This window comes from Chiloscyllium punctatum, chromosome 27 (genome assembly GCF_047496795.1).
Source record: "Chiloscyllium punctatum isolate Juve2018m chromosome 27, sChiPun1.3, whole genome shotgun sequence".
In the NCBI taxonomy this organism is placed as follows: domain Eukaryota; kingdom Metazoa; phylum Chordata; class Chondrichthyes; order Orectolobiformes; family Hemiscylliidae; genus Chiloscyllium; species Chiloscyllium punctatum.
In genome coordinates this window covers 74,019,004-74,091,092 of record NC_092765.1, presented here as the reverse complement: position 1 = coordinate 74,091,092, position 72,089 = coordinate 74,019,004, and the positions used below count along the sequence as shown (strand labels likewise).

The 72,089-nt window shown below is 41.1% G+C and overlaps 1 long non-coding RNA gene and 1 gene segment (V, D, J or C); both read left to right on the top strand.

Annotated features, from left to right (window-relative positions):
• Positions 1-28,383: 28,383 nt before the first annotated feature.
• LOC140453336 (Ig heavy chain C region-like) lies at positions 28,384-47,193 on the top strand. The segment is given in 7 exon segments: positions 28,384-28,494; positions 28,622-28,990; positions 30,140-30,193; positions 40,371-40,676; positions 43,712-44,023; positions 45,981-46,289; positions 46,744-47,193. Coding segments are annotated over 7 exon segments (1,791 nt in total).
• A 2,693-nt stretch (positions 47,194-49,886) lies between these two features.
• On the top strand, positions 49,887-50,604 carry LOC140453317 (uncharacterized). Its single transcript, XR_011952354.1, has 2 exons — positions 49,887-50,009; positions 50,140-50,604. It is a non-coding gene; the product is annotated as an uncharacterized lncRNA (long non-coding RNA).
• Positions 50,605-72,089: the final 21,485 nt, after the last annotated feature.

Below are 72,089 nucleotides of genomic sequence, written 5' to 3'. Positions count from 1 at the left end.
CATTGAGTATGCTTCCCTTTGTTGGTCCGAGCATTGAGTATAGAAGTTGGGAGGTCATGTTGCGGCTATACAGGGCAATGGTTCGGCCACTATTAGCATATTGCGTACAATTCTGGTCTCCCTCCTAAAGGAAGGAAACTGTGAAACTTGAAAGGGTTCAGAAAGGATTGACAAGGATGTTGTCGGGGTTGGAGGGTTTGAACTACAAGGAAAGGCTGAAGAAGCTGCAGCTGTTTTCCCTGGAGCATCGGGGGCTGAGGGGTGACCTTATAGAGGTTTGTACAATCATGACGGGCATAGATAGGGTAAATGAGGTTTTCTTTGTTTAAAAGCAAATGTGACATTGATGTTCCAGGTGTGATGCAACTGGTTAAACCACTCTCCATTAAGCCAAACAGAATTCACTTAAACACTACGGTTGAAAAGAAAGTGGCATTAAGAATAACTAAACAATTGGAAAACATAACTGACTACTTGATACAGTAACTTACTCATTTCCTGATCCAATGCTGTAACATCTCATAAACACACCCCTTGGCAAAAAGGTAAATTCAAACTCATATTCTTACAGGCGGAGGGAACAACATCCAGAGAAATGTCCGAATGCTCAGTGAGGAATCATTTACTGAATCTTGCAACCTTCTGATACACAAAACATCTTGGGATTGCTGCAGCTAAACCAAAACTAGAAGAATCTGTACTGGAGAACTGGCCACTCCTTTTCCATTGTTAAACTGTTTTTAAGAAAAACCTTCAGGCACCCTTTAGCACCTCTGCTTTTACAACCTCTCTTAAAAAAAAACACAGGCCAAAGTAACTTTTTAAAGTGACAGCATACTCACACCACCACACACCCCACTCCCCTAACCCCCTGACACAGACACACAGACACACACACACATACACACACACACACACAGAGTCTCTCTCTCTCACACACAGACACACGCATGGTCTTTCTCTCTGTCACGCACAGACATGGACTTTGTTTGTCTGTCTGTCTCTCTCACTCTTTCTCTCTCTCACACAGGCATGATTTCTCTCTCTCTCTCTCTCTCTCACACACACACACACACACACACACACACAGTCTTTTTCTGTCTCTCTCTCTCTCACGCACACAGAGGCATTGTCTTTCTCTCTATTTCTCTCTTTCTCTCTCACTCATTCACTCACTTACACTCTCTCACACACACTCTCAGGCATAGTGTTTCTCTCATACACACACACACACACACACAGATATGGTCTTTCTCTCTGTCTCTCTCTCTCTCTCTCGATCTCTCTCTCACACACACACAATGAGCGATTATCTTTTATTCATTTTATGGGTTATGGGTGTCACTGGCTGGCCAGCATTTTATGCCTGTCCCTAGTTGTCATTAAGAAGGTGGGGGTGAGCTGCCGCCTTGAACTACTGTGGCCCACCTGCTGTGGGTTAACCCCCAATGCCATGAGGGAGGGAATTCCCGGACTTTGACCCAGTGACAGTGAAGGAACGGTGTTATATTTTCAAGTCAGGATGGAGCTTGACCTGGAAGGGAACTTGAAGGTAGTGGAATTCCCACCTATCTGCTGCCCTTGTTCTTCTAGATGGAAGTGGTTGTGGGTTTGGAAGGTGCTGTCTAAGGATCTTCGGTGAACTTCTGCAGTGCATCATGTAGATAGTAGCAGCAGTGTGTACTGAGCATGTGTGGTGGAGGGAGTGGACACTTGTGGATGTGGTGCCAATCAAGTGGGCTGCTTTTCCTGGATGGTGTCAAACCTCTTGAGTGTTGATGGGGCTGCACCCGTCCAGGCAAGTTGGGGGAATTCCATCACACTTCCAACTTGTACATTGTAGATGGGGGACAGGCTGCAGAATTCCTAGCTTCACTATTCCTAGCATCTGACCTGCTGTTGTAGCTACTGTGTTTGTGGTAAGTGCATTTGAGTGTCTGGTCAATGATAACTTACAGGATGTTGATACGATGGGATTTAGTGATGGTAAACCATTGAATGCCAAGGGGCAGTGGTTGGATTGTCTTTTATTTTTGATGGCAATGTTACTTGCCACTTGTCAGCCCATGCCTTGATATTGTCCAGATCTTGTAGCATTTGAACATGGACATCAGAATCTGAGGAGTTGTAAATGGTGCTGAACATAGTGTGATCATTGGCAAACATTCCCACTTCGGACCTTGTGATGGAGGGGAAGGTCATTGACGAAGCAGCTGAAGATGGTCGGGCCAAGGGCACTACCCTGATGGACTCCTGCAGAGACGTCCTGGATCTGAGGTGACTGACCACCAACAACCACGACCATCTTCCTATGTGTCAGGTATGACTCCACCCATCAGAGAGTTTGTACCCATTGATTCCAGTTTTCCTATGATTCCTTGAAGCCACATTCAATCGAGTGCAGCCTTGATGTCAAGGGCTGTCACTCTCACCTTCCCTCAAGCTTCCAGCTGTTTTGTCCATATTTGAAACAAGGCTGTAATGAAGTCGGGGGCTTACTGACCCTGGCAGGACCCAAACTGGGCATCACTGAGCAGCTTATTGCTGAGCAAGTGCTGCTTTATAGACATGCTCATGATACTTGCCATTACTTTACTGATGATCGAGAATAGAGTGGTGGGGCATTAATTAGCTGGATGGAATTTGTCCTTTTTTATGCACAGGATATCCCTGGGCAAGTTTCCGCATTGTTGGTTAGGTACCAGTTCTGTAATTGTACTGCAGCATTAATAAGAGTCAAAGATGATTTCAATTTAAAGCCCTTAGTCTAAAGCTATTATTACGTGACAATATACACACATTGCATTAACTGTAACCATGCATTCCTGCATCCTGTTTTAGTCCATTTACTCCTGCAACCAAATCCCTCCATTTTCCATTATCCAAGTTGTGACAACACATCAGCAATTACATTTTCTCCTCCTGCCACGTGTATCATTTTCAAATTGAACGGCTGCAGTAATAAGCTCCATGTAAACCATCTGGAAGTTCAGCCCTTGCATTTCTCCAAAAGCTTTAATGGATTATGATCAGGACGTATAATTGTGGCAATATAAATCTTGAAAGGTTGGAACACCAAGCTCTAGGTCTCCTTCTCAATCGTGGAATATTTCTGATGAATATTCAATTTACTGAAGAAGTACATAATGGGGCTTCCTATCTTCTCATTGTCGTCTTGTAAGAATACAGCACCAACACCCACATCACTCACATTAATAGCCATCTCAAGTAGCTTTGTATAATTAGGCGTAGCTAACACTGGGGCAATAGTTGACACAGCTTTCAGGTTGGCAAATGCCTTCTGACATTCTACTGTCCACTAAAATAACTGACACTTCTTCAGTTAGTCAGTCAGTGGAGCAACCACACTATTTCAATTTGGTACAAACTTCTGGTAAACCTGTTCACTGCCAGGAATCATATTCTTGCTGTCTTTGTCAATGGCATGGTTAGGGCCATCTGCCCATGCCTGGCAACTTGGCCCAGGGACATGACTCGGACTTTGGCGAATTCACACTTAGCCAAGTTTATTACCAGCCTGAGTCCCAAAGTTCAATGGAGTAGTTCCAATAAATGCTGCAAATATTCCTTCTGTGTGTGACTAAAAGATCACAAGGTTGTTGATGTACACCATACAATTGGATAACCCAAAAGTGACTTTATTGGTTAGTCTTTGAAATGTGGCTGGCACATTTTCCATACCAACTGGCATGACTTTAAGTTGGTAAAGTCCATTCAGTGTTATCAAAGCCAAAATACTCTTCATTCCTTCGGAAAAATGTACCTGCCGGTACCTTCTCAGCAAGTCCAAATTACAAATATAAGTTGCTTGTTCTACATTTTCAATGCAGTCTTCTCAATGTGGAATCATATGTGAATCAGACTCTGCAACTGCATTCACTTTGCAATAGTCTGCACACAATCATCTGGCTTTGACACCATTACTTTGACTGTGCTCCAGTTGCTGCAACTCACTTTGATGCTGTTGTTCTTGGAACATGCATTCAGTCTGTGTTTGAATAGACGCCAACTTTCTTTGGCATAAGTCTAAAAGGATATTGCTTAATTGGAGCCAACTCCCCTGCTCAATTTAATCATTCCCTAAACTTTGACACACAGTTCAAATATGTGGTAGCTGAACTCTGACTCAGTAATTTCTCCTTATTTATTTTCGGTGGTCCTCTCAGCTCATGACCCAACCGTCATTCAAATGGACTGAATGTGGTCGGTTCATTTAGTTCATCCCCACTGGAAAGATGAACAAATGGAATTCCTTTATCCAGTCGTTTGGATTGTCTTGATGCTAAGCCCTATATATGGTTTTCTCTTAGCTCACTAATGGTCTATAAAATTTAACGTAATCTTTCTCACATTCCCTTTCCATCCTTTTTGGTAAGCAGTGGATAAGCTACCCATAACTTCCATGCATATATTCGAAGTAAAGGTTGACCCTTGATCTGATTGTATCTCTGTGGGTGGTCTTTATTGAGTTAAACGTTGGTGTACCTCTTCTACAGTCCTTCTAGCAGTGGTATTGCACAAATAGAATGGCATCTGGATATCGAATGGACTCATCTATTACTGTTAACAAATACTGATTCCCTCTTTTTCTTTGTGTAGTGGTCCTACTCAATCAAGTAAGACCCTTGTGAAAGGTTCCTCAAATGCAGGGATGGGTATTCAAGTTCCTGGTTTTATTATTGCCTGAGGTTTTCCAGTTGCATGACACGTACGACATTTCTGGCAATTTTTAACTCCACCTAAATGCAGTTCAGGCCAGTAAAAATGTTTGTGTATTTTAGCGTGAGTCATTCTCTCTCCCACAATGACCCACAGGTGGCTGATGTGCTGCCTGCCACACCTCATTTCTATAAGTCACTGGTAGGGAATTTCTCCCACTTTTCCATCTGCCTGATTGTCTCATCAAGACATCATTTTATAGTTAGTAACATTTGGGAATACACTCAGATTCTTCTTCTGTATATACTTTTCAATGCAATTGTTTCAGGTTTTCATCTTTCTGTTGTCGCACAGTCAATTTTTCTGAACTATAAATATCAATTTGTTCTCCATCTGTTCTTGTTTTGTCTGAGCCATTCAATCAAATATGGTCTCTGATAATTCTGCTTTAACATGCTTTTCTGTACTCTTTGATTTCTTCTTCTGTTCCAACTGGTGACTTTATGACCTTGTTATCTCTCCGTTAATGTTTTCCAATTCTTTCATGATTCACATAACAATGATATTCATTGTATTTATTTAGAATATGAGATAATCCATCCACATGTATGTTGAATTATTTTGCTCTATAGAATGATGACTAAGTTATTGATTTTTACTGCCCAAATCCAACAGCAGACCTTGTCCCAACAATAGTGTTCACTTCTGACTGAAAGGTCGGTGTTCCGGGCAGGACATGCCATGGAAGGCTTATACCCGAAACGTTGACTCTCCACTCCTAAGATATACTACCTGACCTGCTGTGCTTTTCCAGCGCCACACTTTGTGACTCTGAGCTGCAGTCCTCACTTTCTCCTTTTCCCTCGGTTGTCTTGTCTGGTCTGAAGTAAGCTGAGAGGTACAGATGCACTTTCAAGGAGTTTTGTGGTCCTGGAACATGCAGAGGGAGGAGTGAAAAGGCTGTTGTATGGAGACTTGCAGGGGTTGTTGGGTTTAATTGAGATGTGGGCGAGGGTACCCCAGTTGGAATGCTCAGATTTGGAGGTGACATGACAAACTCTTGAATTCTGTGTCCTCTCAAATGGAGAATCCTTAAATCATCCAACAAGTGTGTCTTGGACATGTCAACAGAATGGAAGCATGTGACGTGTGAATTTACTTCCTGCATGGTGAGATTCCTACAGCCAGGCAGCTAGTGGTGGACCAAAGGGTCCGCTTCAGGAATGCTGAAGAATGGTATGACAGCCCTGAACATTGACTATACATGGAGAGAGTCCCTATTGGCTGAGAGAAATGAATGGGAAGATTTCCATTGGTTTGACATGAGCTATCAGGGTGACCAGACATCACCTTAGATGCTAAAACTAAAGACATAAAATGACACTCTGTAAGTGTTAGTGAGAAATCGGTGATAAAAGCTGTCTGTTATGAATTAGTATCTTCGTCAAGCAGGAAAGTTACATTGCATGGAGGCACGCAATCTGAAATACATTACAGCACCTTCCAGCAACTGGAGCATGCTGGTGGCCTCCAACAAAGAAAGTAGTTTCAAGGAAATATGATGTGCTTCACATGGCCACAGACACAAAAATGTACATCCGCATGCGCGTGACACACACACACACATATACACACACACACACACACACACACTCATACTCACACTCACACTCACCCACCTACACCGAGACAGACACATAGCCATGGATATGCACAGACATGCACACACACGCACTAATACACTTGCGCGCGCACACACACACAGAGAAATACAGACACACAGAAACAATCACAGAACAAAATGACATCTTGTGTTAAGAATGAACAAAGCTGCACCTCAACCATCACACCATGACTCTTGGGAGGAGCTATGTTATTGAAATTTGAGAGGTTACGTCTCCACATTATTTTTCGGGTCGGGTGATGAGTGATATTTTGAGGTAAATGGGAAAGCACTAATAATGCCAAGGTTTTCTCAGGGCAACATCCTCTTAAACATTGAAGGTCGGAGCAGGAGAAGGCCACTCAGCCCTTTGAGCCTGCTCTGCCATTCATCATAATCATGGCTCATCATCCAGCTCAATAGCCTCATCCTGTTTCCTCCCCATTACCTTTGAACCCATTTGCCCTAAATGCTACATGTCGCAGCGTCTTCAATACATTCAATGCTTTGGCATTAACAAGTTCCTGTGGTAATGAATTCTACAGGCTCATCACTCTTTAGGTGAAGAAATGTCTCCTCATCTCCATCCTACATGATCCACCCCAAATCCTCAGTCTGTGTCCCCTGATTCTGGACACCCCCACCATCAGGAGCATCCTCCCTGTATCTACCCTGTCTCATCCTGTTAGAATGAGATTCCCTCCCATTCGTTTAAACTCCAGCGAAAACAATCCTAAGCTAGACAACCTGTCCTCATATGTTAGTTCCACCATCCTCGGAATCAGTCAGGTAAGTGATGCCCTCCAGAGCAAGGGCATCCTTCCTCAGAAAAGCAGACCAAAACTGTACAAAGTGTTTGAGGTGTGGCCTCACCAAGGCCCTGTATAACTGTAACAACACATCCCTGCTCCTGTACTCGAAACATCTCTCAATGAAGGTCAATATAGCATTTGCCTTCTTTACTGCCTGCTGCACCTGCATGTGTACCTTCAGTGACTGGTGCACAAGGACATGTGGGCCCTGCAGCAGACTCCCCTCTCCCAATTTGCAGCCAGTCAGGTAGTAATCCACCACCTTCCTTTTGTTTCCAAAGTGAATAACCTGACATTTATCTAAAATAAACTGCATCTGCTATTGATTGGCCCGCTCACCCAATCTGTCCAGATCATGCCATAGGATCTCTGCATCCTCGTCACAGTTCACCCTCCCACCCAACTTGGTATCATCTGCAAACCTTGAGATGTTACATTTTATTCCTTCATCCAAATCATTAATATATATTGTTAATAGTTGGAGTCCCTGTGGCATCCCACTAGATACTGTCTGCCTATTTTACACGGGCCCCTTCAGCCCTCCTCTGTTTCTTCTCTGCCAATCAGTTTTCTATTTATCTCAGTCACTTACCCCAATCCCATGTGTTTTAATCCTGTACAGTGACCTCTTAAATGGGGCATTGTCAAACTCTTTCTGCAAGTACAAATACACCATATTGACCAGTTCCCCTTTATTGACTCTGATAGTTACATCTTCACAGAATTCCAATAGATTTGACAAGCATGATTTCCCCTCCATAAATCCATGCTGACTTTGTTTGATTTTGCCACGGCTTTCTCAATGCTCTGCCATAAAGGATGAAGGATTTGAGAATTTTCCCCACTACTGATCTGAAGCTCACTGGTCTATAATTCCATGGTTTCTCTGTATCTCTCTTTCTGAGTGTTGGAGTGGCAGTAGCTGCCCTCCAATCTGCAAGTACTGTACCAAAATCTAAAGAATCCTGACAACCAAAGCATTCAGTATTTCTAGAACCATTTCCTTAAGTACTCTGGGATGCAGATTTATCAGGCCCTGGGGATTTATCTGGTTCAATCCCCTCAATTTCCCAGCACCATTTCTCTACTAATATTGACCTCCCTCAGTTCTCCTCTCTCACTAAATATTGCATTCTCCAGGATTTCAGGGACTTGATTTGTATCTTCGAGTCAGAAAGTCCGAAAGCACAGGGACAGGTTGTTTGGCCCAAACTGATCCATACTGACCAAAATGTCCACCCATGCTAACCCCATTTCCCTGCATTTGGTCCACATCCTTCTAACCCCTTCCTATCCAGATATTTGTCAAAATGCCGTTAGATGTTGTTAACGTACCCACCTCAACCACTTCTGCTGGCAGCTCATTGCATCCGCGTGCCAGCCTCTGTATAATCAAATTGCCCCTCAGGTTCCCTTTTGTACTTTTCCCCTCTAACCTTAAACTAATGCCATCTAATCCTCGATTCCCCAACCCTGGCAAAAAAGACTGAGTGTATGCCTCTCATAATTTTGTACAGTTCTGTAAGATCCCCTCTCAATCTCTTAGACTGCCAAGAAAAGAAGTTCTAGCTTGTTACGCCTCTCCTTATAACTCACACCACTGAGTGCGAGCAACATCCGTATAAATTTCTTCTGCACACTTTCCAGTTTAATAACATCCTTCCTCAAGCAAGGTGACCAAAACAGAACATATGCTCCAACTGCAGCCTCACCAACCTCCTGTACAACTGTCGTTTTTTGTGAAGACAGAACTAAAGTATGCATTCAGTTGCTCAGCTTTTCCGTTGTCCTTTGTTATACATTTCCCCATTTCTATCTGTAGGCACCTACATTTGTCTTCACCAATCTCTTTCTCTTCACGTACTGTTGAACCTTGTCGTCTCAGTCTCCATGTTCCCTGTAATCTTACTTCCTTTTGTACTGTGTTTTCCCATCTTCATCAATCCCTTGGTCCTTCTTTGCTGAATTTGAAACTGCTCTCAAACATCAGACCTATTATTTTTCGTGGCCAATCTCTATGTTTCTTCCTTCAAACGGATACTATCTAATTTCCTTTATAAGCCATGGATTGGTCCTGTTACTCATTTTGCTTTTGTACCAGACAGGAATAAATAGTTGTTTCAGTTCCCCCATGATTTCCTTGAATATTTGCCAATGCATATCTACTGTCACACCTTTAAGCAACTTCCACTAATCTATCAATGCCAACTCATGCCTTATATATCATCATAGTTTCCTTTATTAAAATTCAGCACCCTAGTCTCCAAATCACCTGGCTCACTTTCCATCTTGATAAAAAAGTTGTATCATGTCATGGTTACACTTCCCCAAGGAGTCTCAGGCAGCTGGATTGGCAATGATTCCCTTCTCATTACACAGTACCCAGTCTAAGATGGCCTGCTCTCTAGATGGTTAATCCACATGTTGGTTAAGAAAACCATCCCATATGTAGGCCATGAATTCTCCCTAGTAGACATTGTGGCTAATTTGATTTGTCCAATCTGGATGCAGATTAAAATCACCCATGATCTCAGATGTCTCCATATCATGAGCTTGGCTAATTTCCTGTTTAAGGAGAGAGTGAGGACTGCAGATGCTGGAGATCAGAGCTGAAAATGTGTTGCTGGAAAAGCGCAGCAGGTCGGGCAGCATCCAAGGAGCAGGAGAATCGACGTTTCGGGCATGAGCCCTTCTTCAGGAATGAGGAAAGTATGTCCAGCAGGCTAAGATAAAAGGTAGGGAGGAGGGACTTGGGGGAGAGTCATTGGAAATGCGATAGGTGGAAGGAGGTCAAGGTGAGGCTGATAGGCCAGAGTGGGGGTGGGGGTGGAGAGGTCAGGAAGAAGATTGCAGGTTAGGAAGGCGTTGCTGATTTCGAATGTTGGGACTGAGACAAGGTGGGGGGAGGGGAAATGAGGAAACTGGAGAAATCTGAGTTCATCCCTTGTGGTTGGAGGGTTCCTAGGCGGAAGATGAGGCGCTCTTCCTCCTGCTGTCGAGTTGCTATGGTCTGGTGATGGAGGAGTCCAAGGACCTGCATGTCCTTGGAGTGGGAGGGGGAGTTGAAGTGTTGAGCTACGGGGTGGTTGGGTTGGTTGGTCCGGGTGTCCCAGAGGTGTTCTCTGAAACGTTCCGCAAGTAGGCGGCCAGTCTCCCCAATACAGAGGAAGCCACATCAGGTGCAGCGGATTCAGTAAATGATGTGTGCGGAGGTGCAGGTGAATTTGTGGCGGATATGGAAGGATCCCTTGGGGACTTGGAGGGAAGTAAGGGGGGTGGTGTGGGCGCAAGTTTTGCATTTCTTGCAGTTGCAGGGGAAGGTGCCAGGAGTGTAGGTTGGGTTGGTGGGGGGAGTGGACCTGACAAGGGAGTCACGGAGGGAGTCGCCTTTTCGGAACGCTGATAGGGGAGGGGAGGGAAATATATCCCTGGTGGTGGGGTCCGTTTGGAGGTGGCAGAAATGACGACGGATGATACGATGTATATGGAGGTTGGTGGAGTGGTAGGTGAGGACCAGTGGGGTTCTGTCATGGTGGCAATTGGTGGGGTGGGGCTCAAGGGCGGAGGAGCGGGAAGTGGAGTAGATGCGATGGAGGGTATCGTCGAATTTCCTGTTTAATACTATTCCAACATGACCACTGCAGTCTGGGGGTCTGTGTATGACACTCACTAATGTTTTTTGTCCCTTGGTATTTCACAGCTCCACCCACACAGACTCCACATTGTTGAAGCTAATGTCCTAAAAAGAGATGAACAAAAATACGTGACCAGGAATTGAGATATTTCTACTCAAATATTGATCTTGGTTTGATGCTAATTAGCCTTGTCGACTTTCAATGAATTACTTTGTAAAATCTGGGACCGCCAGAAGGTGATGAGCTGGAACATTTGTGGAATTGCTTTCTCAGTAAATGAACATAGATACATTTTGTTGAGTTTTTCACAGTAGATGACAGTGCTTCTCCAGCAGGTGGAAGTGAGGGCTGATAGTAGATCCTTCACCCAACCCCTTCACTCATAAAAAGTTAAGGCACACAAAAGATTGACTGAGGCTACTTAGTTTAACATCAGTTATTGAAAAAAATTGTGGAGGGTTTAAATAAGGATGTTACAGCAGAAAACTGAGAATGGCTTTACAAAATGGACATCTTGCCTGATAAAAGCATCGGAATTCTTGGAGAAAATGGAGGAAACCGTGATTGTAATATGTTTTGATTTTCTGAAGGTGTTTGATAGCACTCATGCATAAGATTACTGAATAAGATAGGAGCCTTGGCTTTGGAGGGACTGTATTAACATGGAGAGAGGATTTTTGAAAATGACTCAAAAATTGGAGCAGAGACAAGTGGTGAGTATGACCCAAAAAGAAGTTTGTGGAGGGATACAGATAGGACAAGAGAGTGAACAAGGGGCTTCGCATAATAATGTAATGTGGAGGGATACAGATAGGACAAGAGAGTGAACAAGGAGCTTCGCATAATAATGTAATGTGGATGAAATAAATGAGAACACACATAAACAGTGAAGTTATGCATTTTAACAGGCAAGATAGAGATTGAATTCAGAAATCTACAGGAAGTCCGCATCTCTGAACCACAGAAAGTTAGCTTTTAATTTCAACTGTCAATAAGGATGGCAAAAGTCATGTTGGGGTTTGTTTAAAATCTAATGGAATATTGAGATTAGGAACAGTCAGATAGAGCAGCTAATGTGTGGCTGAGGAGCTGCTGCAGAGGTTAGGATTCCCATTTTTCAATCATTGGGATCTCTTCAGGGAGAGAAATGACCTGTACAAGAGGGACCTGAATTGGAAGGGGACCGATATTCTTGTGAAGAAATTTGCTCGCAGTATGCCGAAGGTTGTAAACTAGTAAGGGGGATGGTGGGAAACAACAAGATAGTGAGAAAAGAGAAATGTTTGAGGTGAGATGTGGTGAACAATTCTAGGGGTCAAGGCAGACAACAGTTTGGCAAGAGCAAGGTAAGACTGCGAAACTGCATTTACTTTGATGCAAGAGGCCTGACATGTGAGACAGATGAACATAGGGCATAGATGGGAATGTGGGACAAGGATATCATTACCATTACAGAAATGTGGCTCAGGGATGAACAGGACTGACAGCTTAATGTTCCAGGATATAGATGCTATAGAATGTATAGACAGAGGAGCAAGAGAGGAGATGGAGTGGTGTTTTTGGTTAGAAAGAACATTACAGCTGGATGTAGAGAGGATATTTCTTGGAGACTGCCCAGTGAAGTTATATGGATGAAACTTAAAAATAAGAAAGAGGTGATGACCTTGCTGGGATTGTAAAATGGGCCTCTTTTTAGAGAGTGGGAGATTTACAAGCAATTATACTATCTGTAAGAAAAAAGGATAATGGTAGGGAATTTTAACTTTCCAAACAGTGTTAAGATCTTGGAATGTGGAGAAATTGGTGAAGTGTGGACAAGAAAACGTTGTTATTTAATATGTGGATGCACCTACTAGACAGTTCGCAATACTTGACCTTCTGTTGGGAACCAAGGCAGGGCAAGTGACAGAGGTGTCCACAGGGGCATGCTTCAGGGAAAGTGATCATAATTCTATTGGCTTAATAATAATGATGAGAAAGGATAAAATTGATTTAAAAATGAAAGTTTCAAATTAGAGTGTGGCCAGTTTCGATGGTATTAGACTTTGAGCAGTTGGTTGGGGGAGGTTATTCACAGGTAAAGGGACGGCTGACAAGTGGGAGGCCTTAAAGAATGAGACAATGAGAGTTCAGTGATGGTATGTTTCTGTTTGTGTGAAGGGCAAGGCATGGGAAAACCTCAATGATGAGGGAAATTGCAACTGCTGTCCAGAAAAAGAAGGGGGCATTCATCAGACATAGACAGCTGGGATTGAGTGATCCTGAGAAGGGTATAAGGGCAGTAGGAGTATACTTAAACAGGAAATCATGAGGGAAAAAAGGGGACATGAAATTGCTTTGGCAAATAGAATTAAGGAGAATCCGAAAAGATTCTAAAATTATTTTAAGGTTAAAAGAATAACTATGGAGAGAATACAGCCCTTAAAGATCAACATGGCTTTCCTGTATGGAACCACAGGGGATGGCAGAGACACTAAGCAAATATTTTGCATCAATATTTACAGTAGACAGGAGCACGGAAGCTAAGAAACTTGGGAAATAAATAATGTGATCTTAAAATTAGTTCGTTTTACAGAAAAGGAGGTGTTGGAGGTCTTAAAGTAGAAAAATGGAAATAAATCCTGGAGACCTGTATAGTATTTCCCAGAACTTTGTGGGAAGCTAGGGAAGAGATTCCTGGACCCCTTGCTGAGATATTTGTATCGTTGATAATCATAGATGAGATGCCAGAAGACTGGAGAGTGACTAATGGTGCATTTATCCCAATGTTTGCGTTTTGTTAGTTAACCATTCTTGTGTCCATGCTAATGCATTGCCTGTAACACTGTACATCTTTATCTTATGCAGCAGCCTTTTGTTCAGCACCTTGCTGAATGCCTTTTGGAAATCCAGATACACCACGTTCACCAGTTCCCCATTGTCTACCACGCTCGTTATAACCTCAAAGAATTCCAATAAATCAGTTAAAGATGACTTGCCCTTCATGAACCCATGCTTCATTAAATAAATGTAGGTGTTGCATTTTTGTAAGGCAAACCAGGTCAGGACTTATACAATTAATGGCTGGGCCTTGGTGAGTGTTGCTAAGCAAAGAAACCAAAGGGTGCAGATGCATCATTCCTTGAAAGTGGAGTTGCACGGAGACAGGGTGGGAAAAAGGTGTTTGGCATGCTTTCATTTATTGGTCATAACATTAAGTGTAAGAGTCGAGACGTCATGTCTCAGCTGTACAGAACATTTATGAGGCCACATTTCAAATTATTACAGACAAATCTGGCTGCCGGTTCTATGAAGGATTTTGTGAAACTTGAGAGGATGTAGAAAAGATTTCCAAGAATGATGCTGGAACTGGAGTGATTAAGGTAGAAGGTGAAGCTGAATAGGCTGGGGCTTTTCTTTTCCCTGCAGTGAGAGAAAAGGAGGCTAAGGAGTGGCTTGAACAAGACCTATAAAATCATGTGGGGCATTGATATGGTGAATAGCCAAGGCCTTTTTCCTCGAGCGGAAGAGTCCAAAACTAGAGGACAGCGGATTAAGGTGAGAGGAGAAACGTTTGAAAAGAACCTGAGGGGTAACCTTTTCACGTGTATGTATGGAAAATGCTGCCAGCGGTAGTGGTGGAGGACGGTTCAATAACTGCATTTAAAAGGCACCTGGATGGATGTATGAACAGGTAACATTTAGAGGAAGATGTGCCAAATGTTTAGCAAATGGTACTCAGTCAGATTGGGATATCCGGTCAGTGCAGTTGGACCGAAGGGTCTGTTTCTGTGCTGGATATCTGTATGACTATAATGTTTGTTAAAACTGAAAAGAAGCTCTATTCTTACCACAGCTGGAATACTGTGATCTGTTCTTGGGACACATATCACAAAGAAAGGGTACACTGGAATGTGAGACAATCCACATGATGTTTAGTCGACTGATCCTGAAGATGGAGGGACTGTCTTGAGAGGAGAGATTGAGTCGTTTGGGCCTATACTCATTGCAACATAGAAGGTTCAGTACTGAATTTCTGAAACATCTATTATTTTCAGGAAACTCGATGGTGTAAATGCAGAAATGTTGTTTCTCCTTGTGGGAGAGTTTCGGACCAGGGTGTAGAATCTCTGAATTAGAGGTCACAAATTTCTGGCAGAAGACAATTTTGTCTCCCAGAATGTCGAGAATTTGTGGAATTCTGTACCACAGAAGACTGTCGAGGTTGGGTCATTCAGTATTTCGAAGGCTGAAATGGACAGATTTTGATTTGGTTCTTGAATCAATGCTTACAGTTAAAACGCTGGAAAGTGGAGCTGTGGGTTATCAGTTCAGCCATGATGTCATTGTTTGGAAGACCAAACTCCATTGGCTGAACAGGATGCTTCTGGTTCCCGATCATTGACCTTTGCTCTAAGTTAGTCTTTTCAGAATTATATAGGCCTCATTTAAATTAACCTCCATTTCATGTTTGAAGCCCAGCTGCTTCAATCCCTCCTCATCATGAAAAAAGACAGGAATCGCCTTTCTCCCTGTTTGATGGCATTACATTCTGCCTCTAATGCAGTGACTGCATTTATAGTCCTCCAGTTCTGTTGAATATTTGTCAAGTACAACCACGGCTGTCACAGAAAAGATTAAAGACAGATGGAAACTGCATTTAAACTACCATATCAAACTCATTGTCGGCATGTGTTGCATGGAATACACACATTGCATTTTAAAGCTCTCTCTGCACTCATCCATTAAACACTGCAAGGGTTGTTCATGAATGATTTGCTTATGTGTTTATGTATGTCTGTGCCTGTAGATGACAATCTACTTATATAACAAAGTTTCGATGCATAGTGTGGTTCCCTTTTTATTCTGGTATCAAATATTTCAAAATCAGAAAGACAGTGGGTAGGAGTTCAAGCCCCTTTACATGGCTACATCAAATGTTTTCTGTGAATGTACAGCTCATGTAATGTGCTAGGTAAATCTCCCTCGATATTGTGCTGTCCAATGCAAACATGTCAAATACATTTTGGTTTAAGCACAGTGGAGAGCTTGCGTCCAGGGTTCCCAAAAAAATACCCTCCCAAAGCAGGTACAACACAGAGTCGACACAGAATAAATCACCCTCTACAATATTAAATATTCCATGAGATGTGCAGTAAAAGTTAATTATAGACTAAATATGCATTGCACTGAACCATTAAACATTCCTCAGCCAAGAATAATACTGCTGAGATACAATGAAAACACGATCACAGTAAAGTCTTTCAGCCTCATTCCGATCAAGCATTTCCAGATCACTCAATACTCAGACAGATTTTTGAGAAAATCTGGCTGTACTGATTCAAATCTCTCGAAAGAAATGGATGAATTTGGCTGAGAGCATATGTTGGTGAGGTTCATGTTATTAAGGAAAACATTGCCAGATTGTGGAGAGGCAAAACACGGCATCAGATGTAAAGAAAAATTGGGGGGAAGGCAGGAGGGGAAGAGTGAAAAAGAGAGACAGAAATATTAGCTGTGCCAATGTATCTCTTAATTATAGTTTTTGTTTTGACTAAACATGACAACTGATACCTCTGTCATTCAACAATCATACAACTTATGTATTAAAAAGTCCGAACATCAATTAGTATTGGAATCCATTGAGTTATTTGCATTTTTTCCACAATTCGTGCACTGTGCTTGGGGGGAAATATAAATTGGGGTTTTGTGGTTCTGTAATTGATTCTGAGAATTCTATTTCTGTGTTTATTTACATAAATGCTTAATTGGTTTCAAGGAAGTGATGGTGACAGCAAAGCCAGATGAAAGAAGTGATTTGTTGGTAAGATTCAAATCGAAACAAGTTTATTATAAGAACGTTGACCATTTTCAGAAGTGAATATAAATTTATGAAGATGAATTGCAACAACTTTTATTTATTTCTGGACGATAAACACAATCTAAAATTTTTATTTAGGTTAAAAATTCAGTGCTGAAAATTCTGCAATTAAACTTCAATGTTGAACTGGATCGACTCTGAATGTCCCACTGATTTATATTGTAATCCGTTTAGACGGTGCAGCATCACTCAAAGTGCATTTTAGAATATTCACGTGAAATACTTGTAATGACATCAGGAACTGCCGCAACAATTACATTTAATTGATATAGTTGTTGTGAGGTTTTGTTACATGTATTACTTTCTGGTTAGAGTCAGCAATGAGTCCCTATCCCCAATTGCCCATTGAATAGCTTGCTAAAGCCACTTCAAACACAGTCAATTACTTCCCAGTGAGTCTGGAATCATGTCGGCCAGACCATGGAAAGGTGACAGATGCCTTGTCATTCGTGAACTAGCTGTTTTTGTATTTTTTCCATTGACTCGGGTTACATGGTCACCATTTGGCTTTCTTTCCGATTCCAGGCTTTCTTCGAATTCAAATTTCACCCTGGGCAAACAATGGTATTCCAAATCCCCGTCCATTCAGCATCAAACTGGAGTTTGGGAATACTGGTGTCATGATATCACCACTGTGATCCTAATATTGGAAATGCACAGAAAGCGGTCACAAACAGAAATGCAATAAATCTGACACTTTACATCATGAACAAATATTGGAGTGCAACACTGAAAAGAACTCTCTTGCTGTTCACAGCAACATCACAGGAGACTTTGCATCCAATCATCAATCTTCAATGTGTACCGGACTCTGTCTGAAGAACCTGACTCACCGTCATTTGCATTTTTTGAATTCTTCACTAACTTCTGAAAAAGTTAGTCACATATTCCAAGAAGGTGGTCATCTGCTCCCTTTTTGAAGGCCTGCCATCTTGCTCGGCTCATTAGGGTTGATCGTTCTTAAGAAGCTTTATTACAACCAAATTGCTTCTCAGTCGAGACTGTAGTGCTGGAAAAGTACAGCAAGTCAGGCAGTGTCCGAGGAGCAGGAGAATCGACGTTTCGGGCATGAGGCCTTCATTAGGATACCTGATGAAGGGGTTATGCATGGAACGTTGATTTTCCAGCTCTTTGGATGCTGCCTAACCTGCTGTGCTTTTCCAGCACTACACTCTCAACTCTGATCTCCAGTACCTGCAGTCCTCACTTTCTCCTGATGGGTTTCTTAGTCAGGTTCGGCACATGAAAAGACCCTCGCCTTATTGTTGAACAGGTAGGGCAGGCCAGGTAGGAGGGTCAGACGTCCTCCTCTGAAGGACAACACTGAACCATGTAACATGCTTCAAAACTTTGGTAGGTCTGCCCTTATCGTTCATTATTCCAGCATTTTCATTTCATGCTCTTTTATTAATTGAATCTACCATGGTAGGGACTGATTCTGGAACTTTACTCCAAACCTTTTGATTGCTTATGACATACTCATAATGCCTCCTCAACCACTTTATCAAACTCTCATGTTAGCTTCAACGATTTTTTTAATGATTCATGGAACATGGTGGTTGCTTTTAAATGTCCGTAGATGTCCTTTAGCAGATGGTAGTAAGCTGCCTTTCTGAAATAACATGTTCCAAAATGGCCTGAGGAAGGGAAATCCAGATTTTGACCCAATTACAGTAAAGGATTGGTGAATATTTCCACGTCAGGATGCCGAGTGTTGTAGAGAGAAGCTTACAGTGGAGCTGTTCCCATGTATCTGCTGCGCCTGTCCTCCGAGATGCAAGTGGTTAGTGGGAAGGTACTGTCTAAGGAAGTGGCTAAGTTACTGCAGTGTAGTATTTTAGATAGAGCATATGGCAGATACTAAGAATCAGATTTGGAGGCAATGGACGCTTGTGGATGTGCTACTGATCAAGTGGGATGCTTTATCCTGGACAATGCTAAGCTTCTTGAGTGCAGTTGAAGCTGCTCCTATCCAGTCAAGGGCGATCTGTGCTATTAGCCTCCTGACCTCTATCTCTTAGACGGTCAATTGGCTTGGCGAGTCAGGGGGAGAGTTACTCGCTGTCATATTCCTAGCCTCTGGCCTGCTCATACAACCATTGTACTTATGTGGAGTGTCCAGCTCAATTTCTAATGAACAATAAAAGCTAGGGTGTCGATGGTGAGGGATTCAGTGAAGGTAATGCTATTGAATGTCAAGGGGTTTTGGTTAGTCTCTTATTATCAATAGTCATTGTCTCGCAGTTTTGTGGTGTGAATGCTATGTGCCACTTGTCAGCTCAAGTCTGGATATTTTCCAGATTTTGCTGCGTTTGAATGTGGACTGAGGAGTCACAAAAAAAGTGCTAGATTAATGCAGATTTCACTTCTGACCTTCTGATGGAGGGAAGGTCATTGCTGAAGCAACTGAACATGATTGGGCCAAGGACACTTTCTTCAGGAACTCCAACAGAGATTTGCTTTGGCTGGGACAACTGCCCTCTAACAAGCAGAGCCATCTTCCAATGTGTGAGGTATGACTGCAGGCAGCATGGAGGTTGTCACCTGATACCCATTGAATCCAGTTTTGCTGCGACTCCATAATATCACACTCTATCAAATGTGAACTTAATGTGAAGGGCTGTCACTCTCCCCTCATTTCTGGAATTCAGTTCTTTATCCATGTTTAAATCAAGTCTGTAATTCAGTCATGAGCTGAGAAGGCCTTGCCTAACCCACATTGATGCAGGTTATTGCAGAGCTAGTGCTGCTTGATAGCAACTTCCTACATCTAACTCATGATTGAGCATGGACTGATGGGGCAGTAATTCGCCAGCTTTGACCTAATTTCTGAGCACAGGACGTGCCTGGCCTATTTTCCACATTGTCCATGCCAGTGTTTTAGCTGTACCGGGATTGCTTGGCTAGCACAAGTCATCAGTATTATTTCCAGAATTTTGTCAGGCTCCATTGCATTTGCAATGACCCCTTCCCCCCGCCCAACAGTGTCTTGATTTCACATGGAGAGAAGCGAATTCCCTGCTGACAGATATCTGTAATATTGGTGATCTATGGAAGATACTGAGATGGATCAGACAATTGGCACATCTGGCTGAAGGTTGCTGTGAATGCTTCAGCCTTAACTTTTGCGCTGATGTGTTGTGCTCTCCAAAGCAGAGCAAGGGAATATCTGTGGAGCTTATTCCTTCAATGAGTTGTTTAATTATCAACTTTAATTCACGACCTGATGTGGCAGCACTGTGGGCTCAGACGCCAGCTTCCTGAATGAATGGTCTAGCCACAATATCCCCAGACTATAACTCCAACCCCCACTCCATGATGTGGATATTCACAACAGAAGATCGCTTATCCTTTGTATTGTGTAGATTCCAACAATTCGCTTAAATTGTAAGTCTCGAAAATACTTTACTTCACAGACTTTAGGATATAATGTTCTGTTTTCAATTCTTCTCTCCAACAGGCTAGGTCATCAATGTCACATTGGCTTTCCTCCTCATTAATTGCAAAACCAAATGTTTTTCACCTCATCTTTGAACTTACTGATCAAAATTGCTACATTCTTGACTAGACCATACATATCCCCTGCAAACAGCAAAGGATCCAGCACCAAGTCATATAGTAAGCCAATGGACACAAGATGTCTTCACAATGACTACCTTCGACCATTACCTTCTGCCAACAAATAAGCCTTCGATGCATTTGCCAAACTGCACCAGATCCCATGAACCCTTACCATATTAAAGATGCAAGATCTGGTCAAAAACCTGATTGAAGTCAAGAAGCATTACATCCACTTTTTGCACCTGATGTCACATCTCATTTCCTCTCCGGAAAACAGAATCAACCACTTCCGATATGATATCATTTCCACCAAAGCCATGCTGAATTTTATTGCTTAAACCTTACAATTCCAACTTTTAATGAATGCTGTCTCTTAGATTTATTTATTAACTTCCCTCAAGTTTTCTACTTTTAAACATAGGTTTATGAACGAAACTACATATTGTCATTTAGCTCCTTTCACCCAATGATATCTCTTCTTATCTCTCTGACCGATAATTTACTCTTGCTGAAATAATCTTGTGTCTCTTCTGTTTCATTCTGGAAAATGGGAATGGAATTGAATACAATGTTGAGACCAACAGCAATCAGTCCGTTTGTTCTTGACCATGTCAGTGTGTGTTCACCCTCAGAGGTAGGAAGACTGTTTGTGCTGATAATACGGAAAGTCGCGCCTGATATATCATTCTCAGCTGGCGTGCAACTTCCTGTTTCTATGTGCCAGCAGCAAGCCACACATCTCACTTCTGATCAGAAAATAAACCCAGGGGATGCAATCTGGCGGAAACATCTGCCAATGTGGCCTATATCAGGACACAGAGTGTGAAGCGATCACATCGAAGTGACATTTGCAAATCGACCTTTCGATCTCTGTTTCACGGTCTGATTCCAGGACATCACTGGACGAGTCTCTCGACCATCTAACAAGCTCATTCGATACACTAATGTCTGGAACACCTCGACATGCACCTTTTCATGTCTTTGATCTTGTACTACTTGTTACTCTCTCTTAAGATTGAATGTTCCCAGTTTTTGATTCTGTCTTCTGTATCCATCTCCTTCCCAGCCGAATACATTCTGTTTGATCCGTTTCCTAAATTTTGATCAACTAAAAAAATAATACAGTTTTGTAAAGACAGGTATGTCGGTGTGTCAGCTTTACAGAATCAATATATGGAGAGATCACCTTGGCTGTTTCTAACTCTGACTGACATTGAATTCAAATAAACCACAGCACTGTATGGTTTCAAACTTTGCAAATCCTCTCTCTTTGAAAGAACTTGTTCTAACGGTTAATTATTTTCTTGATTACTTCAGAAACTATGACTAAAAATCCCTATTTTTAACAAAGTATCAAATATTATTAAAAGTTGCAGCACTGGCATTTCCTACAGTGAGCTTTGTGGTGTTTAAATGTTCTTGTCAAAATTTGCTTCAAGCAGAAGACATAAACATTGGTTTCTCCGAGTTCCCAGCCATTGCCCTTGCAGTTCCATAATAACTGCAAGCTTTTGATAAGCGCCAGAATGAACAGAATGTCCAGGCCCTGTACACATCCAAACGCCATGATATAGGCCTCGAAGCCCTCCGTTTTTTCCTGTCACGCAAACCCAAGCAGTACATGCTCAACCTCAACTACATTTCCTTTCAATCCTCCCACTTCCTCCAAACCAAAGGGGTAGCCATGGACACCTGTATGGACCCCAGCTATGCCTGCCTCTTCGTCAGATATGTGGAACAGTCAATCTTCCACAGCTACACTGGTATCATTGCCCATCTTTACCTCCGCTACATTGATGACTGTATCAACGCAATCTCATGCTACCACAAGGAGGTTGAACAGTTCATCAACTTTAATAAGACCTCCCACAGTCCAAAGATGTGCAGGTCAGGTGAATTGGCCATGCTAAATTGCCCGTAGTGTTAGGTAAGGGGTAAATGTAGGAGTCTGGGTGGGTTGCACTTCGATGTGGACTTGTTGAGCCGAAGGGCCTGTTTTCACACTGTAATCTAATCTAATATGTACAAAAAAAAAGACCTTCCACCCTGACCTAAACATCACAGGGACCATCTCGGACACCTCCCTCCCTTTCCTAGACCTCTCCACCTCTATCTCCAGTGACCGACTGAACATTTACTACAAGCCCACTGACTCCCACAGCTACCTGGACTACAATCCTCCCACCCGACCTCCTGTAAAAATGCCATCCCTTATTGTGAATTCCTCTGCCTCCACTGCACCTGTTCCCAGGAGGACCAGCTCCACCATAAAACATCCCAGATAACCTCATTTTTCAAAGACTGCAATTTCCCCTCCCACGTGGTCAACGATGCCCTTGAACCCCATCCCTCCAATCGCAACAGGAAGCCCTCCTGGTCCTCAACTTCCAACGCACCAACCTTGCATACATCATATCATCATCTGCTGCTTCCACCACCTGTAAACAGACCCCATCCCTCGGGGTATATTTCCCTCCGTATCCCTATCTGCATTCCGGAGACACCATTCCCTCCGCAGCTCCCTCATCAGGTCCATGCCCCTCCACCAGCCCACTCCCCACCCCTGTCACCTTCCTCTGCCATCACAGGAAGTGCAAAACCTGCGCCCACACCTCCCCCCTCACCTCCGACAAGGCCCCAAATGATCCTTCCACATCCCAGAGAAATTTATCTATACTTCCGCAGATGTCATCCACTGTGTCTGTTCCACCTGATGTGGTCTCCTCTACATCAGGGAGACAGGACACTAACTTGCTGATCATTTCAGAGAACATCTCTGGGACACCCATGCCAACCAACCCCACGGCACCGTGGCTGAACACTTTAACTCCCTCTCTCACTCCACCAAGAATATGACGGTCATATTCTGTTCATTTCCAATGAATAAATACAAACTAACCGAGCCTGAGTTTGGGATGATATTAACAGGATTTATTTTGATCGAATCATATTTTGACATAACAGGTGGAGAGATTCACTTCCTGAAAAAGCAGCTCAAGTGATATAAGCTGGCACCAAACTGAGTTTGGTCAATACTGAGGCAGAAAATACAGCATACAGTCTTGAGTGAAATAAATAAAGAAACTATCTTAACACCGGAACAAGATAGAGTGTATTAAATATGAACAAAGACACAAGTATTTTAGGATATAATAGAAAAGTAATTTATAGTATATTGAAATGCAAACAGAGATGTGAATTTGTGTCTCTACATTCTTCCTAGCTAAATTAATCATTTCAGAAATGCCTTTGTTAAGTTTCATGAATCATTCGTTGGTCCATTCCATGAACTTTGCTAGGTCCTTGTTAAAAACTGAACCATCACCTTCCAGGTTCACAGTGGTTGCGAGTTTCATGTTACAGCAAATTGTGAAGTTGTGCACTGTATGCCAATGTCTTAGTCAAAAATTTAAAGCAATCACAGCTCCAAACATTTATAAAATATCACTATGGATCTTCCTTGAATCCAAAAAAATTGTCCTTTTGATCAATGTTTTCTAAAATTTACTCCCATATCTGTTATGAAGGACGTTTTCAAATAACTTGAAGTGCAAATGGTTCACATCAGTCGGAATACAGTAACATTTCATGTGTTACCCCACACAAAAAGAAATCAAGCAATATTCACGAGTTGCTCTAAGCAAGTCTATGATGAACTGTTTTATCAAACAAAATCATTTCCAATGTTATGAGGGCTCGTCTATCTTCTGTGCAATGGTCTGAATTTTGTGTCTGACTGCAGATGAAACTGGCTGATCTGGGTAAAAGTAGTTTGTGCCTTTCATATTGTTAATGTATATTGCTGACTTTAGTTGAATAAAGTGATGTTGTCCCAGGCATTGTCTGGCACCATTAATTAGACCATTAATTTCCACATCACTAGCCAGACTATCAGGTGGAGTGTATTGATCTCATTGAAACAAATGTTTGGAATATTTCCGGTGTGAATCATGTGAATTAGAGCCTCTGAATGAGACATAGAACAGAACAATACAGCACAGAACAGGCCCTTCGGCCAACTATGTTTTGCCGAACATTTGTCCTAGATTAAGCACCTATCCATGCACCTATCCAATTGCAGCTTAAAGGTCACCAATGATTCTGACTCTGCCACTCCCACAGGCAGCGCATTCCATGCCCCCACCACTCTCTGGGTAAAGAACCTACCCCTGACATCCCCCCCATACCTTCCACCCTTCAGCTTAAATTTATGTCCCCTTGTAACACTCTGTTGTACCCGGGGGAAAAGTCTCTGACTGTCTCCTCTATCTATTCCCCTGATCATCTTCTCAACCTCTATCAAGTCACCCCTCTTCCTTCACCTTTCCAATGAGAAAAGGCCTAGCACTCTCAACCTATCCTCATACGACCTATTCTCCATTCCAGGCAACATCCTGGAGACAAAGTAGGAACGATGAATTTAGAGTAGTAGCAAGTTTTCACAACAGAGAGAGATCACTTCGCCCATCGCACCTGTATCACGTAAAGACAGAGCCTTCCAGCCAACACCCCATTTATAGCATTAGTGGTGCTGGAAGAGCACAGCAGTTCAGGCAGCATCCAACAAGCAGCTGCTGCTGTGCTCTTCCAGCACCACTAATCCAGTATTTGCTTTCCAGCATCTGCAGTCATTGTTTTTACCCCATTTATAGCATGTTGTCCATAACCCTGCATGTGATAGCACTGTAGACATTCGGGAACATTGTGTAGGGTCTAATCCATTATCAACATAGATATGATCTCCAGTGCTGTAAATCCTGGCTTATGGGGAAAAACACAGGGGCAGAACTGTATCAATATTGAAACAGTTGGTTCAGCCCTGAGGAGCTAATAGGCCCATTTCTAAACGTTGTTTCTCAGGACATTTTGACTATTCTTGACTTAATATCATTGTAAACTGACATGAAAAAAATGCAGACATATTCCCCAGAAATGCTGACAGCAACGTTCCTTTATTCAGCCAAGATCAGCAACATGAATTAAGAAAGTTTTAAAAAAACTTTCTTTTTACTGATTAGTGAAGACACGGATTTCACAAAGTGTAAAGTACAGAGGGGAAGGGTGGAGGGTTGGTGTGGGCGATGTTCACTATTCCCTGATGTCTGGTTGCATTTGTGAGCAACAGATGAACCTGCGAACAAGATTCAGGATGTTACTGCAGGTATTTCAGCAGATACTGTGTACACGGCATTCTCCCATAAATCAGCAATGACATGAACATTTATTTTTGATGGTGTTTGAAGCTAACTAAAATTGAACAGTATGGTGGGACAAGTTCCTTTCATTTCTTTGAACTAGTAACAAGGGACACTGTCTGTGGACCTGGGGTGGCAGGAGGATCTTTCACAGCAGAATGTGAGGGAACAGAGTCACCGTTGGAAATCCAGATAGACTGGAACTTTTTCACTTGAGGGTGAGAGTTCGGGGGGTGACATCATATAAGTTTATAAAGCCATGAGTGGAAAGGTGAATGGCTCTAATTTACATGATTCATACTGGAAATGTACGAGGCTATCGTTTCAAAAATATCACATATCAATAAATTCCACCTGACCCTCTGGCTAGCGATGTGGAAATTAATGGTCTAATTAATGGTGTCAGATGATGCCTGGGACAACATCTCTTTATTCAATTAAAGTCAGCAATATACATTCACAATGTGAAAGGCAGAAACTGTCCTTTTACCCAGATCAGCCAGTTTCATCTGCAGTCAGACACAAAATTCAGACCATTGCACAGAAGATAAAAGAGCGCTCACAACATTGGAAATGATTTTGTTTGTTAAAAGAATCCATCGTAGACTTCCTCAGAGCAAATCATGTTAACAAACTGCTTTTTTTTGTGTGTGGGGTAGCGCACGAAATGTTACTTTAATCCGATTGATGTGAACCATTTGCACTTTAGAAGTTATTTGAAAATGTCAATCACAGTAGATACACGAGTAAATTTTACAAATCATTGATCAAAGGGGACAATATTTTTTGGACTAGAGGAAGATCCAGAGTGATATTTTGTAAATGTTTGGAGCTGGGATTGTTTTTAATTTTGACTAAGACATTGGCGAATTTTCCCTATGGTGGGGGATTTCAACAATAGGGAACATGTTTTTACAATGAGACGAGAAAATTTTTTAAAAAGATATAAGAGACAACGTTTTACACAGAGAATGGTTTGTGTGTGGGATGATCTGGTGGTGGATATTTACAATCTAAAGAAGACATTTGGATAAGTAAATGAATATCAAATGTTTGGAAGGATATGGGCCAAGTACACACAGGTGGGATTAGTTTAGTTTGGGATTAGGACTGGCATGAACTGGTTGGACCGAAGGGTCTGTTTCCACGCTGTATCACCACATGACTCTATGACTATTTATCAATTTTTCTCAATAGTAAACAGTGCTGTAGTGATCCTTGAATGAACTGTTGATGTTAAGGTTGTGTCTGAGACTCTGCGAATATTTCCTTCAATGAGAGGAGTGACTGGTTCTCCAGGTTACTCAACTGAAAAATAAACTTTTCTCCAGCATTGTTGCTGAGTAGATTTGTTTCTGCGGAGGCGGTGATTATGGTTTGCAGTTGGTTTTCCAACAACTAGCCAACAGTGAGACAAAATATCTTTGATCCACTGCAGAAACTCCACCTCTTTCCAGTAAATGAAACTGGGAACTCAAGGACCTTTTCTGCAGTCAGCTTAATTGCTGCCAACGATTGTATCTGGCCGATTAAAGGGAAAATGAATCAACTAAAGTAACATCCTACCAAACATGCTATATTTTCCCATTTATTCACAATGGACACATTTCACTTGGCATTTCTTCTTAAAAAAGGAAAGTCACTGAATACAGCATTCACTGTCTAACTATCAGAAAACAGGACATTGACGTTCCGGTTAGTTCAGCCTGTTTATTGAGTATCTTTAAAGCTCCTGAATATGAAGTTAATGGATCCAAAATCCCACCCTGCAGTAACATTTGTTATCATCTCAAAGTAAATTAATAAACTTGAATTGGTTCAAACTCACATCACTTGTTACACCATTCTCTGATTCATGCATCTCATTAAAACTGAGTGGATTAATACTGTAGTGGAATGGCGAATTTTTGCTGGTTTTTATGAGTTAACTGCCTCTGTCAAAGCTATTAGTGAGCAGAGAAATGTACTGTTTATGACCTACATTTGTGGTAATGATTATTGTAATACTCTCTCATTTAACCAAACACTCCTGATGTTCCCAGACAGTTACCTGCAATGGTTTAGATGTTGTGGATTTTTAAAAAATAAACGTATGGACTGTCCTGTTCTAGTTCATTAGATGCTCTTTCAAAAGTTTACCTCGGTGTTATGTTTCACTGCCAACTCACTTTTTGTTTCTCAGGCACACAGCTTTCCTTTATTATGCATTTTAGGGTCGGAGCAATTTGAAAAAAAGAAGCAAGGAGAGATATTCTGCAATGGAAGGAGGTGCTTCTAATCTCCGGGTCCAAACTGCTTAGTGACACACACTCACATTCTGAACGTGATCACTTTAGACATGCTCCATATTAGGTTGCCTAAATTGAATTTCGAAACGCAGATTAGAAATGATATGCTATTTTGTAATGTGTGAGAGACTTTGAGTGACAGTAAAAATAAAGTCACTAATATTATTGAAGCTCTTTTTAGCTTTATCTGCTTGTGGTTGAAGGTAGGACTAAAGGGAGTTAACTTCTAATTGAATATTCTAAATATAATCACTTTGGACACGCTCTGTATTCAGTTGCCTAAATTGAATTTTTAAATGTTTATTATGCATTACATGTTATTTTGCAGTGCGACAGAGACTTGCAATATCCAGGGGAAAAAAGCTGGACAGTAGAAATAAAGGGAGCTAACTTCCAGTTGAATTTGTTTTGTTTTGTTAAACAAAATACTTGCAACTAGCATCTGAAACAGACCTGAAGCTACTGAAATTTACTTCCAAAGAAGCTATTCAGCAAAACAAATATCCCAAGATGTGCATGTGTCCATGTTTAAGCAGAACCTCATGTAAATACATGAGCCCGTGTGTTCGGGCTGTGCAAGCTGATACCAGGATCCAGTCTCAGCCTCCAGCAGGAAACCAACAGGCGGAAGCTGTCAGCCTGCCCTTTTCGATGGCCATATAAATCCTGGGCACTAGACCGTAATTTAACACTCCTGGGTCGGCTCTGTTTAGAAAGATCTTGACAGAACCGTTTCCCACAAGTTATCAGAATGATTGTGTCGACACTTTTTCTCAGTTTGTTACTGACTTTCTTATCATGTAAGTGTTTTTTGTTCAAGTCTCTCTTTGTCACTGTCTCAATGTTAGTCTACCGCAGGAATGTAAAAGACACAGCCATCATTTAATCAGCATTAATGCTCATGGTTTATTTGTTTTCTTTTTAAAGGTGTCCAGTCGGAGATTGTGTTGACCCAGCCAGAGACAGAGACTGGCCGTCCCGCAGGCAGCCTGAAACTGACCTGTAAAACCAGCGGCTTCGATCTTAGCAGCAACAACATGTACTGGGTCCGACAGGTTCCTGGACAGGGTCTGGAGTGGCTGGTTTACTACTATAGTTCAAACAGCAATAACTATGCACCAGCGATTAAGGGTCGATTTACTGCGTCCAAAGACACTTCAAACAACATTTTCGCGTTGGACATGGGGAACCTGAAGATCGAAGACACCGCCATCTATTACTGTGCAAGAGACCACAGCGAGAGGAACCAGGGCTGGACCCGTTCAAAAACTGCTCGAGGGAATATTTTGTCAAATCCATCATAAACTGACGGTCAGTACGAGTTTTAAATACAATTATACCAACTGCGATCTGAAGCAGACCTCAGGCTGCCTCTTACAAAACGATCAAAGAGGAAATGTACCATTTAAACTAGCAAACTGGTGACACAATGGGACAATGTTTTGGGCATGTCATATGTACTGCTAACACTTCCATCAATTAAATGCTCGGACAAAATGTTAGTTTTAATATATCTGACAGCTCAGGAAATCACTGCTAATTGTTATGTCAACTATGGCATTCATTCTAAACATGATCAGTACGAAATGGCTCTTTCAAATGAAAATTGAGACCTCGAGTAAAGAACAGATAATGAATGTACTGGTCTCCATCATTGTGATACTACAGTGGGTCACAGTGTTGTGCACGGCGACATCCTCATACAATAACCACTGACAAGGATTGATCTCAAGTTGGTGATTTCTACAGTGGCAGGAGCGAGAAATAATGTGAGATGCAATTTAAGTGCAATCCAGTAGTGCTAATTTGTACAAATGTATAATTTATTTCTACCTTCTTCGTGTTGATTGTCAAATTAAATGCAGACCAAACCTGGAAAAGTATTCCAAGCTTTCAAAATACAATGAAGAGTAAAAACTGAAATAATGCACCAAATCATTTTTAGGGGAGTCTGAATCACTGCTTTCCAGGAAGTGAACAAATTGTCTGCATTTTACAGTTTACAGTCTGTCATAGTATTTGACACAACGTGTCTCACAGTGATATAACTGGGGTGACACTGCAATTATGATCAATACAAAAACCTATTCAGCCTCCATTGTTTGAAACTAGTCAGTGATTACTTCGACAAACCGTTTTAACCTACAGTGCAGTGTTAGTTCTGTGGGGTTTAATGCCAGTATCACTATTTAATTTGTAAAAGTGTTGGGTAATTATCGATACACCAGTTGGGGATTTTGAGAATCAGCTCATGTGTTACTCTGTGAAGTATAAAACAGTATTACAATTTATCAAGAATGATCAGAATTCACTAGCGCAATTATGTGATGAAGATTTATCGTGACTTTATTTTGCCTGTGGTTCTGAACATTGAAAATGATGGTAGATTTTTGATTTATTTTATTCAGGGCTAGTTATTGTGTAACCCAGTCCAGAGAATGTAACACTGTGACGAACTTGGCTACTGGGGCCAAGGGACCATGGTGACAGTGACTTCAGGTAAGAACTTTAAACTTTCTTAGTGACTTTTTAAAAAACTTTCTATTCATGCGACTAATTTCTGAATTAAATGAAACTCAGATTCTGTGCTGGGTTTGGTTTGGTTCTGATTAATTTTTATTCACGCTGATTATAGACTTCAGTTAAGGCTCAGCAAATATTTATAATGGTGATGATGGAGTCAGTTGCTCGGTGTTCTGTTTTTTTGATCAGATGGGCATTCTGTGTGGCTGGGTTACTTGAAACACCTAATGTCTCTTAATCAGTCAGCTATAAATAATGTTTAATGTCAGTGACACCCTGACTGTGAGTTTTATTATCAACAACAAATGCAAGAATTCAAAGATGTTCGAGATATTACCAAACATGATTAAAATATGCTAAAATATCATTATTCATTTCTTGAATACATGTTCTTACCATGATTATATTTTCACATTTATTTTGTTAATTAGTTGATGACAAGCAGGTTAGAAACTGTCATAGAATTTTCTTGCGGTGCTATATTTCATTCTGTTGATTAGATTCTGAGTTTGTTTTACTTGATTCTTTTGAATTGAGTTGATTGGAGTTTGGCTTTGTTTTAGTTGATTCGGTTGAACTGTGTTGATTGGATTCTGACTTTGCTTTTACTTGGTTTTGTTGAATTGCGTTGATTGGTTTTTGAAATTGTTTTATTTGATTCTGTTGAATTGAATTGGTTGGATTCTGATTATGTTTCATTCAAATCTGTTGTTTTGAGTTGATTGGATTCTGATTTTATTTTCCTTGATTCTGTTGAATTGAGTTGATTGGATTCTTATTCAGTTTGTGAAATTGATCAGCGTTTTCATGCTTTCTGTACTTGGTGTTTTCTTTCTGGTGAGGAGATTGACTCTCTGGATTACTGTTCATTACCAATATTTGTGAAGTTCTTTTGTTTTTCATGAATCATTTCTGCATTTGTTCAACTTATATGACACATTTTTCTCTGCTTGATTGAAAATATTACATCCATTTGTTACGGTCTGAAAACCAACTTAAGGCAGAAACCCGGAAGTGAGACATGAAAAAAATAAGTTTTTAGTGCATTGACTTTTTTTAAAAAAACTCAGTTCTAATTGTAAACTAACTGAAAATTTGGGACTAAAATCTGAAACTGCAGAATTGATCAGATTATGTAATTGAAACTAACTTAAAATTATAATGTGGTAATATTTGTCCATTCAGTAATTTTGTTTTGACCATGAAGTGATTAATCAAAATATGCCTTCAACCGCTCTACTGTGTGCTGCACAGGATTGTCATGATCAAGAAGGGTGTGCAGGTTGGAAATAAGTTAAACTGTTGCCAGAAATGTTACAGCTTTAAGTGTTAAGTTCCCTCACAAACAAGGTTGCTGTTATGACTTGTTATTTCTATTAAATTTAATCATTAGTTTGCTTGATACTGAGTAGCTTTGTTAGACTTCAATTTGTTTTTTTTTGTGAGGTTACATCATGTTCTTGGTTCTGTTGAAAATGTTTGCAGAACTAGTTCTGCCGCAAAAACAGTGTTGTGATCTGGTGATCGTTGATCTGTTGAGGAGGGTCTGTGCTTGGGCAACATTAAATGTGTTATATTTGGGAAACCGTTTCTGGTTTCTACAATGATTTTGCAATGTTAACACGGTTGGTGACAGTGAACCGCTCCAGGTTCCTCATTCAATGCAATCGGCATGCGAGTTGAAATTTCATAAAACCTATTATTAAGTGAAAGGCAAATCGCAAAGGTTTTAGAAATGATGGGAAAACAGATACCTTCGGGCGCCATTTGTACTTGAAATAAATAATGAAGGATTAATCTAATCCATGCTTTACAATCCAAATTCAGAAGTCCACTATCTAGTTCAATCACAAGGTCTGTCTTTAAACAGTTTACAAGTCATAGAGAAATAGAAATAGAATTTCAAAAGTCTGATGTTCCAATAGTTCTTGTTCTTGAGCAAAAATGCCATGACTGTTATAATTGATCAAGAAACACCTTTCAATTCCGCTGTACACTACATACTTATTTTTCTGGCTGGAAAAGATCATTGGCAAAGACCATTTGGAGATTCTGCACAATTCTATGAAGAACTGATCAGTTTCACTGCTTTGATCAGTTTCACGCGTAACTTGAGTTAATTAATTGTTATGTCCCTGATTAAACTGGATTTTCAGGATAAAAATAAAACATTAACTGAATTATTTAATCTGCATAGTGTTTTAGGTGTTCCCAATCAGTGCATTTTAAATAAATAGTTACATTTTACAACAAAATATCAAGTGAAGTCATTCTTTCAGAAACAACTGCTATAGTGAATTATGTGACCAAGGCCAAATTTCGAATTAATTAAAATAATCCACCCATGAACTCGCAGGGCAGCATGGTGGCTCAGTGGTTGGCACTGCTGCCTCACAGCTCCAGGGTCCCAAATTCGATTCCACCCTCTGGTGACTGCCTGTGTAGAGTTTGTACATTCTCCCTGTGTCTGCGTGAGTTTCCTTCGGGCGCTCTGGTTTCCTACTACAGTCCAAAAGATGGGCAAGTCAGGTGGTTGTGCAATTTAGCACAGCCGTAGTGTTCAGGGATGTCTAGGTTAGAGTGCATTAGTCAGGGGTAAATATAAATTAAGGGGAATGGGTCTGGGTGGGCTACTTACTGTTCAGAGGGTCAGTGTGGAATTGTTGGGCCAAATGGCCTGTTTCCATACTGTAAGAACTCTATTCTTAAAACCATGGGAGTACTTGCTGCAAATGCAGAGAATTCATTTTACATCGATGTGTTCAGACGTATGCAGAGTTCACAAATTTGCAGAAGACATGAACTAGAGGATAACAGAGCACATTGTTTATTCAGACACTGAAAATAGAGTAATATTTATTTTAATTAATATACTTGACCGATTTATTGCAATGTAGTGATCGGAAGGAATCTGCTCACATTAGTTAAGTGTGACAATCATTTAGATTAGATTTCCTGCAGTATGTATCGGGCCATTTGGCCCAACAAGTGTACACTGACCGTCTGAAGAGTAACCCACCCAGACCCATTCCCCTACCCTATATTTACCCCTGACTAATGAACCTAACACTATGGACAATATAGCATGACCAGTTCACCTGACATGCACATCTTTGGATTGTGGGAGGAAATCCACACAGACACAGGGGAGATTGTGTAAACTCCACATAGGCAGTCACCCAAGGCTGGAACCGAGCCTGGGTACTGGATCTGTGAGGCAGCAGTGCCCACATTTACTTAGACATCTGTTAAAGCGGGCAACTCCAGACAGAAGCATGTTTTCAATTCATATCTTTTGAAACATTTTCGTTCATTAAAAGCAGTTAACAAGAAAATGACCTTGCCCTAATTCCTTCAACAGAAATGCTTTCCACACTGGAATGCGGTATTGACTTTATGCAGTGCATTAATCCTCTGGTTAGTTCCTCTGATGAATGTTCAATTACAGTGAATATATTTGATGTGAGGAGTTGAGCAATGTATCCTCTCGGATTAAGTCTGTTGTACAGTTTGTTGCAGTGCTACCTCTGACTAACTTGTCAACGGTCCTGACCATTTGTAAATTGTTCAGTTCTGATCCCTGAATCTCAGACAGTTCAATTTCATCTCGTGCTTCAAAACCACTTTTATCGGCCAGAAATACAATATTGGATTAGGTGCCTCAGAATTGAGAGCACTGACTAAGTTGTTCCAATCAGAACGAACATTTCAGGAACAAAAGGCAGTTAGCAAGAGTTTTGAAATTGGTTGTTGGCAACAAGAGATATTTGATTGAGTGAGGCAGAGGGAAATATGCTGTACATTTTCTTTGTGCCTCAGTTATGCAGGACATGTTTCGTGGCACAATGTAGAATCAGAATTTTTTTGTATCTTATTATTTGAAAACCTATTATCAGCTTTTAATGTCACTGGCAAAGGTCATATTACACTACAAAACATTTTAATCTTTTTCAAACTAAGTAGACCATCTGGTGCAGTAACATTCACAGGGGAAAGAGGAAGGGCGTTCGGGGTTGGAATCCAGTGACAGTGAATTGATGGCAATGCAATTCCTATTTTATTCCTCTGTAGTTCCCATAGAGTTTGAACAATTTGGAGCTGCTGTCAAAGTATTCTTGGATAAATGTTGAAATGTTACTTTCATTGTACAAACATTCTGGAACAATCCCTGGTTTTTGGAAGGTGTTAATAAAGGTGTTTATGTACTGTCAAAACAGTTGGGCTGTGTTCTCCGTGATAGTGTCAAGCTCATTGTGTTCAGGTCTGTTGTGATGTAGTAGTGTCCCTGATTCTGTGCCAGGTGGCCTGTGTTCACTTACAACCTGTTAGAGAGGTATGTAACACCATCTCTTATCAGGTTACTTCAGTGCAGGAAAGCAGTTTGAAATATTTGGGTGTTTGTTGGAATTCCACTCACAGAGGCCAGTGAAATCTATTCAATCACTGTCCTGACTTGTGTCTCTTAGATATTAAACAGAATTTTGGTGGTTAGCAGCTTTTTCCAGATCAATGTTTGTTCACAAGCTTTTGGGCATTGCTAGATGGGGTTAATGGAGTAAGTGTTCAAAGAAATCCCAGCTTTTGACTTGCTGTTCTAACAATATCATTTATAACTAAACCAATATGAATCATTTTTGAAGCATATTTGATGAGATTATGCTTAGGCTGTTTTACTTTATATTAATCCAGTGCTGTCACTGAATTTGATTGTTCAGTACGGTGGGGGTTCCGTTGAATCCAACACTTGCAGCAGATGGAGATAGCTTTTCAGTTGGTCTTCAATTGCTATCTCAGACCATCCAGTACCTCTGCTTAGAATCCTTTCTCCAACAGGAGTCAAGCCAACGTAATCACTGTTTATCTCAACAGGTGTGAGCTCTTGTGTCAAAAACATGAAAACAATTTGGTGAAGAGGGGGGTCTCTGGGTCCGAAAGGTTAACCTTGCCTTCTCTCCACAGGAGCTGCTAGACCTGCTGAGTTTCTTCAGAAATTTCTGTCTTTTATTTTGGTTTTCTAGCATTTAAAATTTGTTGTTTCATTGAAAAAAGTTCTTTTCGATTAAACACGTTCTTCGGAGAGAAGATGCATTTGACCAAATTGTGAATGTTCAGAGATATTAAATATCAGAGAAGCATTGAATTTGAGCACCCTGATCTCGAGCTGTAGTTTCACAAGAAACTATTATGAAGTGACAACACACTCCAGAGTGCAGTGGCTGCTGTAATTGGGTGGAAGTTATTTTGCTCACTCAAATAGAGAATGTCAATGATCCCATTACAAATAATCAACAGAAGTTTTTTTAAAGCATGTGTGAAACAATTAATTTGTTGAAATATTTTAATAAAAAGTGTTCACCACCAGTGCTAGCTTAATGAATGACACAATGATAGGAAGGTAGGGGCAAGAGGAGGGCACTCAGCCCCTCGAGCTGTTCCACCACTTACTTAGATCATGGAGCATCTGTGAGCTAAATCCACATGTCTCCCTTTGGCTAAAACTCTTTAACACCTTTGATTAACAAGCAAAAACTATCCCAGATTTATTGATTCGACTGCCCATAACAAAGGGAGACATTCCTGTGAGTACTGTGACACAATGAGGCTGGAATTAATTGCTCATGAAAGTAAACTTTAAATCTCTGACAATTTCCAATTGAAACATCCCAATTATCATATTTCATTAATTTAACACTATACTTCCCTGGAATAAAGAAATATAATGTGTGATTGCCTTGCTAAAAATGAGGGAAGCTTCATTCCTATTATATGATTAAGAAATAGCTCTGTTCATTCAGTGAAAACACAGTCAAATCACACAAAAGGAAACCATGTCATCTTGTGTAGACACACAAGTGCCTCAAATAATTTACAATTCTTCCAGTGGTTGTTTGAATCTCTAGACAGGTATGGAAGTGTCAGACTTTTTATATTGCCTTGAGAAACCAGTTATCATCAGTCTATTTGAATTGCTGAAGTTTGTGTGGTATTAGCACATTCACAGCGCTGGTAGGAAGTGAGTCCCATGGCTGTGATTGAGGAAGAGGAAACGGGCAGGGAAATAGTTGAGAGTCAAGTTGAAGTCTGATTTGGAGGAAAGCTTTCAGGAGAAGCATTTACATGCATGTGCGCCCTTATCCTCAAGGATCACAATTTTGGAACATGCTGTCGAAGGGACATGCAAAATGGAAGCTGAAGAAGGCCCCTCGGCCCCTCTAGAAGGTGATTCCATTCATGGGATCATCATTAATCTTGCTGCTCACCAGTCTTCCCAACACACTGATAACATTGAACCTGATTGTTTACTGTTCAGCAAAAGAATCGTGAACCTTTGGAATTCTCCACCACAGAAATTGATTGAGGACAAAACATTAAATGATTTCAATCAAGAGATAGATTCCTTCAATTCTTAAAAAAAAATGCTACAGGTATGTGGGAGAAAGGGAAACAGGCTACAATATTGGTTGAAAGCCATGAAAACATTGAATGGGACATGGTTTGTAGGTTTGTAAGTTTGCATGTAATGCCAATGTTGGTGGTATAATTGGCAGTGAAAGTCATCTAAACGTACAATGAGATCTTGATCAGCTGGGCCAATGGGCTGAGGAGTGGCAGATGGAGTTTAATTTAAATGAATACGATGTGTTGCTTTTTGAGAAGATAAGTCAGGTCACAACTTACAGAGTTAATGGTAGGGAACTGGATAGTGATGTTAAACACAGGACCCTGAGGGTTCAGACTCATAGAGTCTTACAGAGTTAATGGTAGGGCACTGGGTAGTGATGTTAAACACAGGGCCCTGAGGGTCCATACTCAAAGATTCTTACAGAGTTAATGGTAGGGCACTGGGTAGTGATGTTAAACACAGGGCCCTGAGGGTCCATACTCAAAGATTCTTACAGAGTTAATGGTAGGGCACCGGATAGCGATGTTAAACACAGGGCCCTGAGGGTTAAGACTAATAGATTCTTGAAAGCGTTGTCTCAAGTAGCTAGTGTGTTGAAGGTGTTTGGCACATGTACCTTCATTGGTCGGAGCACTGAGTGCAGGAGTTAGGGCTTCATGTTGTAACTGTCCAAAACATTGGAATGAACTGCCAGAGGAAGTGGTAAATGCAGAGATAGGTCCAACATTTAGAAGACATTTGAACAGCTACAGGAACTGGATTGATCTGGATGGATATGGGCCAAAGGCAGGCAAGTGGAATTAGTTTAATTTGGGAACTCTGGTCACCATGGATGGGTTGGACCAAAGGAACAATTTCTGTGCTGTACGACTTTATGACTCACTGAATTTATGTTGGAGTAGGCTCAAAGTTGGAAGGTGGTTAGCAAGTGAGGGGCAAGATTGGGCATGTGGGAGAGTTTGGGCTGGTAGGCTGTGAGGTGTTGGCTGGCTGCTGGGTAAGCTTGCATGCACTCGATCTGGTCTCAGGATAATTTGTTCGAATTGTGCTTGGTAGGTGAGGGGTAGTTTGAGATGAAATGCAGGAGGTCTGTCTTTGCCAGACATGTTTATGGAGAGGTGGGCAGGATGCCAGGCTGGTTAGTGTAGAGGTGGGCAGAGTGCCAGGATGTTTCGGGGGTGGAAGGTCACTGAAAGGAAGTGACAGGTGGACGTGTTGTCAAAATGCAAAGCTCGGAGTCTGGCAAAATGGTAGGTTATAAAGCACAGATGTGAAAGGAGCTGGGATGCAATGTACACAGGTTGACTTGGGTAAGATGAGAGGTCAGTGATCAAGGGCTGAGGTCATGTCTTGGGTAGTGGGCTTTTGTCAGAGGTTGTGAAAATGATGGTGCCAGGTCCTGTCAGGGCCAGATTCACCATGGGCCAGGTGCAGGGCGGCAGGTGTGTAAATGAGTGAAAGGAATTGAGATCATACGTCCATCTGGAATATAGAATATAGAACATTACAGTGCAGTACAGGCCCTTCAGCCCTCGATGTTGTGCTGACCCGTGGAACCAATCTGAAGCCTATCTATCCTACACTATTCCATTTTCATCCATATGTTTATCCAATGACCTTTTAAATGCCCTGAAAGTTGGCGAGTGTACTGTTGTTGCAGGCAGTGGGTTCCATGGCCCTACTACTCTCTGAGTAAAGAAACAACCTCTGACATCTGTCATCTATGTTCTCTCCTGCTCGCCATCACTATTCAAGGAAAAAGACTTGCACTGTCCACCCTCTGTTTATCTTTTATGTATCAATTAAGTCACCGCTCAACCTTCTTCTCTCAAACAAAAACAGCCTCAAGACCCTCATCCTTTCCTAATTAAACCTTCCTGCCATACCAAACAACATCCTGGTAAACCTCCTTTGAACTCTTCCAAAGCTTCCACATTCTTTCTATAATGTGGTGACCTGAACAGTACACAATACTCCCAAGTGCGGCCACACTAGAGTTTTGTACAGCTGCAGCCTATCCTCGTGGTTCTGAAACTCAGTCCCTCTATCGATGAAAGCCAACACAAAGTATGCCTTCTTAACAACTCTATCAAACTGGCTGGCAACTTTTAGGGATCTATGTACATGTTCACCGAGATCTCTCTGCTCAGCTACACTACCAATATGGATTGCCTTGGATGTGTTTCGTGTGATAGGGGTTGTGTGTTCTGGGCATGAATGGGTGTCTCGCAGGGTAGGGTTTGTCAATGTGAGTGGAAATTTAGGTATAGACAGAGTAAGTGCAGTGGTTAGTCTGAAAGATAAGGTTTGGTGGTGAACTGTGTGTCAATTTGATAGTTATGAAAGTTAAAGATTACTAGTTCATTTCTCAAATCATATTTACGTAAATACTCAGCTGTAACACTCCAAAGTCTCTGAACCTTAATGGCCCTCCATTTTTCAGAGGCCTCCAGAATTCAGATAATTGTAAATTAGATGTTTCAACTTCCAGACAATTGGCATGAGTTCAGCCGTGACAGCTATCCTCCCAGTCCCAGTGCTCAGCTCCTGCCTGTGCTGCTGCTGCAGTGACCTTCCTCCCAGAGAGAACATTCTGCCTTGCATTGATAAGTGAGCAAGGCTCACTGGAGCTGATTTCCAAGTATGGGGACAGCAAACACGAGGGAACACAACTTTAAAGTGAGGGGAGATAGGTATAAGACAGATGTCAGAGGTAGTTTCCTTACTCATTGAGTAGTAAGGGTATGGAATGCATTGCCTGCAACGGTAGTAGATTCGCCAAGTTCAAGTGCATTTAAGTCGTCATTGGACAGGCTTGGATGCTGCCTGAACTGCTGTGCTCTTTCAGCACCACGAATCCAGAATCTGGTTTCCCGCATCTGTAGTCATTGTTTTTACCTAGGCATATAGATGTACATGGAATAGTGTAGGTGGGATGGGCTTCAGATTAGTATGACAGGGCAGCGCAATATCGAGGGCCGAAGGGCCTGTATTGCACTGTAATGTTCTATGTTCTATGATTCACTCTGATTTCTCTCCGGGGGTACTGCCAGCTGTTGGGTATTTCCAGCAGCACGGTACCTAGTGGGACAGCACGCTGGTTCCGTGGTTAGCGCTGCTGCCTCACAGTGCTAGGGACTCGGGTTCCATTTCAGCCTTGGGTGACTGTCTGTGTGGAGTTGGCACTTTCTCCCCATGTCTGTGTGCGTTTCTTCCCACAGTCCAAAAATGTGCAAGCTGGGGGAATTGCAAATGTTGTGTTCAGTGATTTGGGAGGTAAGGTGCATTAGTCAGGGTTAACTGTAGCATAATAGGGTAGGGGAATGGGTCAGGATGGGTTACTTTTCAGAGGGTGGGTGTGGACTTGTTGGGCCAAATGGCCTGTTTGCACACACTGTGGAATTTCGAGGAATCTGCATTTCCTTGGTTTGTATTTTGTGAAACGTCTCTGCTCTTCACAGCAATCCAGTGAAAGTGTCAGTTGGTGAGATTTTCAAACAGTTACTGGGGTGAGATCAGGATGTTCTTCTTCCGAAATTATATGGTAATGGTCAAGGTCGAGGGCATGTTTCTAAAGAGGGAACCAATGATCATGATCAGCAACTGGTAGGAAACAAAAATAAACTCCAGTTATGCTGTAGACTTCAGTGGGAGCATACTGGCAAACGTTCACGGCTGAGGATGTATTTGAGTAACTGATAAGGACAAATGAACAGAAACTAACATGCTCAATTGGTCATTCTATTGTAGCGACACCATCTCCCCCCACGCTTTATGGCCTGGTCTCCTCCTGTCAGGAACACGACACCGGTTCTGCGACCTTTGGTTGTTTGGCGATGGACTATTCCCCTGACGTCTCCAAGGTAACCTGGAAGAAAGGTGGGGAGCTAATCACAACTGGATTTAAGACTTACCCATCAGTGAGAAACAAGAAGGGATCCTACACCCTGAGCAGCCAGTTAACCCTGCCCGGGTCAGCGGCAGATTGCCCCAGCAAAATCTACTGTGAGGTTCAACACAGCGGGTCACACAAGAGCAAAGAAATGCCATGTCCAGGTACGTGTTGTGGGAACTGAGATAAACAGAGCATCTGGGATTAATATGAAGAAGGCATTATTTATAACCGTTTTCACAGAATCACCTTATACAGCACAGGAAAAAGGCCCTTTGATCCATCCAGTTCACGCCTTTCAATAACAGCCATTTAACTCTTCCAGTCTCATGTGCCAGCACATGATCCATTGCCTTGTGTGACTTGCCCTTGCAAGGATGCATCTCAATACTTCATACTTATTATGAGGGGCTCAGTCTCTACATGACTTATAGGTGCTGAGCACCAGACTAACACCATCCTCTGTTTAATTTGGTTTTCCCCTGAGGTCCACTTGGAACGCCCTGGCCTTACCTTCACCCTGTGCCCCTGAGGCATTGATCTCTCCATCAAGGGGAAAGGTTTCATCCAGTTGACCCTGTCTATGCCTAAAATAATTCGAGACATCATGATAATCTTCTCCCTAATTCTCCTCTGCTCCAGGGAAAACCCCTGTCAATCTAAACTAGTTTCATAACTAAAACCCTCCAACCCAGGCAAGATCCTGGCAAATCTCATCAATACTGCCTTCAGTGTAATCATATTCCTTCCATAACATGCACACAACGCTTCAGTATGGCCGAACCAGTATTCTCTTAAGTTCCAGTAACATCTCCCTACTCTTCATTGTCAATGTCTCGGCTCATAAAAGCAAATATCCTCCCACTTTCTTAGCCTCTTTATCCAGACGACACAGTACTATAGGGGATCGGTGGGTACATGCACCAAAGATCCTCAGTCCTTTCCAGGGTTCCACCGTTCAAAACGTCACACCTCACAGATTCTTCTGCCGAATTACATCACCCTACATTTATCCAGAATAATTTCCATTTGCAACTTCTCTTCACATATAACCAACCCATTTATATCCTCCTGCGATCTAAAGCCATTATGCTCATGACTTACCAACATGACAGCTTTAATTTCATCTGTGAATTCACTGGTTAATCCCCTAAATCTGAGTACATAGATTTCCAGTCACGCAGACACCCGATGACTATTATCCACTGCTCCCACCACTCAGCCAGTTCTAGATCCAATCTGTCAAATTAACTCAGATCCCATTGGCTCTGATTATTGCTGTCATCTGGACATCGAGTTATCTCTCTGAAAACTACTATCAAATTGTTACACATGACTTCCTCTCAATAAAACCGTGCTGAAAATTGTTTTTTTATCTTCCAAATGAAGACTAATTTCACTTCTCAAAAGTTTCCTTACCACTGAGACTAGCTTGACAGATCTGTGTTTTCATTATTTATGCTTTCCTTCGCCCTGCATAACAGTGCAACGTTGGCTGATCTACACTCACTTGGCACAACTGCTGTGGCCAGACAGGAATTCTAAATTATTGTCAGCGACCCAACTATTTCATCCTTTGCATCGCTCAACCGCTTGGTATACTTTTCATCTGCCCTGGAAACATAACCACTTTTCATTCAGCAAGACAACACAGAACATCACGTCATGTGTCCTAATTTCTGCAAACTCCATCACAACACCCCTCCATGATTTCTGTCCCCACATTGTCCCTCTTACTAGTGGACACTGGCACAACATGTTCGTTTTGACCACAACCTAATCCTCCGACTTCACTCCAATAATAACACTTAATGGGCATTACTGTTTCCCGAATAATTCTTTTATTCTTAATGAACCTGTAACTTTTAAAAATATTTTCCTTTATTTTGACGGTTATTATTTTCTCATTGTCCCTTTTGCTCTTCTAATTCCTTTGTCTTTCAAACTCCCCCTTGCACGTTCTGTATTCCATACTAATTTCTATTGTTTTGAGATTTCAGTATAGACCGGAAGCCTCCCTTGTTTCTCTTTATCTCACCCTCCATCCCCTTTGGTGTCCAGAGCCCGAAGCATTCTTGATCCCATGCAGTGGCTTCCTGGGAAATGTTCTCCCTGTGATTTTCCTATCTCTTTCTTAAATGTGTCACACTGCTGTGACTCAGATTTACCAATAAGTGTCAGCTTCCAGTCCACTCTGGTCAAGTCATGACCTGATCTTACTAAAATTGTCCTTCCCCTTTTCAGAACATTGGGCCAATTTCTATTCCTTTGCAGTACAATCTGAAATCCAATTGATTTACGATCACTGTCTGCAAAGTGCTCCACCATTGAGGTTTTACCCACTGGGTCGACTTCATTCCCTAAAGTTAAGTCCAGGTTCATCCATCTCTTGCAAGGACTGTATTAAAATTCTCAGTATTAAACACATTCTTTGTTAAAATATTCTCCTGGGGGCATTTTCAGAATTCTGCTCCCTCTAAATTTTTGACAAAATGAAGATCCAAGCCTATGCTGAGGAAGTTAAAAACCTCTTTTCTCATTCCCCTATTCAATTTACATTTCTCTGAAATTTGCCCATGTATCTGCACTTGGTCTTTTGGACATACAGTGAGGTCTATCGTGCTCTCACAGTAATTATGTTTGCTGTATTTTGGTTTTGAAGTACTGTCCATTTGCTTTTGTTCGAGGAGGTATCCATGGTTTCATTTCTCTTTACAGCCTAAAATACTCTTGTCAGAATTGCGACAGAAGCAACATTCTGTACCGCACACCCCCAGCCCCCATCCTTTTCCATCTTTCCCTGTCTCGCCTGATGGCACTCAATCCTGGAATATTGAATAGCCCACTCCTGCCCCGCTCTCAATATGTCTCCGTGATAGCAACCGTGTCATTTCCTCCGGTAATTCACCTGTCTTGGTCATCAGACTCTGTCATTCAAACGAATACCATCCAACATTGCTATCTCCCTTCTGATGTTACCGGCCTATAGTTTCTATGCCTCCTTGACTCCCTTGCTGTGTCCTATAATTTTAGCCTTTCACATTGTCCTGCTGATCTTTCTGTGTGGATCCCAGCTTCTCCAGCACTCGGCACAATTATGATCCTTGTATCCATTAACCACAAGGAACCTTGATATATGAGAACTGATTGTATTTGTTATGACATTCGTCAGATAATTTATGCGATGTGTTTCCTAAAGGTCCAGGTCCTCTCTCACCAACTCTTCTCCTAACTGTGAGCTCCAGTGAAGAAATCGCAAGCAGCAAATTTGCAACCATCGTCTGTTCAATCATCGATTTCCATCCGAAGTCAATCTCCGTGATTTGGTTGAAAAATGGCCGACCCTTGGATTCTGGCTTCTTCACGTCTCCCGTGTGTGAGGCGAACGGCAACTTCTCGGTGACGAGTCGGCTGATGGTCCCTTATGGTGAATGGTTCAACAGCGCAGTCTATACCTGCCAGGTCACTCATGGAGAGAACACTCAAAGTAAAAACATCACCGCACTCCAGGGTAAGAGACACACACTGAGAGAGCTACAAATCACTCTGAACTCTGATGTGAATCAAACACACTAATTTATCAGGCATAGTAAACAGCACGGTACAGCTTCTTGTTTCCCAACATGCCACGTATCTCATTTCAGTTTGAGTGTTACATTAGCATTGCTCATAATTCAACATTTTAGCAAGTCAGAAAAGCATGTTTCCGCTGTGTTGAAGATAGATATATAGACAGAGAGCTTTGTTAAATAGTTTGTTGCCTGACCATGCTGGGAAAGGCATTCAGAGTGCTGAATCCTTGCCTGGTAACCGCTTCAAAGATAGGTTTGGGGGTGGAGGGGGAATATTGGAGAGATATCTGAAACATAGAAAATACTGAGAGACTGAGGTCGAGTGAACATGGGATAGATGTTTTGACTGGTAGGCCAGACTAGGACCCAAGGGCACAATCTCATGGTCAAAGGGGCACCGTTTAGAACTGAAATGGGGAGGAATTTCTTCAGCCAGAGGGTGATGAGGCTGTGGAACTTGTTGCTGCAGAGGGCTGTGGAGGCCAGGCCATTGTGTGTATTAAAGCCAGAGATCGATCGGCTCTTGTTTAGTATGGGGAGAAGACAGTAGAATGGCTTTAGCCCGAAATGTCGATTTTCCTGCTCGTTGGATGCTGCCTGACCTGCTGTGCTTTTCCAGCATCATTCGGATCTAAACTCTGGATTGGCTGAACAGCCTTATTCTGATCCTCTATCTTATGGTGTTGTGGTCTCAAAATGACGTGGTTAAAATATGCAGTGACCCTTACTTGAAAATAAATCAAAATGCGTTCAGTGCTTCATTCCCTGCTCAGGAATGACCTGTTGGCCTTGGACACTGTACGACATCGATTTTTTATCTGGTACTGAGCTCTTTCACTTCATTTATGGGACCAGATCACAGACCAAGTGGGTATCACATCAACTGGGATAAACGTGATCTCACTGAGATTCTTTAAGATGCTCTCTGTAATTAGTGGATGAGGCAGGAGAATAAATTCTGGTAAGAACACTCCAATAGGGATGAATGAACTAGGAACTCGAGACAGGCTGATTTAGCCTGGTTTGGGGTGGCGATGTTTACACAGTGAGTAGCGGATGTCTATAAAACTAATGTACATTTCCATCGCGTTTGTAGATTAATTTAAGACATTTTTGTTTGTTTTTTTCTCCCCTGCTCTATGAAGAAATTAAAAAATGCACCTTAGTAAATAAAGTGAAAGTACAGACCAGTCATGAACTAACTGAATGGAGGGAAAGACTTAAGGAGATGGGTGTTCTTCTCGATATCCAATACTGTACTCAATGTCTTGTTTTCCGATCTACTCCAAACACAGCTCACGAGGAACAATGACATAAATTAGAGAATGACATCACACCAATAACGCAAAGTATTTTTGATCATTAAATATAATGAACAGAATTTCCATGGTTGTTCACCGCTCCTGTAACACGATAGAACTCTGTAAAGAGAATAATTATTATTTATTGGAATTTGTCCAAAATTTGGGTTGTGATTTGGCAGTCAGCGTGACCAGCAGCATTTGCACCTAAGGGTTATGAACATGGAAATGAACTCATTATATTCAGATTACTCTTGTCACAGTATCAATAGATTGTCTTAAGTGAGAGACAAACTCTGAAAGAAAGGTAATTCCATGGGTTACATGATGGTATCTTCGATGAGTTGACTTTTTTCACAGGTTTCACTTGTTACAAAGCCAGTGTTCTTTAGGAATAATTACACAGGGTATCTTATAGATAATCACAAATGCTTTCACAAATCAAAATGCATCAACAATAGTAAGCATCGTTTCAGCAATAGTTGGAGTTGCCATTTTGAAGGTAGTGTCTTCACCCTGTGAAGAAGGAATCTGAAGATTGGGTGTTTGTATCATAAAGGGGCATTTTTCACTGACTTTGATTTTTGTTTCATAGAAGATACCGAGTGCCACCCTAACACCGTTAAAATCCTCCCACCGCCAGTAGAACAAGTCTTACTGGAGGCGACGGTGACGTTAACCTGCGTTGTGTCCAATCTTCCTTCTGGAGTCAATGTGACCTGGAAACAAGAAAAGAAGCCTCTGAAAACAGAGATTGCTGACCAGCCTGGACAGAATCCCGACAGCGTGATCAGCAAATTAGACATTTCTACTGAAGCCTGGCTGAGTGGCGTTACTTTTGAATGTGTGGTATACCATCAGAATCTACCGACTCCGCTGAGAGACTCCATCCACAAGGAGAAAGGTGAGCGGTGAGATTAAAGCACAAAGGATCCCATGTGTAATCCAGATCCAGTTACATCAATGGTAGGCTTTGATTGGTAATGACCAAACACCGTTGGGAGGATTAATGATGCATCTGAAGGCAGGATAGCTAGGTAGCTGATTAAGAAAAAGATGGACCAAAGGATATTGTATTCTGATTCAGTCAGATAAAGTGGGAAGGAGCCTGGGTTTTGACGTCACCATCAGCAATGACAGTTGGACAGAATGTCCTTGTTGTGGGCTGGAAACATGGAGGCAACTTTCACATTAGACTCGACCTTTTTTACTGGACAGAATGTGTACCATTCTGCTCCTTTAGTAAACAGAAGTGAATAAATCCCAAATTAAACATGGCGTATTTTAATATTTAGTGAAATTGTGATATTGGTTCAGGATTTTTTGGTTGATTTATATTTGTCTCAAATATTCTGCAGTGATTAATCCGCTGGAGCCATCAGTGTCGGTCCTCCTGCCACCAACAGAAGAAATCTCCGCTCAGAGGTTTCTCTCCCTCACCTGTTTAGTGAGAGGTTTCTCCCCCCGAGAGATCTTCGTCAAGTGGACAAACAATGACAAGCCGGTGAATCCCAGTAACTACAAGAACACCGAGGTGATGGCGGAGAGCGACAACATCTCCTTCTTCATGTACAGCCTGTTATCCATTACAGCGGAGGAATGGGCCAGCGGTGCTTCTTACTCCTGTGTGGTGGGACATGAAGCGATTCCACTGAAGATCATCAACAGAACAGTCGATAAATCCAGTGGTAAACCGAGTTTCGTAAACATTTCACTTGCACTAATGGACACTGTTAATTCATGTCAATAAAAATCTCAAAGTTGCATTTAATAATTCAACAGAAGTAATAAAGTTTTTTTTTCTTCCAGTTGTGAGTTAAATACTGAATTAATTGTTTCTCACTCTGACTTACATTGCATCTGTGTAGTTAAAGTGAATTATTAACAGGTCTAGGACGAGTGTCTTGTGCAGTTAATGTTCTCTGCTCAGATACACCCTGGGTCAGAGACAGAGTAAAGCTCACTCATTGCAGGATTCCACCAAGTACCTTATCCATCCTAAATCCCTCTGTGACAAAATCTGACAATGTCCATTTTATGTCAAGGGTAGAGCACGAGTTTTGAACTTGGTGTTCTTGATTCCCCCGATTGGACATTCTTACAAAATTCAGGTCAGTGTTAAACTGCCACATTGCACCAATTGGAAATGTAAATTTAAGACACTTTAAAATTAAACTTGATTGGAACATACCAATTGTAAAGAGTGCAGAACAGTTTGAATGTCACCTTTGTTTCTGGGGAACTTCCAGGGATCTTGCACCAGCGCATGACAGAATGTATCTTCACTTTCACACCAAAGAGACTCGACAGATAAGTTGTAGTGGAGCAGAGGGGAGGGGAACGTTGAATGGTCTGTCCTCTTGCTCCCTGTGCAGAGTTTTCATGGTAGATGTCCCCTGTAATGTAACCCAGTTACTAACAGGAACAGTCAGCTTCTTGCTTACTGTCCAAAGATTTAACATTTCCCTGCAAAATAATACTTTTGAAGCATATTGGACACGCTGGGCTCTGTTAACAAATGATTAACATTGATTCCCATGATCCAAAACTGTTGTTTGCATCGTCCCGGTTTGAATTCCATAGTTTTGTCTCAGTTTTCTGGAGCATATGGGATCAATTCTGGTATTTGAATACCCGATAGCATTTTGTTTCACATACAGAACACAAGTAGACATTTTCTAATAAACATATTCAGAAATGTTATCAGTGGGGATTTGAACTCACGCCTTTTCTCTCAGAGACAGAAATTCTATCACTGCAACAGAAGAGTTGCTCATAAAACGCTTATCTCGCCACGACGATGGGAAATGTTTCCTACAACACCAAAGTCAAATCTAATTATGGGCAATCCATTAAAATTAGAACAATAAATTAGAATAATAAAAATTGCAGTCTGGTATAAGAACAGATACAGAGAGATGATTGCAAATACACATGTAATGACACATATACGGGCTCTCACCTAAAGACACATATTTATGTGCACACTGAAATGTGCATATAGATAAGATGTCACACACGCATACTTGCACAGAGCCACACATGCAAGTAGTACTTGAACACTCACCTAATCTCATACAAAAACTCACATACACCGAATGAAAATCATTTGCACAAATGAACAGGGGTACTCACACATAACCATGAGAAACATAGACACACGGTAACACACAAATGGGCATGAATACATATACGTTCATACAGCACAATGCATACAGACATACATGCATGAACACACAGATACAAATTTTGAAAAATGTCCTCCCACATGTCAACTCACACAGGTACGTAAATGCACAGAGATAATTATTAATATCATTATTTTCCCATTTTCAGAATCACAAACATACGATGACAGAGGCAGCTTAATTAGTTATTTTTAAATCACATTGATCAGCATATAGACATTATCACACGTACACACAAATTCAGAGTCTCACATGCAGACACACAAGTGCATAGGTTAACAAATAGAGGGGTGTTTATTAAATAAGGATAATGGGCACAAGCATCAGCAAACAATAACACAAACAAGCTTCTCAGGAGATGGTTTGGGAAAGATTGCCACACAAGCAAACATCATCATATAAATATAAACATCCATCAAAACATAACATTGTATGATAACATTTATTCAGCATAAACATGAAAATAACCCAGTGTAGGTAGGATCTGAAACAGACACATAAGCACACATTTTAGATAGCACTAATGAAAAGTGAACACTCACAAAGACATTACAAGATAAGCATAAGCAGCAATGAAGTGGCATATTAGCGTGATGATGCTTACAATGTGAAAAGACCAAAATTTAGGTACACAAACACATGAGCACACCAGCAGTAAAGGAACAGGAATATGTTTATTCATGCACAGACTCCAACATGGGCAAGAGTGAAGTAAGAGACTCTCATAACCATATACACAAACATGAAAGGTAAACCAAACACACCAAGCAGTGGATCAAATAAATTAAGGGACACATGTACAAAAACTTATTCCTAAATATACAGATCCTACAAACAAAAATATGAAGCAATGTCCTAACTGTGGTGTCACTTATATTTACGATTTGCCAAGCAATTGGTCACCAATACATAAAGATGAGAATCATATTTGAACTTTTATTCAGCGATGGCCACAATTTTCAACTAAAGTGCTGTCACAGCCTATATTTAAAATATAATGATATAATTAAAATAATCATTCATAATAAGCATTCCTCAAATAATAATATCCTTAAATAATAGATTAAAAGAAAAATAATTTAAAACATTCTGACATGGACAATGAAGAAAGAACATGTGCAGTTAGTATTTGTAATTTCTTGCTGAGAGTCAATAATGCACTAATAGAGATAGATAAGAGTCACATTTGAGAAATACCTGACTGCTTTATAAAGATGTAATGGTCTCTAATTACATGACTTAGATGCAGATAGATCGATCTGGATCAATAAACAATCTAAATGCGTTCTCTCGGCTTTATATTCGTAGATTCAATAGATCGCACTTGGATTGAAGACTATGAGGATGATAACAGCAACATCTGGACAACTGCTTCCACGTTCATCACCTTGTTCTTCCTGAGTATCTTCTACAGTGCTGCCGTCACTCTGGTGAAGGTGAGGATAATCACATCTTTCTCACGACAAGCAGTTTTGTGAAATCTCTAAGTGTGCCATTGAATAAACATTAAATCTGAAAGGCCCTGATCATAAATATCTGCGTCATTGCTTTATCTCTCTTTTCCAGGTTAAGTGAACAAATTGTGGACCCCTTTGATTTTCCTGATCTGCTTATCAAGATCTCTGAATCCCCAATCTACAATCTGTCCTGTTGTTGACTCTAGCAGTGAGATGACTTCAGTTTATCAGCATGTAACTGAAACAATTATTGATGGATTTTCCTTTTCACTTTGATATCTTTGAGATGGTTGTGGTTGGAAGAATTTGTAGCTTCCCAGTTGTTTGAAGCCCATTTTTTTTGTTTTTATTTGTTCCTTACTCAGAATGGTTGCCTACCCTTTCTGATGAGCCTGTGTATTCCCTTTCTTGTGACTGTCACTGATGTACAGAAAATTCCCAACTCACAGCGCATGTGTTCTCATCTCAATGTGGCATCCAGCCATTATATTCACTTCTGTTAGCTTTTACATCAACTTTTTGGATAAAAATGCTTTCTGAAATGGTTAATAAATTTCGAATGAATATGCACTAACCTTGAGTTTGCTTAATTCTTTTTTCATGGCCAGTCAGTAATAAGACATTTTCCCACATCCTACTCCTTTCCCAGCCAAATGCTTTCACTTGTTCTGTTTGGTTGTGTTTCATCCAGTCATTTAGTTTAATGCTGCGCTACCATGCAGCCCACTAATGTAAATACATCTTTCACACGATATGCCTAATGGAACACTCCAGAGGCAGAATGATAAGAGAACATTTCCTCTTATGCACAAAGGGTCACAAGCTCGGGTCACCTAATGATACAAACGAGGAGCTTTGTTCCACCAGAAGCCTATAAAAGGCAGGCAAAGGAGTTTGAAAATTTACTCTACACTGTCTAACCTAAAAGTACTCCCAATGTCGGGACAGCCTGGGTTAGTAATGCAGAAATCGCCACCTAAAGCGCCCAACGAAACATTCATCAGCCAAAAATGTTAGCGTTCAGTCAGGTATTCAGACACAGCACACATAAATCTCATGGAGCACAATTCCTTGGATCTATTTGACACACCACACCGGTCAAATCCCAGGGAATGAGACTGAGATCTATCTGAGACAGGGATATTACTGAACAGCAACCCTCAAAAATAATAAATCAGAGGTCGATGTTGATCAGGCAAGGCAGGGCTCATGAGTATTTGAAATATTCAGCCATTGGGATCTATATGACGCAAGACGGAATTGAGAACCAATCACAGCAACTGGAAACAATCAGCAGAGGAGAACATTCTCAATTTCTCAGAGTCGGTGAGGTATATCATTCCGGGAGTAGTGCTGTGAAGCAGTCACGCACCCAATCTCATAACTTCGCATTTTTTCAAAAACGTGGCACCTGAAACTAGATGCAACATTCCAGGTGAGACAAGAGACTGTTTTATTTCAGTTTAACATAATTGCTTTGTGTTTGTTCTCTACAGCGTTATTGATGAAGTAGGGTTTATTTGCTCTTCTGTCCACGTGTCATGGTACATTCCCTGATTTGTGCACATACACACGGAGGATCCTCTGCTCCTTCAACCCTTTGGGTTTACACCATTACTATTGTATGTTCCTCTGAGTTCATCACTAAACAAAGAAGCACGTTACACCTCCCTGAGACTGAGATCTATCTGACACACCGATATTAATGAACAACAATCTTCAAAAATTATAAATCACAGGTTGATTTCAATCAGGGAAGGCAGAGATCAGAAGTTCTGGAAACCCTGCTGCTTTCCATGTCCTGTCCCACAAACCCTCTGTCAAACTTGATGCTCTTAGCTGTTCTTCCAATATCCTAACCTTAAATTGCTATTAATATTTTTTCTGTAATTTTACATTATATACCAAATCACAGGGTGAAACAACAAAGACTCCAAACACTGAACTCTGAGAACGTACACAATAAGGTAACCTACATTTTGAAATGGCAAACACCCGTTAGCAAATGGTTGACAAGTACAAAACAGCGGCTGAGATTGACTTGAACTCATCAAAATAAAAGGAAAGTCCTCTGGAGGTACAGCGGTGTAGGCAAGACCTGGGCAGACAGAATGGAGTTCGTTTTTTAAACTTCTTGTTTATATCCAGAATTGTCCTTCCACACAATGTAACCTTTGATTTCCCATCACCAAGTCACCCATAGTATCTTTGTTTTCAGCTACTAACCATCACTGGTAAATTGAATAATTTATGTTCAAAGCCCCTCCCACCATCAAAGTAGGAAGTAGGAAGAGCTAGAAGGAGATTGGAGTCAATTTTTCTTGTGGTGAAACATTACTGCTGTTCTAACACAAGGGATTTCTGAGGGATGGTCCAGTGAAGCTATGTGGATGGAACTCAGAAATAAGAAGGGCATGATAACTTTGATGCGATTGTAATAGTCCCCCCAGTAGTCAGAATGAAATTGAGTAACAAATATGTTGAGAGATCTTATTTATATGTAAGAATAATAGGATTGTAATAATCGCAAATTCTAAGCTTCCAAACATAAAGTGGGACAGCCATGGTGTTAAGAGCTTGGATGGTGAGGAATTTGGTAAGTGCTCAAGTCAATTTTCTTAATTAATATGCAAATGTAACTACCACAGAAGGAGCAAAACTGACCTACTCTTGGGATATAAGGCAGGGCAAGTGATTGGTTAGTAGGGGAGCTTTTTGGGGCCGGGGGTCATAATTCGATTAGTTGTAAAATATCTATGGGAAGGATTGGCATTATATATAATTAAAGTTCTTAATTAGACTAGGGCAAATTTTGATAGTATGAGACAAAAACTTTCAAGGGTTGGTTGGAGTAGACTGTTTGCAGCTCAAGGGCTGGCCGGCAAGAGTGAAGCTTTCAGAAGTGAGATAACGAGAGTTCGGAGGTGTGATGCTCCTGTTAGTGTGAAGATAAGGCTGGTAAGAGGAGGGAACACTAGAGGAATAAAAGTATTGAGGCTCTGGTTCAGATTAAGAATGAATCATATATTAGATGTAGATAAATGAGATCAAGTGAATCTCGAAGAGTACAAGAGGTGCAGGGACATTCTAAAGAGGGAAATGAGGAGGGCAAGAAAGAAAAATGAGATAGCCTTGGGAGATAATGTTAAAGATAATCCAAAGAGATTCGACTAGTACATTAAGAGCAAAGGGGTAGATCATAGAGTCATAGAGATGTACAATTTGGAAACAGATCTTTCAGTCTCACTTACCCATGCTGACCAGATATCCTAAACTAATCCAGTCCCATTTGCCAATACTTGGCCCATATCCCTCTAAACCCTTCCTATTCGTATAGACACTCAGATGCCTTTTAAATGTCGAAATTGCACCAGCCTCCACCACTTTCTTTGGTAGTTCATTCCATACACACCATCCTCTGCATGAAAAAGTTATTCCTTAGGTACTTTCAACTTTTTCCCCTCTCACTCTAAACCTATACTCACGAGTCAGCTCCAGCCTATTCAGCTTCTCCCTATATAACTCTACATGCCTGTGAAGATGTATAAGCCTAGAGGGATGGCTTCATAAATCATGTTGTATTTTACGTAAATGCTGTTTTTTCTATTATCATTTAGTCTGAAATGGAAGATGGGTACCTTTTCAATTTCATATCAGCACAGAAAGACCTGGGGAAATAATCAAAAAAAATGGACAAAAAGTTATTGCACTATGGATCATCTCACCATATCATTCCTATAAAACATAATTCCCTGTTTTGACCGTGAAGTTAATAGAGCCTATTAATTAGTCCTGTGTGTGTAATAATTGTCATCTATCTGTCTTTCTACATTTAGTTGTTATAGTTAACGTGTGGATTACTGCACCTCTCTAAAAATTCAAAACAAAATAAAGTAAAACTGCAAATTAAATATTGTATGTAATTACGACAAATAATTAGCAATTCAATGACACCAAATTGGAATGGAATGTTGAAATGTAGCCAATTCTGAGGAGTACAAGAAGTTTCAAGAGATTATTAATTAATTTACGTTATGTTCAAATAATTAGCAAATGAAGATCCACACAGATAAACATCTTGGTAGGAATAATGTGCAGGTCACTTATTCGAAGATGCATGTCTAAGTGAGGGAGACAAGCAAAGGGATTTCAGACAATTCCATCAGTCACTAACAATTTCACCACAGGTTCCAAAGGGCATAAAAATGCAAACAAAGCTCTAAGCTTTATCTCGAAAGGGATAGATTTGACAGTAGGGTCACTATAAAAAATTGGTTGACTATAATTAAGAGTATTGCCTGCAGTTCGAGTTGACATATTATAGAATGTATGAGAGAGAGTGAAGAGAAGATTTATAAGAATTATACACAATTTTCTGGCTGTGTATATCAAGGAAAATTGTTGTGCTGTTCACTTCTCTCTTGAAAAGAAGGTTGACAGTTCGAAAACTATGAAAGGTTTTGAAAGGAGAAGGTACAGAGAAAACATTTCACTTTGGGACAGAACATAACTAGAGGCTGTCAATATAAGACGGTACCTCAAGAAATCCAAAAGGGAATTCAGAAGAAACCTCTTCACTGAAAGAATGATGAAAATGGGGGCGGGGGGGGGGGGGGGGAGTTGGGGGGGGGCGCGCGAATATGTGACCAGACGGAATACTTGAAGTCAATTGTTTAGATGTATTTCAAGGAAACTAGGCGAGCACTTGGAAGGGATGGGAATTGAGAATTACAATGGGCGATTTAGATGAGGAAAAATGTGAAATACCTTGAGTGGAACATAAGCACTGGCATGGACTGATTGTGCCAAATGGTCTGTTTTTCCTCTGTAACCCTACGTAGAAAATCACCATTGTATGAAACAAAAAATGTATTAAGAACATCGAGAAGAATTATAAAGTTTCTCACAAAAAAGTCTCAACTATTCAGCACTGAATGTAAATGATTTTATCACTTGGCCACACTTCACTATTTGCTTGATAGCACTCAAACAGCAGTAATCACAACACTCTTACTAGGAGTAGGAGAAACCCAGTGTCCATGCTCCAATTGGGGGATCTTAATGCCTTATTAATGGTCTCAGCAGGACCTGACAATCTGCTCCTTGGAATGTTGTGAACACTCTAGCCCTCACGGCTTCTTTCACTCACTTACTCTGATTTCCATTTCCCGTAATGATCGCCACCATGGACAGGAGACTGTTCCAGTATGCAGATGGGATACCCTGTTGTGAGCCATAAGGTATTTCATTAGGAGGGATATCCTGTAGGCGTGTCTCTAGGATGCAGGAGGAGGTCTCCCACACATTGGAGGACCCACCTACTGCTAATAAACTGCCAGCATTACCGGGAACAGACTCTACATTGACCTCCTGAATGGTCATCCTTTCCCTAATTTGGGATCAATAAAATACTACGGAGGTGGAAACATGAGACCCACTGAAACTCCTTCCTTCTCTTGTTATCTTCCACCCTATTATCCACCTAATGACCTTGCTGCCTGTCCCGAGAGGGCTGATAGAACCCAGTCCCATTCCAATATTCAAGAACATGAAGAGCTGGCAAACTGGTCAATGTTGATAAAGTTTAACGCAAACAGTCTTGACCTGACTGTCAAATTCTGAAGTGCAACTTGAGATGAGTTCAATAAAAGTGGCAGAAGTACAGAAACAACCACTTCCATCCATCAGAAACCAATTTCTCTGAATGGGAACGGGGTGGGTCGCTATTTGGAATGGAGCAGTCCATTTGAAATGTTAATGAGGAGCAGCAATGTGATGTGATGGATGTGCACACAGTTTGAAGCTGTTTGCTGAGTCAGTTTTGCTAAAGCTTTGGCAGACACATTCCAATTACAATCAATTAAATCTGCCAAAGTGGTCGTTAAATACTCACGTTTATGAGATGCTTTAACATAGAACATAGAAAAGCACAGCACAGAACAGGCCCTTTGGCCCACGACAGTGTGACGAGGTTTAATCCTCATGTCAAATATAATAACAACCTACGCACCCCTCAACTCACTCCTATCCATCTGCATGTCCAGCAGTCGCATAAATGTCCGTAATGACTCTGCTTCCACTACCACCTCTGGCAATGCATTCCATGTAATCACAACTGTCTGTATAACGAACCTACCTCTAACGTCTCCTCTTTACCTTTCTCCTAATATCTTAAAACTATGACCCCCTCGTACCAGTCAATCCTGCCCTGGGGTGAATTCTCTAGCTATTGACTTTATCTATTCTTCTCATTATTTTGTTCACCTTGATCATGTCTCCTCTCTTCCTCATTCTCTCCAGAGAGAAAAGTCTGAGCTTATTCAACCTCTCTTCATAAGGCAAGCCCGCCAGTCCAGACAGCATCCTGGTAAACCTTCTTTGTACCCTCTCCAAAGCCTCTGTATCTTTCTTATAGCAGGGCGACCAAAACTGGACACAATATTCCAGGTGTGGTCTCACCAGGGACTTGTAGAGCTGTAGCAAAACCTCGCTGCTCCCAAACTCGATTCCCCTGTAAATGAAAGCCTAAACATCATATGCTTTCTTAACAACCCTATCCATTTGTGTGGCAATTTTGAGGGATCTATGTACATGCACACCCAGATGACCCTGTTCCTCCACACTGCCAAAAATCCTGCTTTTAGCCCTACATTCAACATTTGAGATCGACATTCCAAACTGGAAAAGGATTCACCCAATGCCAAACAGGAGAAGGTTGTTGGCATGTATCAGAAGTGTTAGGACCAATGACCAGAAACATGAAACCAGCTTTCAAGCAAGGTTTCAAAGTGAGAATAAGGAGCAGAGGGCATCTAAGGAAGTTTATCAGTAAAGTACATCTAATTCAGGGGACTTGACCATACTCATGGACAAAAAGATATAAAGCAACCAGAGAACCAAAGAACAGAGTGTGTATATAAGGGGTACAAGAGACAGCGTGGATCAAGGCCTTGAAGAATTTACAGATTGACATAAGTTTAAATTCAATACATTAGATGCTAATGAGCCAGTTAAGATCTCAGACCTTTCTCTATAAGTACCAGTTTAAGGTTACCAATCTTGTCCAGGCCAGCATTAAATGGGATATTTATTTGCACTGTGCACATCTCCTGGAGACACAAGATATCTTAGTTTTGCAAATGTAATAGAATGTACTTTCCACCATTTCAGCAATTCATTAAATAGAAGTTGACAGAAATAAACAACTTTCCAAAGCTGTCATTCAACAGCCAGACTGATACAATATTCAAAGAGGATCTACATGAACAAAGTGGACTCATCAGGGGGTTAAATCACTTCAAATTCGAAAACTAGATTCCATTTTAATCAGATCAGCTGGATGTTGGATACTCCATTAACAAACGTTTCCCATATTCAAACAGTTATTTGCAAATACAGAAATTGGGTATTGCTGCAAAATAGGACATGTTCTTCTCTCTATTGTTTTGACTTGCATTCATCAGGATAGCTGCAAGAATGTTGGCATAAAGGGAAACAACATTTTATACTGAACGAGAAAAGAGTTCTGCTGCTTTGGAAAGTGCACAATGATTGATCGAGATGTCCCCAATGGAAATGGGCTGGTCAGATGGTGACGGACAGTTAACAGCTAAACTTTGTTAAGTTTTCAATTGGCAGGTTGCCTGAGTGATCACGGTATTTTCCTGCCAAATGAATCAGAGAATGGCCATCACCAATTTAGTCGAATCACAACAAGCATTGGCAGTTAACTGCCAAACATCACCTGGTCCATTCTCCATGCCTTTACCAATCAGCACTCATTACCCAGACAGATTAAATGCTTTCTCCCTTCCCATTGGTATTCTTGAGGGTGTCCTGATAAGTACAATACTAAAGACTTAAATTAAAAAAAACTTTATTTTCATCAATACTCAAATTTCCATGTTGTACCAACTGGCAGAGGTGAAACGTAACTGTAATGTATCAGGCCTACAATGAACTGGTAAAGTTCTGCCCTGGTCTCAGAGGAAACACAGAAACAATGTCCTTGTGGAGACATTACTTTGCCTTTGATCCTATACAGCAGCAATTTCAGAGCCATTGAGGAATAGAATTAAATAGAAACAAACTACATGTACATACACACAGCACACTATTATTTAAAGTAATAGAGAGAAATTCTACACGAGCAGAAAGACTAATTGTTATTTTGAATAGTGAATATGGCACCAAAAGCACCCTTGTGATAATGACAGTTGGAAAATCTAGCCCACATTGGTTTGTAGCAGTTGAAGAGTTGCCCATTCTGTTATGGGCCCCGCTCAGTTCCTACACCAGTATGTGACCATAGATTCAGATTGTTTTTAAAGGCAGATATCAATATGCAGTTGCACAATGGCAGGAGCACGGCTCTCCTATGGACAGCACGAAAGAGATCTCACACACATTGGCTCTTTAATAAAGAAATGGGGCAAACCTCAGAGATAGGGAAATGTAAATAAATGGAACACTAACAAGATTTCATCCAATTCGATAGTAACTGATACCTGATCACCAAATTCAGCTGCCACTTGAAAGGATGCAAGAAGCCCCAAAAGGAGATACTCCAAATTTCACTTGATTCTGCATCACATTATCGCAAGACAGCGTTGTAGTTGCCTTCTAGCAGACATTATTTTTATCCATAAACCACATAGGTTTGACAGAGAAGCATTGGTTCCGATCACAGATCAGAACCAAATAGTGCAGAACGACATCATAACTCATCTCGAGAAGCTGTGTCAATGGGTGCTTGTGTTTACAGTGCCTCTGTGCTCTGAGCTTCGGCCCCAATCTCTTGCTGTTCCCTAGTTTTTCTGATAAGTTGCAGTTCCAGTCAGTGTGTATTTCATCAATGTCCCAGATTATAGAGGTTTCACTATCAGTGAGTTCACCAGTATAGCGCGTTGGGTAAATCAGCAGTGGCTCCACTGAAAAGGCTTTTAAATCCTGAGGGTCATAGAACAGCACATAGTTATCCCTGTTAATTGACCTAATAACAATTAACAACATTATACTTGATCTGCTATATTTTCCATTACTGGCTGCAATGAATCTACCTCATGGGATACAGAAACTAACTAATGTGAGTAAAAACCTCTTAAACTTTGGGCAAAACCCAGGCTATTGTCTTAAGAGAATAAACTCCATACAAGAATGCAACAAAGAAAAGCAGATTGAAGTCAAATGAGGCACAGATTTGATGAAGAACAAAACCCCCTCTCGCCTAGCAGGAAGGCAAGTAGAAAAGTTGCACATTTATAGAACATCTTAATGCAATCTCAGAGTATCCTAAACATCTCTTTCCAGACCTCTGGAACAAGTGCAGAACCCCTGGGGCCACTGTCAACTACATGCTATCAAACCCAGGGAATCATAGACGAAAATATCAGCATGTGCCCATGTAACAGATTAAAATGTGTGTTTAATTCCTCCGCTCGAGTAATTAGCAAAATTGTTTCTCTGTATGAACAATAAATGAGAATAGGTCACTTGGCCCTTCGAGCCTGCTCCACCATTCAATAAGATCCTGACTGACCCAATTTTAACGAGTGTATAAAACATTCTGCTGACAATATCCCACTTTAGCTTTTCTTATTTTATCATTTTAGTATATTCCACTACATATCTACTCTAATCTGGAGAATAAATCACTGATCCACACTGTACTGCTCTCCTCATGTACTGCTCATTTCCTCAGCCTATTCTTTAGACAAGATAAAATAGATTGGAACAGACTCCACTGTTTGCTGGTACTTGACACAATGAGAAATATTGAAATTTTTCAATACACTCCTATGGTGAAAAATATAATTTGCTTTAATCCTTTAAAACTGGTTCCATTTTATTTAATATTTGCATTGAATGGTATTTTAGTTTGATCCAGATGTTAGTTCAAAGTGAAATATTACAGCACTGAGCTTTGTCTCATTCTCATTTGATGTAAGTTGGAAAGGAGTGTTTTCTTTCAGCGGAGAGTTAAACATGAACAACCAAGTTGAGTAATAATACATGCAAGTTCTGACAAAGTCAATTTTCAATCAGAGATGTTCTATACAACAACTGAAGTTCTTTCGATCATGTAGTCACATGTCAGAAATGTGATATCTAATTTGTGTACCATGAGAAAAGCAGGAAGGAGATGATGACCAGATCATCACTGGCCGGGACACCAGGTATAATCTCCTCACTTTAATTCAAAATAATAAGGGTCCCTTTAGAGGGCAGAGTGGCTTTGGTTTAATGCCTCATATACATCTGATGTGCAGGATTATCTCAGGACTGCACTGCTGTGGCAGTATCAATTAGTCTATTCTAAATCCGATGGTAGATCTGGACCCCTCCGACTCAAAGATCAGCATACTACTCAGTGATACCTGAGCAATCCACAATGCTCTGACAAGTGACTTATTATTTACATCCCCAGGGATTAATGAAGCAATTAAGGGAAATTGCATCAATTCTATATGAGATGCAAAACAGGCCTCTTATGGTAGAATGATAGTCTCCCTACCCCTATCAGTCGGCTTTAGTTCCTAGGTTAGATTTAGTAGGCTTAAATTCCTGTCCCAACTACTCCAGAGGCGTGTCATACATCGCTGAACATTTTAATTTCAATAAAAAGGAAAACTGCTTCAACCAATGGGTTGCTGTCATTTGGAAAGTGCAACATGTGTAATTAGGAACCAGCACTTTGGGTCACCTTTGCTGATTCCCTGTGTGTTATACGGCAGTCAGTAATTTCTATCAGTGTCCACCGTTACAGGTACAAAAAGTCCTCTAATATCTCTCCTCAATAGGTCATTCTTCCCTTTTGAATATGGGCAGTGAGTACTCAGTCCTATCTCTTTTTTTTAGCAACAAATGGCTACCTTGCTTCCAGCCTGCTGTCAGCAAGAGGTTAACTTGCACTGTCAAAGTGTGGCAATACTGAGAACAACCATCCCCATATTGACCCAGGCTAAGATCACAAGATGCAGCACAAGCCAGTGTTTATGTCCAGGATTAAAAACCAGGAAGGATGTTCTCCATGACTGGGGAGTCCAGAACCAGGGCTCACGGTCGAAGGATACTGGCGTGGGCATTTTGGACTGAGATGAGGAAACCTTTCTTCACCCTGACTGTGGTGACTCTTTAGAATTCACTGTCATAGAAATTGATTGAGTCCAAAACACAATAGATTTTTTTTCTGGCTAAAGGTATCAAAGTTTATAGAAAGAATGATGGAACAGGGTACTGAGTTAGATAATCAGCCAAAATCATTTTGAACAGCAACACATGCTTAACGGGCTGAATGGCTACCTGCTCCAACTATTCTGTGACCATTCTCTGGCTTGAAGAAATGTGTTTTGTTCAAAAGCTATTTTGATAGGAAAACAAAAGAGAATGTGTTACTGGTTACAACATAGAGTGATGAAACAATTTCAGATTATTGTGAATTGGACATTCCTCAAATTGAATTGAACAATGAGGAAGTTCTGGAAAACTGGGATAAACTACTGAGTTACCTTCCAGATGAAAATCGAAATGACCAGAAAGAGTTGCTTTAATCACATGGGGAGATATGTGGAAAGAACCTGGGAATTACTAATCTCACTACACATTATATTGATTGAGGAAATGCTGTTCCAATCAGGCAACATCCTATAGACCTAACCTTTGAAGGTTGGCAAAGGTTCAGAAAGAGACTGAACACATGCTGAAGCATAACATGGTCGTACATTGGTTCAAACTTTTTTTTTGACTGTCATTTTCTTTTCTCGTGAACTTAAATTGTCAACTTCCTCAGAACTTGGACAGAGTTTGGACTCCATGTTTGTTTCACAGCTTCAATTGAACGCAAGGACAAATTAAGACACTTCAAGCAAGCACTTTCAACTACAATCAAAGAGGCAGCTTGATCTCGCACTTGGGGCAAATGGGATCGAATGTTATGGGGAGAAAGCATGATTAGGCTATTGAGTTGGACAATCAGCCTTGATCGTGATGAATGGCAGAGCAGGCTCGAAAGATTGCATGGCCTCCTCCTGCTCCTATTTCCTACGTTTCTAAACTGGATTAAATACCCAAGAAAAGTGAAGATTCAGAATTATAAGCCTTCATCAGGTGATTTAGGTAAACAGGTTACACATTAGATATTTAGTCAGCATATAAAGTTAGTCCATATGGTCTCCCAATATTGTTGCTTGAGGCTGAGATTACAGTTCATTAGAAGCTTTCCCACCAATAAGATGAATCTGTTTGCTAGATTTATCCAGATAATTTTGAACAAAAGTATTTTAAATGTTGTGATTCTCTTGTCTCTGATTCCATGCCTCTATTTGAACAGGATTAGGTTGTTGTGGATATTACCACTGCAGCTTCAATATTACTTTTCTCTGTATCCTCAGGTGTCTCCAATTCAGTTGTTGTCAGTTACCAACACTCAATGACAATCAGCCTTTCTAATTGAAGCAGAAATTGCTGGAGAAGGTCAATAGGTCACAGGACTCAAAAACATTAACTCTGTTTTCCCGTCGCAGATGCTGCCAGATCTGCTGAGATTCTCCAGCAGTTTCATTTTTGTTTCAGATTTCCAGCATCTGCACTTGTGTTTTAGTTTAGCCTTTCTAAAATTCTGTCAAACTTCATCTCATACAAGTCTTAACTACATTTTGTTTCACCATGAACTGGACATTAACTTCCTCTTCATTATACCTCAGCCAGACCCCTGCGCCTATGAAGTTTAAACAGGGGATTCATGATAATTGGCCCCACTCATCCTTTTGCTCCCCTTTCACTGTTTGTGACTAATCATGACTTTTGGATTCCCTTTTAAAGTTAGCTGCCAGTCTCTCTTACTCTTTATTTCCCCTCTGAACTATCTATAGACCATAGAACATAGAACATAGAACAATACAGCACAGGACAGGCCCTTCAGCCCACGATGTTGTGCCAAACATTTGTCCTAGCTTAAGCACCTATCCATGTACCTATCCAATTGCTGCTGAAAGGTCATCAATGATTCTGACTCTGACACTCCCACAGGCAGCGCATTCCATGCCCCCACCACTCTCTGGGTAAAGAACCTACCCCTGACATCTCCCTTATACCTTCCACCCTTCACCTTAAATTTATGTCCCCTTGTCACACTCTGTTGTACCTTAGGGAAAAAGTCTCTGACTGTCTACTCTATCTATTCCCCTGATCATCTTATAAACCTCTAGCAAGTCACCCCTCATCCTTCGCCGTTCCAATGAGAAAAGGCCTAGCACTCCCAATCTATCCTGGTACGACCTATTCACCATTCCAGGCAACATTCTGGTAAATTTCCTCTGCACCCTCTCCAAAGCTTCCACATCTTTCCTAAAATAAGGCGACCAGAACTGCACACAGTACTCCAAATGTGGCCTAACCAAGGTCCTGTGCATCTGCAACATCACCTCACAACTCTTGAATTCAATCCCTCTGCTAATGAACGCTAATACACCATTGGCTTTCTTACAGAATCTATCCACTTGAGTTGAAAATGTGTTGCTGGTAAAGCGCAACAGGTCAGGCAGCACGCAAGGAACAGGAGAATCGACATTTCGGGCATAAGCCCTTCTTCAGGATTCCTGAAGAAGAGCTTATGCCCGAAATGTCGATTCTCCTCTCCTTGGATGCTGCCTGACCTGCTGCACTTTTCCAGCAACACATTTTCAGCTCTGATCTCCAGCATCTGCAGTCCTCACTTTCTCCTATCCACCTGAGTTGCAACTTTCAAAGAGCTATGAACATAGACTCCAAGATCCCTCTGCTCCTCCACCTTACTAAGGGCCCTATCATTAATCCTGTATTCTGCATTCTTATTTGTCCTTCCAAAATGGACAACCTCACACTTGACAGGGTTGAACTCCATCTGCCACTCCTCAGCCCAGCTCTGCATCATATCTAAGTCCCTTTGCAGCTGACAACAGCCCTCCTCACTATCCACAACTCCACCAATCTTCGTATTGTCTGCAAATTTACTGACCCACCCTTCGACTCCCTCTTCCAAGTCATTAATAAACATTACAAACAGCAGAGGACCCAGAACTGATCCCTGCGGAACTCCACTTGTAACTGGGCTCCAGGCTGAATATTTACCATATACCACCACTCTCTGACTTCAGCCGGTTAGCCAGTTCTCCATCCAACTGGCCAAATGTCCCACTATCCCATGCCTCCTGACTTTGCGCATAAACCTACCATCGGGAACCTTATCAAATGCCTTACTAAAATCCATGTACACTACATCCACTGCTCTACCCTCATCCACATGCTTGGTCACTTCCTCAAAAAATTCAAAAAGACTTGTAAGGCAAGACCTACCCCTCACAAATCCATGCTGGCTGTCCCTAATCAAGCAGTGTCTTTCCAGACACTCATAAATCCGATCCCTCAGTACCCTTTCCATGACTTTGCCTACCACTGAAGTAAGACTATCTGGCCTGTAATTCCCGGGGTTATCCCTATTCCCTTTTTTGAACAGGAGCACAACATTCGCCACTCTCCAGTCCCCTGGTACCACCCCCGTTGACAGTGAAGACGAAAAGACGGCTCTGCAATTTCCTCTCTTGCTTCCCACATGATCCTAGGATATATCCCATCAGGCCTGGGGGACTTGTCTATCCTCAAGTTTTTCAAAACGCCCAACTCATCTTCCTTCCTAACAAGTATCTCCTCTACCTTACCAGTCTGTTTCATACTCTCCTGTTCAACAATATGGTCCCTCGCATTTGTAAATACTGAAGAAAAGTACTCATTCAAGACCTCTCCTATCTCTTCCGACTCAATACACAGTCTCCCACTACTGACCTTGATCCCATCTACCCCTGTTCTCATCATTCTCATGTTTCTCCCATACGCATAAAAGGCCTTGGGGTTATCCTTGATCCTACCCGCCAAAGATTTTTCATGCCCTCTCTTAGCTCTCCTAATCCCTTTCTTCAGCTCCCGCCTGGCTATCCTGTATCCCTCCAACGCTCTGTCTGAACCTTGTTTCCTCAACCTTATGTAAACCTCCTTCTTCCTCTTTACAAGACATTCAACCTCCCTCATCAACCAAGGTTCCCTCACACGACCATCTCTTTCTTGCCTGATAGGTACATACATATCAAGGACACGTCGTATCTGCTCCTTGAAAAAGTTCCACATTTCAATGACATCCTTCCCTGACAGCCTGTGCTCTTAACTATGCTCCTCAGATCCTGTCTTGCAGCATCGTATTTACCCTTCCCCCAATTGTAAATCCCACCCTGTTGCATGCACCTATCTCTCTCCATAACCAAGGTGAAAGTTACATAATTGTGGTCACCATCACCAAAATGCTCACCCACGAACAAGCCCATCACTTGTCCCGGTTTGTTACCAAGTACCAAATCCAATATGGCCTCCCCTCTGGTCGGACAATCGACATACTGAATTAGAAAAGCTTCCTGGACACACTGCACAAACACCGCCTTGTCCAATCGACTTGATCGAAAGAGCTTCCAATCAATATTTGGGAAGTTGAAATCGCCCATGACTACTACCCTGTGGCTTCTGCACCTTACCAAAATCTGTTTCCCAATCTGTTTCTCCACATCTCTGCTGCTATTGGGGGGCCGACAGTAAACACCCAACAAGGTGACTGCTCCTTTCCTATTTCTGACTTCAGCCCATACTACCTCCAAAGGCAGATCCCCCTCGAACTGCCTTTCTGCAGCCGTTATACTATTTCTAATTAGCAACCTCCCCCCCTCCTTTTTTTATCACCCTCCCTAATCTATATTTAGCACGGTTCTCACTTGGGTTCACAATAATCCATATCCTTTGTAACATCATGCAGGGAGTCAGAGTATTGTTTTTGCCACCATTTCCTGCTTGTGGAAATGCTAAGCTGTACTGTACAGCTGAAGCTGAACATTGCCCAGGTTTGTGCTCAAATGTCCTTGTTCAAATGCCCTCTTGCCCCATTGAACTCAGCCCTCCTCCAACTCAGAATTATTCTGGATTGTTCCTTGTTCATTTTATACACAAGCTGAAATCTTTGCTTCCTTAAATGATCCCAGTCTAATTTTAATGCATTTTATACATATTGTGTGTATGCACACAAATTATGAAGTTGGCGGTGCAGATTGAAGATATCATTAGGATTCTGAACATTATAAATCGGACCGAGGCATGAAAAATAAGGAAATTATGACCAATGGTTATAAACAGTCCTGCTTTTCCCTCATGTCTAGTATTTATGCAGCACGCTTCAGGAAGGGATTTGAGAAGGTGCACAAAAGGAACGCAAAAATGGTCGCAGAGATGAGCAACTGGAGAACTATGTGGATAGTTTGAAGAAGCGCGGACTGTTCTTTATGGAGAACAGAAGATGAAGAATTCATTTTACACGTGTTCAAAATCATGTGGGATTTGGATAAAGTAGAGTAAAAGGGTAGGAGAATGCATTTGGATTGGTTACTCTTTGGAGAGTTGGTGTGGATTTGTTGGGCCAAGTGGCCTGTTTCCATACTGTGTGGATTATACTTTAAAAAGGCTTGAGAAAAAAAGGACACTGATTTAAGATGATCAGCAAAAAAAGAGAGAAAACAACAGTTGCAAGGAAAACTGTTTTTTTTTTAAAACAGCATTGCTTGGAAACTGGAATGTTCTGCCGAATAGTGTAGTGATGGATGCAGCGTCAACTGAGGTCTTCAAAAGGAATCTACAATTTTCATAAGGAGAGGTTTTGCAGTATCACATAGTAAAAGGACTTGGGAGTAAACATAGGCAAGTTCCTCTTTGAGAGCTGATCAAATCATTGCCTCCAAGTTGTTACCATTGATCATTGTATAACATTGCACAAACTACCAGCTCACCAGTTGTTTCCTAATGGTTTTTCATATTCTGATATAATGACTAACTTAGTCGTGCCTGCAACTAAACTTACTTTGCAATTACTTCACTTGATCCAGGAGAACCTGCATTCCCATTTTCCTCACTGTTTGCACTGACAAGGTTTCCAGAACTGCAATTCATCAAAGAACACAAATTAAGTCATTTAACATCAGTAAACTTATCCATAATTAAGTCCAAAGCAATTTAACAAAAAAAAATAATCGCAGACTTGAGATTCAATATTCCAAGCCTGGTGGACAAGTTTTCTTAATTTAGTCAATGACTTTGCAATTTTAATAAATTGCATTATTTGCCATAGTGATAATAAAAGAACAGAGATATCCATGCAAAGTCAGAATCAGGTGTAACAGACCTTTAGCTGATCGTTGTTCTCTTCAGAAATTGTGATTATAAGCTGGAAAGGTCCTTTCAGTGTAAGTCTAATGAGTTGTTGTAGTTCATTCCGGAGAGTGTAAGTGCTAGGTAGCCCAACATCGTAGCTCAGTGATGGTGAAGGGAGCGGCAATTAGGTACTTTTGTTCTTTTGCCAGTCAATCAAACTACTCTCTCTTTGATCATATTGAGAAACTTGACTATTGTTGCAATTACCAGGTGAGCAGTGAAGATTCCAATGCTCCCGATTTTAGCCTTGTAATGGTGAAGTTAATGAGGGGGTAATGACAGAGCAGTATACCTTGAATCCCAGTCTTGTAATCTTGCTAATGTTACTAGTTATTGATGCCAATACTACCCATTCCCCTGGAGTGTATTGACAATGCTGTCCTATGATCTGGAAAATGTTGGCGGGTCTTTATTTGTTTTCAAGATGCATCATGAACCATATTGATCGTGTTGGTATGGGGTTCTTTTAACTTCCACAGGATGTCTACAGTACACCACAATGAGGGAATGCTGGGATTGGGGTATGGAAGAGACAGTACAGAGTGAAAAGAAGAGAAAACGATTTATTCAGCATGTCACCCTTGTTTAAAGCCATTTCATGGCTATGCAAGACCTTCATACTGAAAGACAAGCAAAATTCAACCAACCATTGAAAAACATTGGATGTTTTATGCTGATTCTAGATTGGTCTCTCAAAATAAGCCAAGCATTTCTGAACCAGTCAAGCAGTTGTTTTCTGTGATTGTTCTCATCTGTGTTAGTGTTCACCACACTGCCATGGGATGCCTTCGTGCGGCAATCCTGACATAATCTTACAACAACTGCCAGCACTTCCCTTTCAAATTATTGGATCCCTAATATAGCAGATTTAATCTGACATCAGACCAAACTTATTTGCCAATTTGTTTCGTTTAGTTTCTGACAAAGTTAGGTTTCCACCTCATTCACAGTGTGAGGTGTCAACACTTTCACAGCTGCAACTAGTCATAAAGAACCAGTTAAATCATTTTAAATATGTGCATGATCACAAAGTTAATATCGGGCACTTCTCATCAACATCGGGAGTTTTGGCTGTGATGGCGGGAGCTGGTGGGTGGGGAGTAAAGAGGTCAAATAAAGACTTGTCTGCACTGGTTCGGAGGGAAAACATCCCAAATGCAAGGATTTAAGTTAAACTTCCTTATCTCGGAAAAATAAACTCGTGCTCTTTATACACTATTGCTAATTTAACCCTTAGAAGCACAATTAGTAACTCAATGTTTGATTCAGAATCTGAACGTTGTAATTACTCCTTATTCAAATTTACTGAAGGTCCATGTCATATTAGTCAGTATTGGCTGTTTTGTTGAAAAGAGGATTTTATTCCTTTTCCTTTCCTGCTCCTTTATCCATTCGGAGTTTACTGAAAGATCTGACCATAATAAACCCAGGAATAATTACAGGTCTCTGACCCAGAGCAGTGTAATGACCCCAGGATTTAGGTTTCTATTCATTGATGATATCAGTGAAACGGTCTGGATGTGATGCTGCCTGTTTTGAATTCACCATGAAAGCACTTTATAAACTTGATTCAAACAAATAACTATTACTAGAGAAAGTGCCTGACTCTGTGGATACACATGGCCTCTGGCCAACTTAAATTATAAAAAGTGTGAAGCATTCAATGGCGACACTGTAAGGGAGATAGACCAAGGCGAGGAGACCAGGAGCTGGTCCCAATCCGTAGCCATATTTCTTCAAATATGTCGCCATATTTCATCAAATGTCACCAAACTCTGGAGACCATGGCAATGATTTTGGAGGGAGTGTAGAATAGGGGAGGGTTGGGGGAGTGAGGATGAGCAGGAAAGAGAAATAAAACGAGGCGATGAGGTGGGGTGAAGGAGAGGAACCCATTTCTGCAGTATTTTCACAATGGCTCCAATGTCCAGAAATAGAACCTCAGTATCGATCAGCAAGCAATTTCGTATCTCAGCATTTAGGATGGTGGTGCTACTGTTTAAGACAATTCTGTCTCAAATATTAAATTAATCGGGAGGCAGTCTAGCAGCCTCTTTAATGTAGCTGCTGTTGTCTGAACTGGCATTCGTCACATTGCACAAAACATTTTGAAGTAATCAATGGTTCTCCAACATTCCCTTTTCACATTGTTGTATTCCAATTGAAGCATAATTAAACCACATCAAAATCAAATCACATCAAACTTGCTTCCTCATGTCTGGCAAACTTTGATTCCCATCCTCCTGACAATCTGGTCTTTCAAAATGTCCCCAGCCACAAGTCATCATGAAGCACACATTAAACAAAGGACTTAGACCTTTCAATGACTCGCAAACATTCGAAAGTAAACCCTGAAGATCAAAAGGCTCTATTGAGCTGATACAGCATTTTTTTAATAAAGAGGAATCACTGTTATCACCAGGAATAATGCAAATATTGGGAGGGGCTGTGGTCTGGAATGGTGGTGTTTGCTAGAGCACCGAGAGATGTTGTCAAGAGGAAGTTCCTCCAGATATCTTACAGAAATTCCTGCTCTCCAGAAATTCCTTTTCACATTACATTCCGTAAAAAAAGGCCACTTTCAAAAGCTATGACTGCAATATATGTTGGCTTTTTTTCAACTTTCACGGAGGCTTGCAGGACACCATGGTCTGTTCTTTCTGAAGAGATGGGGTGAGGGGAGATAGCTTATGTATTAGTATTGGGAAGCAGAGAGTTAGGTAGTCAATGTGTTTTCAATATGTTTAGCCTCATTGCACAGTCCAGTGCTTGGAAGTGAACAACTGAAGGCCTGAACATTGAAGGGCTAGAAATGATTATTGAAAGACTCTGTGTTTAATGCCTGATCAATTATTCACTGGCTTTTAACTGGGAAGTGGGAGGATTCAGAATGTGGCAGGGAGGGAGTCTGACACCTTCCCATTGCTAAGCCATGCTGACATAGACCAGTTCTCTTTGACATCTTAACGCTCCATCAGCTCTCAAGCCTGCCTCCCTCATTTCCCTGATTGTGCCCAGCTTTGCAGGCTCAGTGATGATCAGTATGAATAGTAGGGCTCAGAAATGTGCTAATCTGTCCTCCCTCTTACTGGAGTAGCAGCTCTTGAAATTAAACAGCACCGTCAACTGATGAGTAACCCTCTTCATTTTAGATTAGAGTGGTGCTGGAAAAGCACAGCAGGTCAGGCAGTATCTGAGGAGCAGGAAAATCGACATTTCAGGCAAAAGCCCTTTATCAATGAAGAATCTCTTCATTGGTCACTGCTGGCAACATACCGTCCTTGGCATACGCCAAATCCTCCAGGTTTCAGTCCCAGCATTAGGTCTGCAGCATTAACTACATTCCACCGAAAATGTCTTTTTACAAGACTTACGATACAGCAAAGATTATATGCCAGTCAATAATTTCTTTAATGTAAAAAATCAAACTGTGGAAGTTGGCAATCTGAAAGAAATACAGAAGTTGCTGGAGAAACTCAACATATTTTGCAGCATCTGTGGATAGAAAGCAGAGTTCACGTTGAGTCAAGTGACCCTTCTTCAGAGAGGTCTGAAGTTCTGAACAGGAGTCATTCAACTAAAAACATTAACTTTGTTTTCACTCTACAGAGGCAGCCAGACCTGCTAGCTGTTCGTAGAAAGTCACACATTGTATTCAGCTAATTGTTCAATGACCTTCTTAGTTTCTGGAGAACCAGAATCACCAGCTCCCTTGCATTTTCAGTAGTTGATGTTTTCAGAGCTGCAAATGGTCATCAAGTGCCATTAAGTCAATTTAAGCAAACATTTATGTTCAGAACAAAAACATTTTTAGAAACTTGAATAGGAGTGTCAGGAGTTCAAGCCACTGACAGTTAGGCTGGAACATGGAAATGAAGGATGTGACAAACCTATTCCTTCAAGACTTTACATGCATTGCATAGTCTATAAAAGTCTCAAATAAAGATTAGGGCAATTATAGAAGGGCAACTAACTGTCCAATTTCTCCAGTGAAGAGCTTTGGATACTGGTTCTAACACAGGATTGACTTTTTCTCATCAATGGGTATTGGCTCAGCAATTGCAAACATTAATGGTGGCACAGAAAGGTTTGTCACTCTGCTATTGTTCCGATTTCACCATCAGCTCTTTAGATTGGGCCATTTCATTCTTGGGATAGTGACCCAGCAATATCTTCTTGGTCAGGCCACACCAGCAGCATGCTGCCCTTGGTGGTGCCATCCACCACAGCAGCCCTGGCTCCAGCTCTCAGTCCAAGCAGCAGGACTCCACCACAATTCACAACATTATTACTGCAAAAGACTTGTTTAAAAAAATACACCACAATCTAACTTCTCGGAAAAATACACACTTGGGAGGCAGAGCCCAGCAGTTTCCACAATGTGCTAACTGTGGCCTGGAACAGTGTATTTGACATTGTTCTTGTATGTACGCAGAAGAAAATACCTACATAACTTCACAAGAATTGCTAGTTCTCCAGCAATAGCCTTTATTCCAAATACAATATTATTCAGGCGTTAAATTGCACTTTGAATCAAACTGACACTTCAATTTCTTCAGTTGTTACTGACAACTATAGGTTTCATTTCCATTGTAGTTATTGTCACACTTACTATGCCTGCAATTGATGATAAAAGATAAATGAAGTTATTTAAATGAGCATTTGCCTCCATCCCACAACTTTGTGCCAGTTGTTTGAAAGACTGAAGATTCGGGATTCAGGACTGCAGCCTGCATTCAGCTGTTTGAGTGAAACTGGCCACACTCCAGATGGGTGACTGCAATAAAT